Source organism: Zingiber officinale, chromosome 11B (assembly GCF_018446385.1).
Source record: "Zingiber officinale cultivar Zhangliang chromosome 11B, Zo_v1.1, whole genome shotgun sequence".
NCBI classification, from domain to species: domain Eukaryota; kingdom Viridiplantae; phylum Streptophyta; class Magnoliopsida; order Zingiberales; family Zingiberaceae; genus Zingiber; species Zingiber officinale.
In genome coordinates this window covers 66,210,149-66,282,237 of record NC_056007.1, presented here as the reverse complement: position 1 = coordinate 66,282,237, position 72,089 = coordinate 66,210,149, and the positions used below count along the sequence as shown (strand labels likewise).

At 37.7% G+C, this 72,089-nt stretch overlaps 4 protein-coding genes and 1 long non-coding RNA gene across 10 annotated transcripts; all 5 read right to left on the bottom strand.

Annotated features, from left to right (window-relative positions):
• Positions 1–17,201: 17,201 nt before the first annotated feature.
• LOC122033382 lies at positions 17,202–18,303 on the bottom strand. The gene is made up of 3 exons (XR_006126524.1): positions 18,261–18,303; positions 18,069–18,110; positions 17,202–17,279 (listed from the first exon to the last, which is right to left on the bottom strand). It is a non-coding gene; the product is annotated as an uncharacterized LOC122033382 (long non-coding RNA).
• Positions 18,304–18,401: 98 nt separating this feature from the next.
• Positions 18,402–19,362, bottom strand: LOC122035025 (enoyl-[acyl-carrier-protein] reductase [NADH] 1, chloroplastic-like). 2 transcript variants are annotated; one of them, XM_042594386.1, is made up of 3 exons: positions 19,236–19,362; positions 18,871–18,945; positions 18,402–18,800 (listed from the first exon to the last, which is right to left on the bottom strand). In XM_042594386.1, the coding sequence occupies exons 1-3, from the start codon at positions 19,356–19,358 to the stop codon at positions 18,624–18,626; spliced, it is 375 nt and encodes a 124-aa protein (XP_042450320.1). In that variant the 5' UTR covers positions 19,359–19,362; the 3' UTR covers positions 18,402–18,623. The 2 variants fall into 2 exon arrangements, 1 of the variants encoding a protein (XP_042450320.1); XR_006126862.1 differs by having other exon boundaries at positions 18,690–18,800; positions 18,871–18,964; positions 19,236–19,322.
• A 16,451-nt stretch (positions 19,363–35,813) lies between these two features.
• LOC122035079 (GATA transcription factor 4-like) lies at positions 35,814–39,027 on the bottom strand. 4 transcript variants are annotated; one of them, XM_042594458.1, is made up of 3 exons: positions 38,494–39,027; positions 37,585–37,850; positions 35,814–37,489 (listed from the first exon to the last, which is right to left on the bottom strand). In XM_042594458.1, exons 2-3 carry the CDS (start codon positions 37,837–37,839, stop codon positions 36,626–36,628), a joined length of 1,119 nt encoding a protein of 372 aa, XP_042450392.1. In that variant the 5' UTR covers positions 37,840–37,850; positions 38,494–39,027; the 3' UTR covers positions 35,814–36,625. The 4 variants fall into 4 exon arrangements, with proteins under 4 accessions (XP_042450392.1, XP_042450393.1, XP_042450391.1 ...); XM_042594459.1 differs by lacking the exon at positions 38,494–39,027 and adding an exon at positions 38,016–38,170; XM_042594457.1 differs by lacking the exon at positions 38,494–39,027 and adding an exon at positions 37,937–38,074.
• A 5,856-nt stretch (positions 39,028–44,883) lies between these two features.
• Positions 44,884–47,163, bottom strand: LOC122033617 (putative E3 ubiquitin-protein ligase LIN-1). Its single transcript, XM_042592678.1, has 4 exons — positions 46,609–47,163; positions 46,161–46,305; positions 45,671–45,964; positions 44,884–45,431 (listed from the first exon to the last, which is right to left on the bottom strand). Exons 1-4 carry the CDS (start codon positions 47,160–47,162, stop codon positions 45,099–45,101), a joined length of 1,326 nt encoding a protein of 441 aa, XP_042448612.1. The 5' UTR covers position 47,163; the 3' UTR covers positions 44,884–45,098.
• A 126-nt stretch (positions 47,164–47,289) lies between these two features.
• LOC122033618 (translation initiation factor eIF-2B subunit beta-like) lies at positions 47,290–53,160 on the bottom strand. Of its 2 annotated transcripts, none has more exons than XM_042592680.1 (9): positions 52,862–53,160; positions 52,632–52,786; positions 51,114–51,392; positions 50,769–50,898; positions 50,030–50,137; positions 49,819–49,921; positions 49,625–49,750; positions 48,349–48,545; positions 47,290–47,630 (listed from the first exon to the last, which is right to left on the bottom strand). In XM_042592680.1, the coding sequence occupies exons 1-9, from the start codon at positions 52,912–52,914 to the stop codon at positions 47,540–47,542; spliced, it is 1,242 nt and encodes a 413-aa protein (XP_042448614.1). In that variant the 5' UTR covers positions 52,915–53,160; the 3' UTR covers positions 47,290–47,539. The 2 variants fall into 2 exon arrangements, with proteins under 2 accessions (XP_042448614.1, XP_042448613.1); XM_042592679.1 differs by having other exon boundaries at positions 50,769–50,901; positions 52,862–53,158.
• Between the last annotated feature and the right edge of the window lie 18,929 nt (positions 53,161–72,089).

The window sequence follows — 72,089 nt, the reverse complement described above, 5'->3', positions numbered from 1 at the left end:
CTCTCTTCTTCATCCCTTCCGGAGGTAGAAGCTTCTTCTTGCACCAATCTTGAAGAAGAATTCTCCTCCTCTTCTTCCATAGATGTTGAGTAGCCCTCAACTTCTAATTCCTTACCTCCATGATGTGAGCTACTTGGCTCACTTGACTCCTCTTCATGACTTGAATTGGAGCTCTCCTCATGGAACTTAGCCAAGTTGTTCCACAACTCCTTGGCATTGTTGTATCCACCTATCTTACACAAGATATCACTAGGTAATGAAAATTCAAGGATTTTCATTACCTCGTCGTTGATTGTGGATTGGTGGATTTGTTCTTTCGTCCACTTCTTTTTCTTGAGAAGTTCTCCCTTTCTATCCACCGGAGGAATAAAACCTACTTGTACACAATTCCAATTTGCTAGGTTAGTCATAAGAAAATACTTCATTCTTACCTTCCAATACGCGAAGTCGTAGCACTCGTAGAAGGGTGGAATCGTGATGTCTTCTCCAAGTCGATCCATTCTCTAGCTTGTGCTCCCCCGGGTGTTAATCCGACGAAGAGCAACCTTGCTCTGATACCACTTGTTAGGACCTTCGGATGGCTAGAGAGGGGGGGTGTGAATAGTCGACCTCAAATTTACGTTTCTTTCTACAAATCAAGTTAGCGCAGCAGAAAAATAACAACAGAAACGTAAATGGAGAAATCAAACCTCAAGCACAGCGATGTAACGAGGTTCGGAGATGATACTCCTACTCCTCGGCGTGTCCGTAAGGTGGACGAAGTCTATCAATCCGTCGATGGATGAGACCCCGGATAACTGGCTAATATGAACGCCTTCTGGGTGGAGAAACCTCGCCACAATCTCTTGCAACAGCAAGATAGGAGTACAAGAAAGAAAGAAAGAAACAAAAAGCAATACGAATGTAAAAACACTTTGCCTTCTAGTCGACGGGAGTCCGTTGATGAAGCAACAACTTCACGGATGCCCAACAACCAGTCGAAGAAGCTCACTCGAAGCTTCAAAGTATGAGCTCAGCAAAGCTCAGATCGAAGGAAGAAGAAGTCTATTCACTGTAGAAGCCCTCGACCTCTTTATAACTGCACTGCTCACTGGCGGCGAGTTCTGCGAAGAAGGCGGAGATAGCGTTGTGACTCAGCGGATATGCTGGACCGATCACTGATCGGTCCGGAGATCGAATCGGTCCACAGGCCGTCGAGCTAACTGGACCGATCGAGACCATATCACGATCGATCCGGGAGGATCTGATCGGTCCGGGACCGACGATCCTTCTCTCCTTTTCCTCCGTGTTGCTTCACGATCGGTCTCGGACCGATCGGATAACTCCTGATACCACCGATTGGTTGCGGTCGGTCCCGATCAGTATATCGATAGATCGGTCACCGGACGATCGAGTTTAAACTCCGGCCTAAACTCTACGGTCCTAGAGCGAGCTACGGCCTCTCGGCCTAGTCCGGAGAATGAGCTCGAGCCCTCTCAGCCGTCCGGTCCGGAGCGAGCTCAGCCGCTCGGCCTGGTCAGGAGAGCGAGCTACAGGCCCTCTCGACCGTCCGGTCCAGAGAACGAGCTACCGAGCCCTCTCTGACTTCGTCTGGTCCAGAGAACGAGCTCCCAAGCCCTCTCTGACCTAGTCCGAAGAACGAGCTGCCGAGCCCTCTCCGACTTCCCATGCCAAGCTTCCATACTTGGACTTCTCCCGTGCCAAGCTCCCTGCTTGGACTTTTCTCGTGCCAAGCTCCCTGCTTGGACTTTTCCGTGCCAAGTCTCCATACTTGGACTTTTCCCGTGCCAAGTGTCCATACTTGGACTTTTCCGTGCCAAGTCTCCATACTTGGACTTTTCCCGTGCCAAGCTCCCTACTTAGACTTTTCCGTGCCACGTCTTCATACTTGGACTTCCCAACACCAGATGTCCGATCATCCTTGATCCATCTGGATTTTCCCTTGCCCGGCTTCACTCACCAGGACTTTCACCTAGCTTCACTTACTAGGATTTTCACTTGGCTTCACTCACCAGGATTTCCCGAATCAGGTCGACTCACCTCGGGTCAACCAGGTAAACCTTGACCAAAGATTGCACCCACAATCTCCCAAGTTTGTATTCTGTCAAACATCAGAATACAACTTTTCTATCCTCGTCAAACATCAAAATACAACTTCTCTATTTTTTGTCAAACATCAGAATAGAACTTTTCTATTCTCGTCAAACATCAAAATACAACTCGAGTCAGGTCAACTCGAGTCAGGTCAACCAGGTCAACCTTGACCTAAGGTTGCACCAACAGAAGGGTGGCCAATCGGCCTTATAAGGGTGGTCAGTCGGCTATCCATTAAAGGCAGGTCGGCCGTTAAAGGCGGGTTGACCTTAAAAGGGTGGTCAGTCAGCTCGGCCTTTAAATGTGGGTCAATTTTTTATGGCGGGTTGGGCTTAGAAGGGTGGCCGGTTGACTCGACCTTTAAAGGCAAGTCGACCTTAGAAATTGAGTCAGCCTTTAAAGGTGGGTCAGCCTTAGAAGGGTGGTCGGTCGGCCTTTTAAGTGGGTCGACCTTTTGGCGGGTCAACCTTTTGGGCGAGGCAACCTTTAGGACGGGTCGGCCTTTTAGGTGGGTCGACCTTAAAAGAGTGGTCAGTCGACTTAGTCGAGATGAAATGGTCCTTGACCTTGCTTGACTTCGACCCAACTCAGCATGTCATATTTGTTGGTGCAACCTTAGGTCAAGGTTGACCTAGTTGACCTGACTCGAGTTGTATTTTGATGTTTGACGAGAATAGAAAAGTTCTATTCTGATGTTTGACGAGAATAGAAAAGTTCTATTTTGATGTTTGACGAGAATAGAAAAGTTGTATTCTGATGTTTGACAGAATACAAACTTGGGAGATTGTGGGTGCAATCTTTGGTCAAGGTTGACCTGGTTGACCCGAGGTGAGTCGACCTGATTCGGGAAATCCTGGTAAGTGAAGCCAGGTGAAAGTCCTGGTGAGTGAAGCCGAGGAAATCCAGATAGGTCGAGTTGACCGACATCGGTGAAAAGTCAGTATGGAGACAACGCGAAAAAATCAAGTATGGAGACTTGGCACGAAAAATCAAGTATGGAGACAACGCGAAAAATCAGCGAGCACGAGAAAAATCAAGTATGGAAACAACATGGGAAGTCGGAGAGGGGCTTGGTAGCTCGTTCTCGGACTAGTCGAGAGGGCTCGGGAGCTCGTTCTCTGGACCGGACGTGGAAGTCGGAGAGGGCTCGGTAGCTCGTTCTCCGGACTAGGTCAGAGAGGGCTCGGGAGCTTGTTCTTTGGACCGAATGAAGTCGGAGAGGGCTCGGTAGCTCGTTCTCCGGACTAGGTCAGAGAGCTCGGGAGCTCGTTCTCGGGACCGGATGAAGTCGGAGAGGCTCGGTGGCTCGTTCTCCGGACTAGGTGAGAGAGGGCTCGGTGGCTCGTTCTCGACCGGATGGAGTCGAAGAGGGCTCGGTAGCTCGTTCTCCGAATAGGTCGGAGAGGGCTCGATGGCTCGTTCTCGAACCGGATGGAGTCGGAGAGGCACGGTAGCTCGTTCTGGGTGGGCGAAGTGAGAGGGCTCGGTAGCTCGTTCTCCGAACTAGGTAGGGTTTAGGGGGGGAGCTCTAAGCACGGATCGTCTGTGGCCGATCCTTTGGTTGACGATCGATGCGGTGACCGATCGGTATAAACAGTGTGTTTCGTGAATTAAGCGATCGGTGCGGTGACCGATCGAGCGAAGATCGGGAGAAGATAGAGGGGGATCGGTATGACCGATCCACTGAGTCTGATCGGTCCACGGACCGATCAGGCAAGCCAACTCTGTGAGAGTTGGTGATCGATCTGAGGACCGATCAGCTTAAACTGATCGGTCCCAAGACCGATCAGAACACTCCTGGACCGATCAGGAGTGTGCCTGATCGGTCCAGGCCTAGCCGTTGCGACACAACGGCTATCTCTGCTTCGTATGTTTTCGTCTGTTCTTCTTCGCAGGTTGCAGGGAGATACCAGATGATATAAGGCCTCTACAGTGAAGAACGAAAGACAACACAACAACACTGAAAGAGCTGCTGTTGCTAATTCTTCTTCTTCCTCTTGAGCTTTGCTGAGCTCTCGGTTTGCTGAAGCTTCGCGTGAGCTTCATGCTGGTTTTCTAGCTGCTGGAGCCGTGAAGCTGCTGCTTCATCAACGGACTCCGACGAGAAGGCAAGCAAGTGTGTTTACAATTTCTATTGTTCTTGTTTGTTTCCTCTATTGTTGTACTCCTTTGTTTTGCTGTTGCAAAGACTTTGTGGTGAGGTTTCTCCACCCAGAAGGAGTTCATATTAGCGGTTATCCGGGGTTTCATCCACCGACGGATTGATAGGCTTCGTCCACCTTACGGACACGCCGAGGAGTAGGAGTATCATCTCCGAACCTCGTTACATCGCTGCGTCTAAGGTTTGATCTTCTCGTTCTCGTTTCTATTATTTTATTTCCGCTGCGCTAACCTAATTCGTAGGAAGAAACGAAAAATTGGGGTCGGCTATTCACACCCCCCCTCTCTAGCCGCATCCGAAGGTCCTAACAAGTGGTATCAGAGCGAGGTTGCTCTTCGTCGTATTAACACCCGGGGAACACAAGCTAGAGAATGGATCGACTCGGAGAAGACATCACGATTCCACCCTTCTACCAGTGCAACGACTTCGCGTATTGGAAGGTAAGAATGAAGTATTTTCTTATGACTAACCTAGCAAATTGGAATTGTGTACAAGTAGGTTTTATTCCTCCGGTGGATAGAAAGGGAGAACTTCTCAAGAAAAAGAAGTGGACGAAAGAACAAATCCACCAATCCACAATCAACGACGAGGTAATGAAAATCCTTGAATTTTCATTACCTAGTGATATCTTGTGTAAGATAGGTGGATACCACAATGCCATGGAGTTGTGGAACAACTTGGCTAAGTTCCATGAGGAGAGCTTCAATTCAAGTCATGAAGAGGAGTCAAGTGAGCCAAGTAGCTCACATCATGGAGGTAAGGAATTAGAAGTTGAGGGCTACTCAACATCTATGGAAGAGGAGGAGGAGAGTTCTTCTTCAAGATTAGAGCAAGAAGAAGAAGCCTCTACTTCTGGAAGGGATGAAGAAGAAAGCATACAACCATCCTCAACCCTAGGTAACTCAAGCGATTTACTTTCAAGTAAATTACATATAATGTGCTTTGAGTGTAGGGAATTTGGGCATTACAAGAGTAAATGTCCAAAGAGGATTAGAAAGACTCCACCGGCGCCAAAGGTCAAGAAAGCCGGAGTCCCGATACGCAAGGGTAAGGAGCACGTGGTGTGCTTCCAATGCAAGCGAAGGGGACACTATAGGAGCCAATGTCCGAGGGGGAGGCAATCTCACAAGGACAAGAGACCGAGCACATCGATAGGGGGAGCTAAGGCAAACCCTAAGGTAACCTTTAAGGCACATTCTTGCAATTTGAATAAGACACATGTTAATAGTAGTTTTGTTGCAATTGTCAATAAAGATAGGCATGACAACAATAGAAATCGATACATGTGCTTAGGTGCCAAACATGTTAGCCTAGGTAAGGACAATTCTAGAAATGCTAACCCTAGAATTACCTCATCTAAGGTTAAGGAAAACCTAGGTAGGAATCCCAAAACAACTAGACATATGCCTAGGTATACCTCAAAGAAAAATGACAAATTAAAACTTGAGGTATTAGAAAAGGAAAATCAAGTCTTGAGGTCAAGACTTGACACTTTAGAAAAGACCCTTAAGAATTTGGAGAAATCATCTTTAGGGCCTAAGGGTCAAAAATCAAAGCCCACTTATCATAATGTTCCATTCGATTATGGAACAAGACCTAGGGCTAGAAAGACCATCACCAAGGTCACAAGGGGAGTCACCCCTAGAGTTGATCTTGATGAGTCCCAAATGACCAAGGCTTTAAAGCCTAGGAGGGTCATTAGGAGGGTTGCTAGGGAAGTCATCCCTAGTGAATATTTAGTGAACCCAATGAGCTCCAATAGGTATTGGGTTCCTAAGAGCGTGATTCCATCACGCTAGATGGTTTAGGGGGTGCCAACCTTACTAGAATAGGTAGTTAACCTAATCATGGCAAAAGGTGGCACTTTAGGAATTTTCAAGGTGTAATCAAGCCTTGAAAATGAAATTTAAAATTTTACTTATTCCTAAGGTGATTAGGATGTGCCAACCACACTTGAGGAATTTTCTAGGGTCAATCTAATTGGCACATAGTGATCTAAAAATCTTTAGCATATGATTTTAGATCTATTACACTTAGGAATATAGAATTTATGGCAAAATGATCAAAATTATCAAAAATGGCAACTAAAGCTAGAATTAGGTATTTTCTATACATTTATATGTTATTTGCCATATATTGTTTGCCATATGTCATGTCATGACATCATATCTAATTTACTATCATTTGAAATGTCATGATAATGCTTAGGTTAGTTATATGTCATGTCTTATTTAAGTTTCATACTTTATGCCATGACATCATGACATTGGCACATATGTTCACTTATGATATTATTTTATGCCATGTCATCATCTCTTGCATTTATGATCAATTAAATTGATTTAAGGATAAAAAACTCAATTTGATATGGAAATCAAATTGTTGTTTAGAAAATGCATGAGAACTTAGATTAAGATGACCTAAACCATATCTCACATCAAAATTGACTTGGATGTGTTTGATACACCTTAGATGTGTGTGAGATATTAGGATCATGAGTTAGGATCAAGGTGCATAGTTCTTGTACCTAGATGAGCCTAATTCTAAATGGAGGATCATAGGGAAAGCTTGTGTACAAGTCATGTACACTTAGCCCTAAGATTGTGGTCCTAAATTGAATGGTTTAAAATCATTTCAAAATTGTTTTGAAAGACCTTGATGAAGCTTTTCTAGTGATAGCATTCATCATTGAGCAAGTTGATACAAAGTTGAGGTAAACTTGAACTATTTCAAAGTTTTTAAACTTTGTATCAAGATTTGAAAATGGAAGTTATTTTCATAGAAAACTATTTTTCCATGATAGTATATGTTATGAGGAATGTATCCTCAAAATTTTATAATTTTTTAAATTTTCGATAATTTTGTAGGGGTTTCTGAATTTCGGGAGGAAGAAATTCAGAAATCAGATGTGTGACCGATCAGGAGGTTTCCTGATCGGTCCAGGGGATGCTGGATCAGTCACTGGACCGATCCAGGGAGCTCCTAATCGGTCTGGTGACCGATCGGGCGTGCCAAAATGCTGATTTTCGGCTGTGTTGTCTGAAATTTCAGCTGAAAGTTAAAACACAGTTTGTGTTTTGGATTTCTAAAGGTTTGAAACTCTCCAAGACATTATTGGTGCAATGATCAAGGGGGAGTTGACCTTTAGGGGGGAGTTTTACCTATTAGTAAAGGGGGAGTTGATTTTTAGGGGGAGTTGATTTTTAGGGGGAGTTTTTACTCTAAAGACTTGAGTGATATGGGATTATCACTAAGTTGATTGTTGACTTTAGTATCAAGGGGGAATTTAAGGGTTTCAATGAAAGGTATGGGACTTTCATTAGGAAGAAACACTTGACCTTGATTCACTCTTTTTGATATGTGTCAAAAAGGGGGAGAATGGGAGAATGTCCAAAGAATGTTCAAGGAAAAACATTAGAGTTTGGGGAGAATGTTCGAGGAAGAACATTGGAAAACCTAAGTTAGGTTATCGGGTTAACCTAACTTAATTATGATTTTTGTCAAACATCAAAAAGGGGGAGATTGTTGGTACAACCTTAGGTCAAGGTTGACCTGGTTGACCTGACTCGAGTTGACCTGACTCGAGTTGTATTTTGATGTTTGACGAGAATAGAAAAGTTCTATTCTGATGTTTGACGAGAATAGAAAAGTTCTATTTTGATGTTTGACGAGAATAGAAAAGTTGTATTCTGATGTTTGACAGAATACAAACTTGGGAGATTGTGGGTGCAATCTTTGGTCAAGGTTGACCTGGTTGACCCGAGGTGAGTCGACCTGATTCGGGAAATCCTGGTAAGTGAAGCCAGGTGAAAGTCCTGGTGAGTGAAGCCAGGCAAGGGAAATCCAGATAGATCAAGGTTGACCAGACATCTGGTGAAAAGTCCAAGTATGGAGACTTGGCACGAGAAAAGTCCAAGTATGGAGACTTGGCACGGAAAAGTCCAAGTATGGAGACTTGGCACGGGAAAAGTCCAAGTATGGAGACTTGGCACGGAAAAGTCCAAGCAGGGAGCTTGGCACGAGAAAATTCCAAGTATGGAAACTTGGCATGGGAAGTCGGAGAGGGCTTGGTAGCTCGTTCTCCGGACTAGGTCAGAGAGGGCTCGGGAGCTCGTTCTCTGGACCGGACGTGGAAGAAGTAGGTCAGAGAGGGCTCGGTAGCTCGTTCTCTGGACCGGACGAAGTCGGAGAGGGCTCGGTAGCTCGTTCTCCGGACTATGTAGGGTTTAGGGCTGGGAGCTCTAAACCTGGATCGGTCTGGTGACCGATCCACTGGTTGACTGATCGGTCTGGTGACCGATCAGTAACCAAACAGTGTGTTTCTGTGAATTAACTGATCGGTTTGGTGACCGATCAGAAGCGAAGAAGATCGGGAGAAGATAGAGGGGGGATCGGTCTGTGGACCGATCCACCTGAGTCCTGATCGGTCTACAGACCGATCAGAGACGAGGCCAACCCTCTGTGAGAGTTGGCTGATCGGTCTGGGGACCGATCAGCCTAAGGCCTGATCGGTCCCAAGACCGATCATAACACTCCTGGACCGATCAGGAGTGTGCCTGATCGGTCCAGGCCTAGCCGTTGCGATACAACGGCTATCTCTGCTTCATCTATTTTCGTTTGTTCTTCTTCGCAGGTTGCAGGGAGATACCAGATGATATAAGGCCTCTACAGTGAAGAACGAAAGACAACACAACAACACTGAAAGAGCTGCTGCTGCTAATTCTTCTTCTTCCTCTTGAGCTTTCCTGAGCTCTCGGTTTGCTGAAGCTTCGCGTGAGCTTTGTGCAGGTTTTCTAGCTGCTGGAGCCGTGAAGCTGCTGCTTCATCAACGGACTCCGACGAGAAGGCAAGCAAGTGTGTTTACAATTTCTATTGTTCTTGTTTGTTTCCTCTATTGTTGTACTCCTCTGTTTTGCTGTTGCAAAGACTTTGTGGTGAGGTTTCTCCACCCATAAGGAGTTCATATTAGCCGGTTATCCGGGGTTTCATCCACCAACGGATTGATAGGCTTCGTCCACCTTACGGACACGCCGAGGAGTAGGAGTATCATCTCCGAACCTCGTTACATCGCTGCGTCTAAGGTTTGATCTTCTCGTTCTCGTTTCTATTATTTTATTTCCGCTGCGCTAACCTAATTCGTAGGAAGAAACGAAAAATTGGGGTCGGCTATTCACACCCCCCCCTCTAGCCGCATCCGAAGGTCCTAACAGTTTTAACCTTCTTTGCCCCCGTGGCAACTTCAATACTCACTGTATTAGTCGGGTTGTTAACCCCTTAACATATATACATCATATACATATTGTTGAAGATGGTGGCTCAACTAGAAGAGGGGGTTGAATAGACAATCACACAAAGCATTCGCTTCCTATGTATTCGTTAGTGCACAGTAGAAATACAAAACTAATACGAATACAAAAGCTAAAGACAAGAAAGAAATGTAAACTCTAACACTTTCGTTTAATGTGGTTCGGAGATAAAGCTTCTACTCAATGGCTGCTCGTAAGATGGACGATGCTTATCTATTGGTGGATTAGTCTTCGGCAAACTCTGGCTAGCACAATTCTCCTTGTCGATGGAGAAACCTCGTCACAAACTCGATCAAGACCTTGGATTGCACTGAGAACTTGGAGACTCTAATTAGGGGTTAACCACCACTAATTTTATCACCAAGGTCAGCCACCTCAAGCTCCATTATATAGGACTTGGTGAAATCATTAAGCTGATTTTACCATTACCAATCGATTGATCCTTGAATGAGTCGACTGGTGTTGGCCAATGGTACTTAACAAAATTCATGATTCTACCAACGACTCTTTACTAGTCAACTAGTAATATCACCAGTCGATTGATGTCTCAGTCGTCGGACATAGAAATATTCTATACTTGTCCCAGTCGACTAGTCCAGTTGTTAGTCGATTGGTAAAACCCTAAACCTAGGGTTTCCCTTCCCAAGTACATTTCTCTCACACTTGGACTCTCACGACTTACTTGACTCTTTCTCACAGCCTTGGCCACTTGTCTTCAAGCCTCCTTCCTTTTGCTCTTGTCCCTCTAATGCATTCACGCCCACAGTTTCTCAGATATTCCATCCTTCACTGGCCCCGAAGCCATCAAGATATAAGTCATATGTGTATCTTGCAAACCCACACAACTAAAATACACATATCAAATACAAGGGTAAACTTAACTTAAACTCTTTGTCCAAACAACAAAACTCATGATTACACTGGACCCTCAAGATTGCTTTAAAAAATCTTCTCTTTTTTTATGTTTGACAATACGTTACAACCAAACGGCTCAATGCCAGTTGACTGCTCCACACTGGTCGAGCCATTCAACTACCCAGTCGACTCTACTAGTCGACTGCTATTTTCATCAGTCGACTAATACCCCAAGTACAGTCTCTCAGCACTCAGACCCTCACCCTTATGACTCACTTGACTCTTCTTTGTTGCAACCTTGACCTCTTACCTTCAAGCCTACTTCCTTTGGTTCTCGTCCCTCAGATCCAAGCCCATGGCTCATCCCCAATGTCATCCTTCGTGTGTGCCTCGAAGTCGCTTCCCTTGACCCTTGTCTTTGCTGCCTTGTCCACAGTCCCTCGGATACTCCATCCTTTACCGGACCTGAAGCCATCAAGCTGAGTCATATGTATATCCTGCAAAGCTGCACACTCACATACATATATCAAATACAAGGGTGAACCTAACTTAAACTCTTTGCCCAAACACCAAAACACATGGTTGTACAGACCATTGGGATTGCTCCAACATTTATTAGTCGACTAGTAACATCATCAGTTGACTGATGTTTAGCGATCAGACATAGAAATATTCTGTTCCCTGCCTCAGGCGACTAGTCCAGTTGCCAATCGACTAGTAAAACTCTAAACCTAGAGTTTCCCTTCCCAATTACATTATTCTCGCACTTGGACCCTCATGACTCACTTGACTCTTCCTCGCAGCCTTAGCCACTTGCCCTCAAGCCTCCTTCCTTTGACTCTCATCCCTTATATGCATTCAAGCCCATAGTTTCTCGGATGCTCCATCCTTCACCAAACCTGAAACCATCATGTTATAAGTCATATGTGTATCTTGCAAACCTACATAACTCAAATACACATATCAAATACAAGGATAAACCTAACTTAAACTCTTTTCCCAAACAACAAAACTCATGATCACACTGGACCCTCAAGATTGCTTTCAATAATCTCCCCCTTTTGATATTTGGCAATACATTTAAATTAAGAAAAACATAATATCAATCAACCATGGTAATGAAATATGCAACATGCATTGGAACCTATCACAAGGCTCCCCCTACACCTAATCTCCCTACTAAGCTAGGAATTTCTCACCGCAAAGGTATTTAAGGTTTTCCACTTAAACCTTACTTCTCTCCTTTGGCTAATATAAAAAAGCTTCCAACAATATCCCAATTGTTGAAATTTGATCATCCAAACTATCCCTAAATTCATGTATTTATCTCTCAAGGATCTCATACATCTATATGAGTTGTCCTAGTCAAACCTAATGCTAAGAAATAGTTTCAAACTGTATCAGTCAATTGTCATAGACCCCAGTCGACTGCCCTCATCCAATTCAACTCACAAAAATATTTTGTATTTGTTGAACATTGTTACCAGTCTACTGGTATCTGAGCCAGTTAACTAACACCTATTTTCAACCTAAACTACATTCTGAACCCAATTTTAAAAATGCACCAGAAATTCTATAGACCTTCAAAAATTTCTAAATTTTATAGAGAGATATGTTTTACCCATGTCTACTTGGAAAAAATATATTTAAAAATATATATATCTCGGATCCCATGATTGATACAAAATACAAAACTATCTAAATAGTTCAATTGAATCTTGACCTAAAGTCCTAGTTTTATCTTCCTCTTAATGTATTTGCCCATACTAAACCATAACACATCCCTAGCATTAGTTTATATGATATTTATACATCTAAAATTAATTTTCATGTAATATGAATATGATCATTTCATATTTTCATACATGAAGAACATTTCCTATGTGTCAATTCTCTATGTTAGAGACTCAAGTCTATCTCTAAATCCTTTAGCACATTCCATGATTCATCTAGAATCTCAAGTAAGGTCCACTTGAGATGTTAGTTAGAGCCCTAGAGCCAATCATTTGATGATTGTATGGACTCATGTATATCATATTCTTGTATATTAATAAAGGCATTTGTTTGGTTATTATACTTATTTATATTAGTGCCAAATAGACTAAGTATAATAGCGTCCTTGAGTAGAAGGTTCATACCTATATCAATCGATTGGTTGAATCGATAGTGAGATGATATAGGGAACACTACTCTAAATCATTCCTAGTCGAGTATTAGCATTCAGGGACAATGTTAATACAATAAGACTAGCATGTAGGTCAGCTCGATGACTTGATCTCACAAGTCATGGATATAGAGATATCAAGCTGACACATGGGTATGCATTAGAGAATGTATACTGAATGACCCGCCATGAGAAAGTATCATGGATCGTTATATGAGTGTCATATACTTTCTCATGTGGCTATTAGTATGACTATTAGTCCTTAGACCTGAAGTCACCATGGATCCCTACATAAGGAGTTATGTACTTTAGTTTCGTCAAACGTCACCCGTAACTGGGTGGACTATAAAGGCGATTACTGGGTATGTAACAAATTATGCGGAGGGATGTGAGTGATGTAGATGGAATCTATCCCTCCCATATGACGGGAGCGACATCGGTATTCTTGATAGAGTGAGACCACTAAGTGCATGGCCATGCCCAAATGAGTCAACATTAGATGTTGAGCTCATTTGATCGAGTGAGTCTACTTGGAGTTCAAGATTTAGATTGATTAGAGGATGACACGGTCTATGCCTCATATTGATCAATCTAGATGTCTAGGATAGAAGGACACTTGTCATTATTTTGTGAGTAGTCACAATTGGTAGTCACAAGGTGATGTCGGATCTCGACATTCTTGTAACTTGGGTAGTAATGATGTGTTGCTAGATACCGCTCATTACTTATGCTCCTAAATGGGTTTAGGGCATTGCCAACGTTACAAGAACCTATAGGGTCACACACTTAGGACAATTAGGTGGAGATTAGGTTCATATGATGAACCAAGAGGATTAGATTCATTTGATTAATCAAATTGGATTAAGAGTAATCCTAATTGGGCTAACTTGAGTTCGACTCAAGTTGATTCATGTGTTAAATGAGTCTAATTTAGATTTTGACTCATTGAATCAATTTAATTTAATGAATTAGATTCATTATATTAAGTTGGCTCGAATCAAATGGTTGGATTAAATCCACCATGGTAGAGATTGAGTCAAGTTTGACTTGACTTGAGAAGGAAGACCAAAGGTCAATTTTGACTTGACCTTTTGCCACCTCATTGGTGAGTTGGCATTAGGTGGACCAATAATGATGTTCCACATCATCATGGGTGCCACCTCATGGAAGTGACAAAGCCACTCTCTTAATGGTTTCATATTAATTGCAATTAATGCAATTAATGTGATTTTATGGTTTCATATTAATTGCAATTAATGCAATTAATGTGAATTTTGAAATGTGGCTGGCCACTTTGTTTTGGGTGAAGAAATTCATTTTTCATTCACTTGTGTGTATCTTCCTCCCTCTCCCTCTCCCTCTCCTCCCTTGGCCGAACCACATAGGTGCTAGCACACCTTGGTTTTTGGTCATTTCCATCTAGTGTGTCCGTGTGGATACTTCTAGAGGACCGGCGCTTGACGGTCTTGAGATCCGGCATCATTTGGACGAGCGGGAACGCGAAGGGCATCGCATCAAAGGTATAAATGGTTTATCCTTATGTAGATCTACTGTAGATTAAAGTTTTTCAAACTCATACTCGTATTTTCGTTCGGTTTTACCTTGCACGAGATCCGTGGCTTGGGCGATTCGGGGTTTCCGCGACGCGAAAAGCGGTTTTCGCGGCCCGAAAAACCCAACATGAGATCCATTGACCATGGGTCCCAACTTGACTCTTTGAGCTCTCCCTAGATCTCTTAACCTTGGACACTGTTGGTTGCTACTCAGAATATCATACCGGTTCTCCTGTACAAAAATTTTGTACAAGTCCTGAACCTTTCCTAACAACCTATTGTGTTCTTTAGAAATTAAATTTGGAATCGCAAACAGAACTCAACATTATTGATTCCAAATTCAATTTATCTGTTCTTAGAAGTTTAGACTTGGATAGCAAACGATGCTTAACATTATTAATCCAAATCCACCTATGTTACAAATTTGATTAAATATTTATTTCAGAGATCGACCTCCAGGTTAAACATGGCGATACACTAGGCTTTCTTGGTTATGGGAACATCCACCACTTCCTAGACAAAGCCTTTCAACGAAATTCAATATTTAATCTCCTTATAGTAACCCTAGGTTTAACCAATAAGAACAATCAAATCACAAGATCGAAAAACAAAAGAAATACAAATTCAAATAATAAATCCGAAACCTAGAAACGTTAGCCTCTTGTGTTTGGTATTTCAAGATCTAAACAAAAGAATAAACTAGTTATGATGTGAAAACTAATAACTAGTTATACCTTTTGTAGCTTATAGACCTCACGATCTTCTATCGTATTCCTCTTCTTATCTCGGATGTCGTGTGGGCGACGATCTACTGAGACGAGAATCCATCCAAGCTTCCTTCTATTGGTTAGTCTTGAGAAAATCGTACCGGTTCCACTGTACAAAAATTTTTGTACAAATGTCGAACCTTTCCTTAAATAACCTATTGTGTTCTTTAGAAGTTAAATTAGGAATCGCAGATGGAACTTAACATCATTGATTTCAAATTTAACTTATATGTTCTTAATGGTTTAGATTTGAATCGCAAGCAGAACTTAACACTATTGATTCAAATCTACCTAAGTTATTAATTCCATAAATATTAATTTCCAAAATTGGCTTCCAGGACTACATGGCGAGGCACATGGCCTTCTTGGATATGGGAGCAACCACCACCGCCTAGGCAAAGCCTTTTAAGGAAAGCTAATATTTATTTCCTTAAATAACTCTAGGTTAACCAAAAAGAACAATCGAATCACAAATTCGAAAAAGAAGAAAACACAAACTCGAAAAATAACTATTTCGAAAGCTCTAGAATCATATGCCTCTTGTGTTTGGTATTTCCATAAATAACTATACAAAGAAAACTAGTATGATGCGGAAAATAATTACTAGTTATACCTTTCTTTGTAAGCAAAATAACCTCTTGATCTTCTACTGTATTCCTCTTTTAACCTCGGACGTTGTGTGGGCAACGATCTTCCGAGATGAGAACCACCAAACACCTTCTTCTTCTTTGCAAGGTTCGGCCACCACAAGACTCCAAGAGAGGATGAGGTTCGGCCACCGCCACCAAGCTCCAAGGGATGCGAGAACGAAGCCTCCTTTCTCTCCTTTTCTCCAAGCTAGATCCGGCCACCACAAGGACTCCAAGAGAACAAGATGGTTCGGCCACAAGAAGGAGAAGAGAGAAGAGGAAGAGGCCGGCTACCACACCAAGGTAGAGAGGGAGGAAAAGAATAATAGAGTCGTTAACCATGAAGGCACCTCTACCCCCTCTTTTATAATCCTTGGTCTTAGCAAATAAGGAAATTTAAATAAAAACTTCATTAATTCTTTTGCCATGAAAAATAAAATTTTAATTAATTAAAATTAAATTCCCTTTTCCAATTACAATGGTCGGCCATATTAAAATCTCCAAGCAAATAAAATTTTAAACACAAATTAAAACTTCCTTATTTGCTTCCGGAAATTTATAAAAATTTCTGCAATAATTTTTCCCTTCATGGTGGATTATAAAAAGGAAATTTTATAAATTAAAATTTTTCTTTTAAACATGTGGATGATTTCTAAAAAGGAAAGTTATCTCTAAAAATTAAAATCTCCTTTTAATCTACAAATAAGGAAAGATATCAAATCTTTTCTTAATCTTTTGTAGAAACTTATAAAAGAGAATATATATAATTTTTAAACTTTCTTCTAAAACATGAACATAGTTAAAAAGGAAAGTTTTCTCAAAATTAAAATCTACCTTTCAATCTACAAATAAGGAAAGATTTCAAATCTTTTCTTAATCTTTTGTAGAAAACTATAAAAGGAAAGATTTAAATTTCAAACTCTCTTTTAAAACCATGATATCCACATAAGAAATAATTTTAATAAAAAACACTTTTAATATGATGTGGCCGGCCACCAACTTGGCTCAACCTTTGGGTCTTGGCCGGCCCTAGCTTGGGTTCCAAGTTAGCTTGGCCGGCCCCTATAGGTTGGGTAAGAAGGTGGGTATGTGGTGGGTACAAATCTCTATATACAAGAGGCTACGATAGGGACCGAGAGGAGGAATTGGTCACTACAAGAAAAAAGCCTTACAACAACGGTTTTTCACCGTTGTCGTAGCCCCTTTCGGACTGTTGTTAAAGGCTGTGTTGTTAAAGGGGTACTCAAAGACAACAGTTTTTAACCGTTGTCTTTGAAGACAAAGACATCAGTTTTTACAACGGTGAAAAACTATTGTCTTTTCCTTCAAAGACAACAGTTTTTCACCGTTGTCTTTGAGCGTCTACCTTTAACAACAGGGTCTTCAACAACAGTTTTAAACTATCTACGACAACGGTGAAAAACCGTTGTCTTTTTTAGATAAAAAATAAAAAAAATTAATACACAATTTTCCAATATTATAAATCATTCAAAATATTAAATTTCAAAATAAAATTTAATATACAATTTTCTAACATTCAAAAATAATATCTATAACATTCTGAAGAAATTTCATAAGCAACCAACAAAATAATAACACTATTAAAACAAAGGTAGAACAATATAACACGAGATTTTCTACTTAGATGTCGGTGAAGAGGAGGGACTACAGCTCCTAGTGCTCCTTAATTTGTTAAAGTCTCTCCATTTTTTTAGTTTGTCGGCATTCTTCCCAGTACTCTTGAGGGCACCTATTCGAATAAAGATATATATTACAAATTAGAAACTAAACTGTACGCGTGATTCTAATTGCACTACATAAATGTTACATAATCATAAAAACCATTTGATCTAGTCATCTAATAGAAGTACAAAAAGCGTTATCTATGTAACATAAATGGTAACCTCTTGAAACAATATGGTGGCTCTTAAATTTCTTATTAAGCAGAATTTTCATTTTATGTCATTGCATACAAAGCTTCTATTATAAACCATGCAAATATTATTTTTCCCAGTGATCAAGCAACATTAATTCATAGAGATTAATAAACAAAAATAAGCACCATTGATTAATAAGTCATTGATTAATTAGATAATGGAATATACAAATAGAGATTAATTAAAATAAATAAAGGATCTAACAATTACCACTATAATTGACTAAAATTAACAATCAAGAGCTAGGTTGAAGAATGTTTTAAAACATTCTTCAATGTATAAGGAAGCAACTAGAAGTGTTTAACATCTCAGGAATTGAAAATAATGCAAATGAAAACAAATTCATAGATCAAATAAACAAAAACGAGACAACTCTTCAACAAATTTTTATAATCAAGTGATATAAACAAACTGCAGAATTTCATGCGTGGGTAAATCTCAAGTCAAATGCCAATTGAAAGATCAATGTAAAACATGGCATAGACAGAGAAAGGAACATAGGAATACAGAGCAGTAGGTAAAAATATGTCTATTAAACTGAAGAAAAGCCATCATATCGTGTATGCTAACAATCACCAAATGGTTACTAATTATATAATTACCTGATGCTTTGTGGCAAGCAAGTGCAGTTCAAAAGCCAGCACCTACATCCAAAAACAAATGCTGAAAACATCAAAATTAATGAATCTATATTTTGCCAAATATAATCTTAGATGAGTGAACTACCATATAGTTTGGGTTTAAATATTTCCAAACACTAGCAGGACTTGACAATGCAGAAGAGTTGAACTTACTTTTGTATCGCTCTCCAATGCAACTTTTGCTGAGCTCATTCCACCTTCGTATCTGCAAGTTGATGTAAGAACTAAACAAGTATTCCAAATTATAAACTTTGGAATAAACAAGGGAAAAGGTTATACCCTGGGATTACCCTTTCGGAAGCTATGTATGTCAAAGATATTGAAGCACCGCTTGCCATGTTTAACGGAGACATCCAAAACAAAGTGAAGATGAGATATAAAATCTATGTGCCAACAAGAAAAGGAATTGTTTGATAACTTTATTTTGGGTTTTATTATAACTACTAGCATTGCTTTATTCTGTGTGTAAAGAAGAAGATATAATGATGGATTGATAATGATGTTCTTGTCAGGATCTCAAGTTGAAATATACACACAAATGGAACATGCAATTGTTTTGTTTTCATGGAATCGAAAGAAACATGGATTCATTATTGGAAGAAAGTGCCGAAGCAGGGAGACAAAAGAGTAACTCAAAGCTGAAATTGTAGCAAGAAACCCTCTTCTAGATGTCTCCAAGAGTGGCTTCGTTACCTATTTATGAAAACCATAATTTAGAACTAAAGTAAAAAAAACATCATGATTATATGGTGTAAGGTAGTACCTCTGGTCCATTGGCAAGAGAATGCACAAAGATGTCAATCCTTCCAAAATCTTTCGTCACAGCCTCTGCCATTTCCTGCACCAAGCAGAAGACACTACAAGAAAAAAGCCTAACAACATTAAGAGAATTGTAAGACAGGTCCCTACAGTAAAAATGCCCCTTTATCAGAGAGTGGAGTATGATAGAGTAGAAAGTATTCATGGACATGTAGGTTTGACAGTATTGAAGGTAAAACCATAATTATGAATAAGAAACTTATTTTGAGCAGATACAAGAGGTAAATGATATTGCATCACAAAGAATATAAAGATAGTTGATATTAAGAAGTAAGTTTCTTCTCGAATTAAAATCTTGTCTACACTCACATTGTTGTGAGTTTGCTGGAAATTATGGCCGGTGATAACAACTGATGCTCCGAATAGATGGCGAACAGTATCACTGAAACTAAGTAGACAAATCAAACTCACATCAATACCACATCCGAACATTCATTCGTAGCCTCACAACCCATGAGGTTGATGTAAATAAAACCGGTGGAGTCACCGACCGAGTAGCCGGAGATGGGCAGATCAGATCTAGGGCACCAATGAAGAACTAGGGCTGGACCGGATGAAGGAAACAGTAGCGATTAGTCGCAGTGTGGAAATCGGCGGTGATCGGTTGTGAGTCCGCAGTGGAAAGCAGCAACAAAAACCTCGGCAAAGAGGAAGAGATCGGCCTCGGGAAACTAGGGCTCGGCGTGGAGAAGGAGAGTCGGCCGACTGTGAACCCAAAATAGGGCACGGAATTGGACGGCTCGGCACTGGGGCAAGGGTGTGGCGATGCTGCTCGGATCAAAAGTCGGCGGCGGCGTCGTCACACAAGGGTGACAGTGGATCGGCGGTGGCAGATTCGTCGCCGGCGCTTGGGGAAAGAGGAAGAAGAAGGTCTCGGTGGCTGGCGGCTAGGGCACAGGGAAAGGGGGTCAGCGTCGGCAGAGGAGAAGAAGAGGAAAGCGAGCTTGGCCGAGGGTTTATCCGCGAGAGGAAACGGCGGTTTGCATAGCCGGTTGGGAGAGGCGGTTAGGGCACAGTCGGGCGCGCGGGGGAGGAAGAAGTAGGGCACGGGTTCGGCGTCGAGGGAAGGAAACAGCGGAGGAGCGGGGGAAAAATAAAAATAAGGAAAATAAAATACAAAAAGAAAATAAATAAATCTAACTTTTCCTCGCTTAAATGGGGTAACCTAAACAGGCTTTTCCGGGTCCCATTTTTATCCCCGTTAACTCGTCCGTATGAGCTCCGAAAAATTCCCGAAAAATTTCCAAAAATTTTGGAAAAATTCCCTTATGATGTTATGCCCATTTCCGGTATTTTACATCAAACCCTCAACGAGACTATTAACTCACTCATCGTCGTTGGGATCGGTAGCGCCAAAAGCGAAGCTCGGATTCGGATCACAAGTCCAGATGCAAACCAAAACAACCCAAATCGTGACGGGCCCTTCCGCCTTCCCTGCGCCATTCTCCCAACCATCGGAGAGCGAAAGCTCGCCTCCCCGCCGCATTGGACTCTATAAATCCCGTCACCTTCAACTAATGATTTAAGTTAGGCCCTTCCTCCCATAGCCCATTGCCTAATGTTTCCCAGCGAGAGCGACGAGGAGCGTCTTTCGCGGAGGAGTCGCGAAGGAGTCGGAGATAGGTTTTTATTCGTTGAAGAGTTACGGAAAAGTGGGTTTTAGGTTTTTTTTCATGAAGTTAAAAAAACTGTTGTGTTTTCAAGATTCAACAACATTCAATAGACAACAGTTTAATAAAACTGTTATGTTTTTAAGATTCAACAACATTCAATAGACAACAGTTTAATAAAACTGTTGTATATTATCATATAAGCAACACTAAAAGACAATAGTTTTTTAAAACCGTTGTCTTTGACATACATTAGACAACAGTTTTTTGAAAAACTGTTGTTATTTAAAAAATATTATGGTGAACAACAACAGTTTTCAATAAAACTGTTGTTAAATGGAAAAAAGACAACAATTTCTTGAAAAACTGTTGTCTATTAAGTGTGGTTAAATCCAAAATTTCTTGTAGTGGGTTTTGGTCTCCCGATGAAATTAAGCTTCCCGTGTTCGCCCCGAACACACAACTTAATTTCATCAATAATAATTCATTCCACTAAAGAATTATTATTGAACTACCGCACCGATCCCAAATTATATTTTTGGGCTCCTTCTTATTATGAGTGTGTTAGTCTCCCTGTGTTTAAGATGTCGAATGCCCACTAATTAAGTGAGTTACTGACAACTCATTTAATTAATATCTTAGTCCAAGAGTAGTACCACTCAACCTTATCGTCATGTCGGACTAAGTCCACCTGCAGGGTTTAACATGACAATCCTTATGAGCTCCTCTTGGGGACATTATCAACCTAGATCACTAGGACACAGTTTCTTTCTATAATCAACAATACACACTATAAGTGATATCATTTCCCAACTTATCGGGCTTATCGATTTATCGAACTAAATCTCACCCATTGATAAATTAAAGAAATAAATATCAAATATATGTGCTTATTATTATATTAGGATTAAGAGCACACACTTCCATAATAACTGAGGTCTTTGTTCCTTTATAAAGTCAGTATAAAAGAAACGACCTCTAAATGGTCCTGCTCAATACACTCTAAGTGTACTAGTGTAATTATATAGTTAAGATAAACTAATACCTAATTACACTACGACCTTCTAATGGTTTGTTCCTTTCCATCTTGGTCGTGAGCTACTATTTTTAATTTATAAAGAACCGATAACACGATCTTCTGTGTGTGACACCACACACTATGTTATCTACAATATAAATTAATTGAACATCTACATTTGGTATATATAAATGTAGACACTTGACCAATGTGATTCTTATAACTAGATAAATGTTTATACCAAAATCTAGGCTTTTAGTATACACTCTAACACCTTCTTCTCCAAGTAAGTTTCGGCCACCAACAATCTTCAAGAGATGAAGAACTTTCGGCCACCAACCAAGCTCTAAGGGATGCTAAGAAATAAAGATTCCTATCTCTCCTTCTTCCTCTAACAAGATCCGGCCACAACCAAGCTCCTTGAGATGAAGATGCCGCCAGCCACACAAGGAAGAAGAATAGGAGAGGAAGAGAGGGCCGACCACCACCAAGGAAGAGAGGAATAATAGAAGATATGTTGTGAGGTGAGGCATCTCTACCCTCTCTTTTATATTCCTTGGTCTTGGTAAATAAGGAAAGTTTTATAAATAAAACTTCCTTATATTCCTTGCCAATGTTTAAGAAGGAAAATTTAATTAAAAAATTCCTTATAAACCCTAAATGGCTGGCCACCACCATCTCCTCCAAACAAGGAAAATTTTAAACACAAAATTAAAACTTCCTAATTTGTTTCCAGAAATTTTAAAATAAAAATTTCTCTTTTAAAATTCCCTTCATGGTTGGTTATAAAAGGAAAGTTTTATAAATTAAAATCTCTCTTTTAAAACATATGGATGGTTACAAGGAAAGTTTTCTCCAAAATTAAAATCTTCCTTTTCAACTACAAATAAGGAAAGATATCAAATCTTTCTTTTAATCTTTTGTAGAAAGCTATAAAAGAAAAGATTTATAATTTTTAAAACTCTCTTTTAAAACCATGAGGATGGTTACAAAAAGGAAAGTTTGATCAAAAATTAAAATCTTCCTTTTAACTACAAATAAGGAAAGATATCAAACATTTCTCTTAATCCTTTGTAGAAAGCTATAAAAGGAAAGATTTATAATTTTTAAAACTCTCTTTTAAAACCATGGGGATGGTTACAAAAAGGAAAGTTTTATTAAAAATTAAAATCTTCCTTTTAACTACAAATAAGGAAAGATACAAAACATTTCTCTTAATCCTTTGTAGAAAGCTATAAAAGGAAATATTTATAATTTTTAAAACTCTCTTTTAAAACCATGTCTTCCACATTAGGAAAGATTTTAAAATAAAATCCTTTTTATTTTTATTTTGGCTGACCACCTAAGCTTGGGTTCAAGCTAGGGTCGGCCATAACTTGACCCATCATGCCTTGGTTTAGCCGGCCCTAGCTTGGGCTCCAAGCTAGGCTTGGTCGGCCACCTTAAGGTGGGTAAGAAGTTGGGTATAGGTGGATATAAGATTTTATAAATAAGAGGCTATGACAGGGACCAAGAGGAGGAATTGGTTTTGGTCTCCCGATGAACTTGAGCTTCCCGTGTTTGCCTTAAACACCCAACTTGAGTTCATCAATAATAACTCATACCACTAAAGAGTTATTATTGAACTACCACACCAATCCCATATTACTATATGGACTCCTTCTTATTATGAGTGTGTTAATCTCCCAGTGTTTAAAATATCGAATGCCCACTAATTAAATGAGTTACTGACAACTCACTTAATTAATATTTAACTCCAAGAGTAGTACCACTCAACCTTATTATCATGTCGAACTAAGTCCACCTGCAGGGTTTACATAACAATCCTTATGAGCTCCTCTTGGGGGCATTATCAACCTAGATTACTAGGACACAGTTTCATTCTATAATCAACAACACACCATATAAATAATATCATTTCCCAACTTATCAGGCCTATTGATTTAACGAGCTGAATCGCACCCTCTGATAAATTAAAAAATGAATATTAAGTATATGTGCTTGTTATTATATCATGATTAAGAGTACACACTTCCATAATAACAGAGGTATTGTTCTTTTATATAGTTAGTATAAAAAGAAACTACCTCAAATGGTCCTGCTCAATACACTCATAGTGTACTAGTGTAATTTATTAGTCAAAATAAACTAATACCTAATTACACTACAACCACTCCAATGGTTTATCCCATTCCATCTTGGTTGTGAGCAACTACTTATAATTTATAAGGAACTGATAACATGAATTTCTGTGTGTCTCCTCACACCATGTTATCTACAATATAAATTAAATGGACAACTACACTTAGCATAAGTGTAGACATTTGACCAATGTGATTCTTATTTCTAAATAAATGTTTATACAAAAAGCTAGGCTTTTAGTATACATTCCAACAGACACTTCATACTTGCCATAATCATATGCAATTCTTGCATATTTCTTCTCATTGGCCTTGGATGACTCTCCCTTGCCCTTGTTGCTCCTCCATTAATATTATCATGTGTCACCCTAACATATGATCTCTTTTTATCCTTGGAGGGACTAGATCGGTATCTCAAACTTGATCTATCATTGTTGGGTCTTTGACTACTCAACACTGTAAGGAAATATGTTGCTAAACATGCAAACGCGCAGCGGAAAAACATATTTCCTCCAGAAGATCCATGCGAAGGGAAAGAGAAATTCCTACATATACTAAGTTTTCTAACATAGCATGAGAGATTATACCTTTGTAGCGTGCTCACGGACTCTCGAAAGTTCGAATCACAGCACGATCTCGCGTTCGTGCATTTACGGTATCCACACGAACAAGCGTTCGTTTGTCTCACAAACTCACAATAGGAAAAAGGTTGTGCTAGCAACCTTGAAAGTGGATTTCGGCCAAGAGGAGAGGAGCAAAGAGAATCTCACCCAAAAATGAAGAGCAAAAAGCTTAAGTATTTTCATCCAATGAAAATACTTAATTAGCATTAATAGCCTTAATAAGCATTTACTCTCCATTAAGGACCAAACTTGTAACTCCTCATTTCAAATGAGTGTAACTCTTCATTTCAAATTCAATTTCGAAAATTGAATGAAATGAATAATTGAATTTTGAAATTCAATAATTATCTTCTTTAAATCTCACTTGAGTCTAACTCAAGTCTCCTCACTTGAGTCTAACTCAAGTCTAATTCACTTGAGTCTAACTCAAGTCTAATTCAATTGAATCTTACTCAATTAATCCTCATGTAATTCAAATTCAATGAATCACTATTTCATTAATTCAAATTGACTCATTGAATCTAATTTGAATTGGACTTAATCCAATAATTAGATCTAATTGAGTCCAACTCAATAAATTCAATTCAGATTAGACTTAATCCAATGATTCATCATATGAACCCATCTCCAAATCTACTTGTTCTTTGTGTGTGACCCAATAAGTTCTCGTAACGTTAGTAATGTACCCAAATTAATATTTAGATACATAAGCAATGAGTGGCATCTAGCAAGGCATCATTGCTACCCAAGTGACGAGAAGGTCAAGATCCGACCTAACCTGTCCGTGGCTATTATCTTGTATGACTGTGTCCGTCTATCCTTGATATCTAGGTTGATCAATGAGGCATAGATCGTATCATCCTCTTATCAACCTTTGTGTTTCTTGATCTCTAAGTAGACACACTCAATCAAATAAGCTCAATATATCATATTAACTCATTTGCGCATGACCATGCTTTCTTGTGTCTTACTAATCAAGGGTCCCACTGATATCACTTCGGTCATATGTAAGGGATAGATCTCATCTACATCACTCACATCCCTCCACATAATTCATTGCATACCCAGTGATCGACTTTATTGTCCACCTTGTTACAGGTGACGTTTGCCGATACCAAAGTACACAACTCCTTATGTAAGGAACCGTAGTGACTTCATGTATAAGGACTATTCATACCAATAGTCATATGAGAATATTTATGACACTCATATAACGATCCATGAAACATTCTCATGGCGGGTCATTCAGTATATATTTTCTAATATATACCCATGTGTTAACCTAATATCTCATATCCATGACTTGTGAGATCAATTCATCCATTGACCTACATGCTAGTCTCAACGCATTAATATTATCCTTGTATATTAATGCTTGACTAGGAATAGTTAAGAATAGTGTTCTCTACAATATATCACTATCAATTCAAATAATTGATATACTGTAGATAAAAACCTATTACCCAAGGACATTATTATACTTATTCAATTGGTACTGAACTGAAATAAATATAATAACCAACTTTACCTTTTATTAATAATGATATATGATACAAAATGAGCTCTTTACAATCATCTCATAATTGATACTAGGGCTAATACTAACAAATACCATACCTAATCCCTTAGATCCAACATCGAATTTCTCTAGGATTTTCTGCAAACTATCAAGCTTTGTCTTAAAAACTTGATTCTTCTTTTCTATATTCTTAATTTTAGATTCCTGTCATCCACCTTAGACATTCCTAGATCTATCCATCTTTCTAGACATGTGCCTCCTCTTCTTGGAATTTTTACCTAGGTTCTCCATTACCTTCTTCTCCTTAGGTAATGAGAATATAACTTGTCTAGGTTTATCATGCATAGGTATCTTAGGATGAATTCTAAAATTTACCCTACTTCTATCATGATACTTACAGCCAAAATTCTTCATTGCTATATGATGATAATATTATCAATCCTTGCATGTATGAGGAAAAATAATTTAAATTACAATTCAAATTAGGGTATACCTCCTTTACCCTTAAAGCTCTCCCTCAACTTGAGGTTTTTTTCTTCTCCCATTTCTTCAAATGCACCAACTTCTTGATTTCCCTCTTTTTAGGTCACTTGGTGTGGTAGTGATCTTTCTCCCCACACGTGAAGCATACAATGTGCATTCTCTTCCTCTTGGCTTCTTCATTCCTACAACCCATATTAGAATCTAAAACAACTTGAGTGGGTTTAGGATTTACCTTCTTCTTACCCATTAGACACATACTTTTGTAGTGTCCTTTCTCATTACAATCATAGCAAACAATATGGTCCTTTGATTTGAATTTGGTGGAGATGCTTGCAAGGTTGATTTCCAAGACTTCCTATTCACTTGTCTTGGATTCTTCTTGAACCCTTGAAGATGTGGATGACGCTTTCTCTTCTTTCTTCTCCTTGGATGTTGAACACATGTCAACTTCTGGTGCTCCTTCTCCACTTGAACCACTACATCCCTTTCCTCGGACTTTTCTTCTTCGTGTGTAGGCTTAGGTTATTCAACTAGAACAATCTTTACCTTGCTCTACAAATCATGGGCATTCTCGTACTCATCTACACAACTCATTACGCCATTAGGCAAAATATCAATCAAAATTGATATTACCTTTTCATTTACCTTTAATCATAAGCTTTACTCCTCGGTCCAATAACATGGTCAGAGTCTCTTTCCTTTCTTGTCTCTTGGAGGTTCAAATGGTTCCTTGGCAACCATCACGACATCCTAATTTGTCTTGAAGAAGTTCTCCATTTTTACCATCCAAAAGGTAATATCATATAGACTTCCTCCTTTATACTTCGACGGAATAATCAAGCCGACCATCCTTAGCTTTCACGATGGTTGGTCTAAAGAAAAGCAACTTGGCTCTAATAGCACTTGTTGAAAATCATGGCTCAACTAGAAGGGGGTTGAATAGATGATCACCCCAAACATTCACTTCCTATGTATTCGTTAGTGCATAGAGAAAATATAAAACTAATATGAATACAAAAGATAAAAATAAGAAAGAAATACAAACTCTAACATGTTCGTTTAACATGGTTTGGAGATAAAGCTCCTACTCCACAACTCTTTGTAAGGTGGGTGATCCCTATTCGTCGATGGATTAGTCCCCAGCAAACTCTGGCTAGCACAATCCTCCTTATTGAGGGAGAAACCTCGCCATAAACTTGATCAAGACCTTGGATTGCATTGAGAACTTAGAGACTCTAATTAAGGGTTAACCACCTCTAATTTTGTCACCAAGGCCAGCCACCTCAAGCTCCATTATATAGAGATTGGGGAAATCAATAAGCTAATTTTACCATTACCAGTCGACTGATCCTTGCACCAGCCAACTTGTGATGGCTAATAGTACTCTATAAAATCCGTGATTCTACTAAAGGCTCTTTACCAATCGACTGGTAACATCACCAGTCTACTGGTGTCTTAGCCATCGGGCACAGAAATATTTTGTGTCATTCCCTAATTGACTGGTCTAGTTGTCAGTCGACTAGCAAAATCCTAGGCCTAAGGTTTTCTTTCCCGAGTACATTTCTCTTGCACTCAGATCATCATGACTCACTTGACTAATCTTCGCAGCCTTGACCTCTTGCCTTCAAGCCTCCTTCTTTTGGCTCTCATCCTTGGATGCATTCAAGCCCACAGCTTATCCCAATGTCATCCTTCATATATGCCTTGAAGTGTGCTTCCCTCAGCTTATCCTTGCTGCCTTGTCCATGGTCCCTCGGATGCTCCATCCTTTACCGGACCCGAAGCTATCAAGCTAAGTCATATGTGTATCCTGCAAACCTACATAACTCAAATACATATATCAAATACAAGGGTAAACCTAATTTAAACCATTTGCCAAAATATCAAAACTCATGGTCACACCGGACCCTCAAGCTTGCTTCTAACATAAATCCCCCAACTTCACCTCTTTATACATTAACCTTGGAGTAAGTCCAACAAATTAATGCTTCAAGTTAAAGTCAACTTATTAATAATGAGATCATATCTCAATAGTCTAAACATGTCTAATTTTAAGTTTAGGCTTGAAGAGAGTCCAACAACTCGAACATGAAATTAAACTCTAGTTCATATAATGTTAATAAAAGGTATAAACTTTAATATTTTAATAAGGACTTTACTTGATCTAAGTATTATCAATCATATGTGATGTACTTAGATTATATACACTTATTTAGCATGTTTTGACTCACATTCACATATTTTACGCATGCTTTGTCTATGCACTTTTATACTCTTTGCCTTACTTTCGGCATAAATACTCTTCTTTGTTCGGAGACTTGCTCTTATATATTTTCTGTCTTCATGAGTCGAATTTGGAGAAGAAATGATGTTCGTGGTTAATCCGGCCAACAAGCAAAGGAAGACAACAGTGGCCATGTGAGCCACACGGCCATGCCAAAGGAGCGGGAAGAAAAATGACCTTGGTTGTGTGGAGCAGGCAGGCCATGTAGCTTTAGCAGAGGAGGAGATTGACATGGCCGTGTGGAGCAAGCAGGCCATGTAGCTTCAGCAAAGGAGGAGCTTGACACAACGGTGTGGATCAACACGGTCGTGTCATCCCAGCAGCACGAGGTCGTGTAGATCTACACGACCCAAGCAACATCTCCACATGGTCGTGTAACATTTCTAGAGAAGAGGCAAGCCAGGGCTCTGTGTATCACACGGGCGTGCAAGGTATCCAGAGGCCAAGAATTGTCAGGCTGTGTGTCACACACGACCATCTGAGCCAGCCAGTGGCAGAGCAGTGCACGACTGTGTGAAGGCCACATGGACATGTGACCTTGGCCGAGTGCAAAGTAGTAGGGACCGTGTGTGCCACACGGTCATGGAATGGGCCTTGTGATACCCGTGCACTGCTCTATATAAAGGGGTTTCTTCCCCTTTCAAAGGGAGGAGGCTCTCCCTTTTTGGGAGATCAAGTTTGGGGCCAACCTTCACCTTCTACAGCCTTGGTCCAGCATTCCAAAGCCATTTCCATCTCTAATTCAACTCCAGAGGCTAGGGATTGGTTCCGAAGATCACTCCTCATCACTAGATAATCATTTATAATCTCTTCTCTTGATTGGGATTAAAATGTTTGTAATCTCTTTGTCTTCGGATCTCTATCTTTATATTATGGAGTAGATTCATTGTTCAAGGACTAAGGGAGTATTTGTGATGTGATTTGATGTAAGAATCTCATGGATATGCCAATTTCCTATCTCAATGATGTTGTTATGTTTTTTATCTATTTGATCTTGTGTGGATTGTTATGTTTGGATTTAATTACCATGCTTGATTGGATGTTTGTGATACTTATGGATCTTGTAGAGGAATCCCCTAGATCATATGACTGAGGGGCGCTAGTGACAAGCTGCCCGCTAACGGACATCTAGGGGATCACCTTGAAAGGTGAAGCTAGTCTCTACAAGGAGGTGGAATAGTTGAGTGCATTTATCCCCTATGCCTTTATGTGGATTGAATGGTGATGTGTTTCTATGTCGTATGACCGAGGGGTGTTGGTGACAGGCTGCCCCACTAACGGACTTCATAGGGATCATGACTATTAAATTACTATAGGTATAGATAAAAGTTCCTTGCCGGTTGACTTCTGCAGGAGAAAATCGATAACTTCCTGCAAATGCATGGCAATTGAGGATAAGAATTGATAGATCACCTTGCATTGATAAATATCACAATGAAACCGAACTCCTAGAACTCTCATAAAACCCAATTTCTTACATTTATTTTTCTATTTCTATTTCTAGTCGCTACTTAGTGCATTCGCATCCTTTGTTAATTGTTTAGCTAATTCGTTGTGAGACATCTCTAGTGCTTATAACAAGTCTCTGTGGATTCGATATCTTTTTATTACTGGCGACAAAACCATACACTTGTGGTTGCATAACAATATGTAAAGAAGGTATATAAATTGTTAACTATCTAAATGTAATAACATGACATAATCATGGCATCTAACAAGGCATAAATTATGACACATATCATGGCATAAATCGTAACATCTAACATGATATAAATCATGACACATGTCATGGCATAATTGTCATAAATTAATTAGAAAATAAATATGATAAAGAATTTAATTTTCATAAACTATAATTCCTTAATTATATTTAATTAGAAAATAATTTTAAATCTAATTTCATATCCTATTAGGAAATAATTCAAATAAGGAAGTTTCTTATTAAATTAGGAAACATTTTCCTAAATTTTATTTTACTAACAAATTAGGAAAAAAAAATTTAAGATTAAAATTTCTTAACAAATTAAGAAATAATTTTCATAGATAAAAATTTTACATCGGATTAGCAAACAATTTTCATATCTAAAATTTTCTAATTTTTCAAATTAAAATTTTATGACAACCTATGGCATGCAAAACAAATATTTACGATCTATGTCAAAATACAAGTGAGCTTTGATATCATTGTTGATTTATCTATGTGTGTTTTAAAGATTTATTTTTGAAAAATATATAATGGAAGTATAATAATTTTCTAAATTATTACAACACGCATCACACACACAGCCACAAGAATATGCATGTATAGACATAATCACAGAAAAGCTTCATTTAGAGATTATACATGTCAGAAGACGTTTAATGGAAATGGCATCATCTAGCAATCGTCACAAGAATTTCCTCTATTCATATCCACTCTGAGATACCTTCAAGATGACTTTGCAAAGCCACAAACTTCATCTTCATTTTGGTACTAGCCAAAGGAGGAAGATGATATGATTCGAGAGAGAACTCTGACTCGATTTTGTGCCCAATGGCGAGAGCAACCTAGCGACACCAATATGAGGGAGGAAGCAACCCTTGCTATTGTCTAGCGGCACAAAAGTCACCAGCGACTAAGGGAGGCCAGCGACACCAACAGGGACAACAGCAGCTGTATTGCTTTCCAATGGTTGGGAAGGCTAGTCAAAGGGGCTGACAGCTTGAGGGGGACGTCAGCAGCAAAGGGTTGGAGGCTTGGCAGCGATAGGTGGCACTGGTAGGGTTGGGAGGCATCAATAGCAAGGGTGGAAGCATCCTTGGGTGACGACAACACAAAGGAGAGGAGAGAGGAGAGAAAACCTAGTTCATAGTTAAGTTTTTCTCTTATTTTTCTCCCATAGAGGATTTTATATACACCTCCATCAGGGTTTGATAAGCAAGATTAAACTCATACCCATTAATCCAATTCACCCTATTATCAATTAGCTTGGTTCAAAAATGAAACCAAACCAATTTGGATCTGAGAATGGATCCAACTCGCCTTCAAGAGGCATGGACCACCAATGCTTCTAGCCAAACAAATATTTTTTATATTTTCCCTTCTTATCTGGTCATATTAGACTTAGTCTCTCTCGATTTGAGAATCTCATTCTCAAACTTATTTTACATCTTTCAGATATACTCATAATGCGTATAACCTAATAGGTTCCCAGTTATATTGGCAGTTCATAATTAACTATTAATTATGAATCGATCATGAGTGGCACTTCATAGTACACCATGACCCTCATTTGACCAAAAAATCACAGTTAATCTTAGAATAATTTTGAACCCTTCAGCAACTATAGTTATTAGTGTGTATATTCCTTTCACGCATCTTATATCCACTTAGTTCAGAACATGGTCTATATATCAGTCCCTACTAAGTTGACTATGTCACACCTGACCCAAGTAATAGTTCTTTGTCCTGTGGATTCAAATTACTTAAACACGTGTACAAGAAGACTATCCTCTTGACATGTTTTTCTTTGACCAAAGACTTATGATTAATAATCATAACAAGAGGTCTTAGGATATACGTCTTCTTTATCAAAGGAGTAGTAAATCCTCTGTGGGCTATTCAAAGACCTTTGGATATATTGACTTATACCCAACCATCCCAGATTTACTCCTCCTATGAGATGTCCTACTAAGATGTCAAAATATAAGTGTCCGTGACTAAGGAGATTTGAATACCTTAAGTCTAAGAAAACTTACACTTGAGTTGCAATGAGATCTTCATTGACATGTATAGAACCATATAAACTCTCATAGAAGGTCATATCCAATGAACTAGTTACCCATAAGGCCATAACTAACATCCATCTATTAACTCTTAACATCTTAATATTTCTAGCAGTGAGGACCAACTGCTTGGATAAACCAAGGAGCATAGCATATGCTAGTCTTATAAAATCGATGATGTTCAATCTCATCAATTCATCGACTAGGGAATATTTCAATACGTACATAATTGCATATGATGAGATACTCCTAATTGTGATTCAATCATAATTTCTCTCATACTATACCTTATACTGTGAACTTCATTAATTGAGTTTAAGATCAAACTATATACATAGAGAATGTACAAGCAAATAGTGAATTTATTTATCAAATAAATTATACAACTTCTAATGAGATTGCCTTAGAACATTTTTCAAATATAATATAACACACTTTTAACAATAGTATCAATTATAATAATTTTTATATGGCAAAGACAACGAAAAAATTTGTTGTCTATGAGCATTTTTGTTGTAGTGTAAGTTTCATCTAAATGATAGCACTACAAATGTATTTTTCAAATTCAAAAGTCCATTGTTTCCTAAACAAACTCTAAAGTCACCTATTGCCTCTACTTTCGCATACTTGCCAGTTCCTGTATAGACAAATCTTTCAGCATCAATTGATATTTGACTTCTAACGTAACCCTACATAGTTACACTTATGTGAGTAGTTGTACCGGTATCTATCTGCCAAGTGTTATTAGACACAGTAGCTAGGTTGTCTTCTAAACTAAAAAAGCTGAGAAGTATAACTTTCTTAATATGCTAGTTGACATATCTGGGGTTATTTTTTTTCAGATGACCTTTCTTTTTACAAAGGGAATAAATTGGGTCTAAATCTATTGCTTTTGCTCCTTATGCCCTAAAACTCCTATCACTGTAAGTTGTTTACTCTTACTTTTACTTTTATCCTTTCTCTTCTTCTTATTTAAATACTGACATGAAAATGCAAAGTCACCACTATAAGACGTGTCATACCTTAATCTCTCTTCTTCTTATATACACTCAACTATGAGCTCATTCAATATCCACTTTTCCTTTTGAGTGTTGTATCTTATCTTAAAAGGATTGAACTATATAGGTAGAGAGATTATGTTTAGGTTCACAAGTATGCCTTTAAATATTTTCAACTTTAGTGTCTTAAGCTTTGTAACCAAATTTGATATCTTGATGATGTACTCCTAATGCTACCCTTTCCGTTATACCACATGGACACTAACTTCGTGAGAAGTGCAGTAGTCTTACCTTTTCGTTTGAGGTGAATCTGTTTACTAACTCCTTAATGAAGATTTTAGAATCCTTGTTCTCAGTAATCAGACCTCTAAATGATTTCAAAATGAATATTTTCATGATCATTAGACTCATGCAATCTGATCTCTTCCACTTATCATAGATCACCTTTTGATCCACAATGGAATCACTAGTCAAAGGTGCAGAGTAATCATGCCTAAATTCAAATTCTAGATCTATACAATCTAATAAAATTGTCATATGCTCTTTCCATTATCCATAGTTTATGCCAGTAAGAATGGAGATGTTATTTAGATTAGCAAACATTGAAAGTACTATATAAAGAAATGCAAAGAATATAACTCAATTTTCTAAACAAAGCATGTGTCTTTATAGTTGTGTCATAACAAAATACAACAAACAAAATATGCAACTTTATGGACATTAATTGAGAAACCTAGTGCAACATTACATTAAGTCTTTGAACTAAAATACGATTGGCTAGTGGTACTCTCTAAAAACCTTATAACTTCCTTCATCCACCACATGATACACAATTCTTTGGGATCAACTTTATGTATAAGCCTCCTTATTTAGCTTATGTTTTCGAGTATCACTCATAATATTTTTAATCGGTCACACAGTGCACCTTCCTTTGGGCCAACACACTATGTGTATGACTTATAAGTCAAACTAGAGTTGTGAGCTTCCTTAAACATATAGTCGGCATAAAGAATAATTTTCCTTTGAATCAACCATCTTTAGCATGGATATACATCCATCTACACAAATACTCATAGTCTCCCCAATGGTTCTCACTTTGACAATAGTATTAGCTCGACTAAGTAGCAAGTACAAAGACAGATACAGGAAAACTGTTGAAAATGCAACTAAATAGGTATTAGTCGACTATGTCTGATATAATTTGACTGATATTCTTAACAGTAGACTATGTAATGTCATTAATCGATTGATACTCTGTATGTGCTAATTTCTAGACATAACAGTCGACTGATTTGTATTTGTAGTCAATTGCACTATAACAATTGAGTATTTTAGTCAAATCAGAAAGGTTTTATGCCCAAGTTATTGAGCACCAGTCGACTAGATCCTTATAGCAGTCGACTGATGGCAATAAGTTAAGCACTTTAGTTGAATCAAAAGCATTTTATGCTCAACCTGATAAGCATCAGTCGATCGATAGCAATCAGTCAAGTGCTACAGTCAAGCTAATAACATTTTATGCGAGACCTTATGAGTGTCAATTGACTGATAGCAATCAGTTGAGTACTCCAATAGAATTAGAAATCTTCTGTTCACGATTTTGGGCACATCAGTCAAATGAAATCTTATAGCAGTTGACTGATGTCAATCAATCGAGTGCTTCGATCAAATTAATGATGTTCTATGCCTACATTTTGGCCTATCAATCAACTGATATGGTCGTGAGATTTGATTTCTACAGCTCATACACATCAATTTTCTCTCGATAATGGCAACAGAAAACCTAATTTCACTACCATGCTTCGTGTTCTTCACCAATAATGCAAAAAAAAAAACTCAAATTATAGGTAAAATCCTAATCTATCTAATGCTAGATTCAAAGGATATGCATCGATTTGCTCATCTAATTGACAACGATAAATTAATCCTAAACTCTGATACCAATTGAAATCATTATAGATACATTGAAACAAAATCATATGATGTATCTAAGGATCAGGTTATCATCATCTATAAGGCTAAAACTGAAATCGATTCTAATGGGATATAAAAACTAACCTAAATCCATCACAAGAGTCATTGAACCCTACTTGTTGTCAGAGTTTCTGTAAGCACGGAATGATCTTCTATAGGAGTAGACGACAACCGAATCTTGGTCTCAATGAGGAGAGTCCAAGGGAGAAGAAGCTCTATTGAATCCAATGTTCAAGAAGATGTCAAAATCAATCAAGCTTCTTCTTTATATACCAAGTTCATCTTGTAGGGGTCATCCACAATGAAACACATACCCTTCAAAAGCCCACTAATATCAATGAATCAGATTATTAGATTTACATATTAAATCCACGTCAAATAATTTAAACCCTCTTTCATATTATAAGTATTAGATCCTTTGATTGGAGTTTATCCTTGTTTTTGATGTTAATTCAAGTGTAAATCCATCAAATAAAGACTTAAACCTTTCATGTTCAACTTTGTTCGAGAATATGAGCATATACACAGACTCACACTTCAGACATGTTTCACTGCAAATAAAGTGAGTACAATGGGAAAAGGTAGTATCATACGAAAGGTAGTATCATACGAATAACATTATTATGAGTTGCTGGCACACTAATGTGCAGGTAGAGCACGGTACGAAAGCAGTTGAACAGTGAGTGCCATTATAGGATGTTTGCCCTATTGCTCCTCATCAATGATTAACTTCTTGATGCAGTAGTTGAAGCAGGCAAATCCCAGTGGGTCTGGTAATGGAGACGCAAGGTTTGGAGGATTCGGACTAAGGTGAAACGAGCCATGAGAGTAAAACAGTCATGCTATCACCTCAACTATAAGTATTCAATCAACTGCTCAGCACTTTAGCTAGTCATGTCCATCCAAAAGGGGAGACTAGTGGGAGGACACCATTTTATCATCTGCCTGGTAATTATCAAACGATTATCTGCAAAAAAAATTCAATAATCAAGCTACACAAATCAAACGAGACTCTCTCTCCCCTGTAGGTCTTTCCCCCTCCTTCATTCCTTGCTTCAAACTAAACAACAAGAGACTCGTCAAGTGCTCTGTTTCATTCTCCTATTAACTACTGACTGACTGCGATCACTCTCACGGCCTCCTCTGTACAAAATTTAGAGGGGAATACAGAAAAAAAATATATATATGAAAAAAAATTCAATCAGAAAGCAGGCTAAATTTTGCTGCTCACGATTCTTGTTCATCATCGACTGACATCATGCGAGCTGGAAATTGTTGCATGGCTCACTCCCTCCGGCGAATGCATGCGAGGAGGTCACAGCCATCGGAGGCAGCCCTCTGCGTGGCCTCAATGCGCATCTCGACCACCTTCTTGTGCGAGTTGGAGTGGATGGAGGGGACGAAGGTGGGGCTGGCAGCGGGGCGGTACTCCGGAAAGAGACGCCCGGACTTGTACCGGACGCCGCAGGCGTTGCAGAGCGTCTTGGGCCCCAACGGCCCGGCTCTCCACTGAGGCGTCTTCTGGATTTCGCAGTGCGTGCACTTCCGCACCGGCTGCGGGGAGACCGTCTCGTCCCCTACGGGGACCGTGCTCTTCTTGTTTTGCTTTTTCTTCAGGGGAGGCGAAGCGGAGAACGACTCGCCGAAGCTCTCCGGGTCTGAAGTCGCGCCGGATGTAGAAACCGGATCAGGGACGGCGACCGCAAATGGGGACGGTGAATAGAAAGGGACGACGACGTGGACGCGGGGCGAGAATGCAGCACGGCGCGTCCGCTTGCTGCGCGCGCGGCCAGGGACGACGAGAGTGGCGAGCGGCTCCGGTGGGCTCAGAGGAAGAGATGATGACCTTGTGTCCTTATTGCTGCTGGTAAAGTAGGAACCCGAGGTCGAGGAAGAGGAAGAGAAAGAGAAAGAGGAGGAGGAGTAACTTCCACCCCCGCTGCCGCCGGCGTTAGTGTTCGCCTGGAGCACAGGACTGGAGGTGAAAAAGGAACACAGCTCATTGACTTTGGCTTGGCCATGGCCATCGCCGCTGTTGGTACTTTTGTTGACAGCGCCGCCGCTGCACGGGACGCCGAGTGAGAAGGAGTCAGAGTCTTCGAGGAATTCGGACATCCATTCCAGTTGCACTATGTCAAGCTCATCGTACTGTCATTTGAACAAGCATCACATCTTCTGTCCTCCCATTAATTCTAATAACGTTTGCAATTCATCATAGGAAACGTATCCGAAGGAAAACTTACAGGGCTCTGCTTCTCTTCCTCCGTGCTAAATATTTCGTCCACAGATTTCTTGTTTTCGCCAGCGACGCCTTCGAGCGAGTCCTTACCGTCGTCGCTGCTGCCTAAAAGCTGGTCGGCGAAGGACCCCGGAGAAGAAATCGAATGCCGGCCGCTATGGTCGCCACGAGGCTCCACCATCCCGAGCACGTCCTCGTCGCCGGGGAAGTCGAGCAAATCCTCGATGCGGTCAAACAGATCGCCCACGCCATCCTCCATCTCCTCGCTATCTGCACAACGCCAAATCACGAACACGATGTCAGACCAAAATCCAGCGACGCCATTAACGAAACGCTCGGCAAACCTGGTAACGAACCCAATGCACGCATGGAATTGCACATGGCACGACCAGCGGCAACGCACGCAGGGAAGGAAGAAGCGACAAGGAACCATACATAGATTTATACGGTATCTAAAGGCTGTCGATGTGGAGAGGCGGCGGCCATTGATTGGCTTTGACGCGTCATTTCAACCAATTGACGGCCCGACGAAGAAATGGAGTTAGTATTACCCACGGCGCCACTCGTTTCTTTCCCCTTTCGATTTGGGCGGAATTTGATACGTACCATAAAAATGATTACCGTTTATTAATAAATTTTCGAGCAGAGGTGGTCGAACAGGGTAAGCGGCATTTAATTTGACCGAGTAAAAATGGGTCTCGACAGAATATATTAGCTGTCAAATGTCAAATTCTAGACTGTTCGGACTGTGTGCGGAGAAACGGTAATCGTTGCCGCTAGAGAAAAGATGAAATCCAAAACCCCGTCAAACTCACGCGTTGATGACGACTAGCTACTACTACTACTTCTATTCTATGTAAAGATGCTATTAAAGGAGGAAGTTGAAGTGCCGAAACCAAGTGCGTCTCCTCACCAGGTAGAGATTCTAGAGAAGCTTCCGAGGTGCAGACCGTGCAAGCGACACCAGCTGCAGCGGAAGGAGCGCTTCCTCTTCGAGCGATGGAGAGAAACAACGAGAGGAGGCAAAACCCATGAGATTAAAAAAGGAAAAAGAGCGAGCGAGCGAGAGAGAGAGAGAGGACAATGGCCGGGTGATGATGAGTCCACAGCAACACATGAGCATGTCCCACTGGTTGGTGAGATAAAAGCTGCCTCTCTCTCATCGCTAGCTGTCGTGACGTCGAAGCCTTCTCTATCTACCTTGCGGCTTGCTCGCCGGCGGGGCCCGCGGCGGTCGGAATAGTGGCACTCGCACCGTTCCTCCACCGCCTCCTCTTATGAATGCGCGAATTCGCTTAGATCTGCTGCCACATCCTTTTTTTTTTTAACTTCGCTTTATTTCCGATTCATGATTCGGACGGAAGCTTTGCCGTGCGGGCAAGCAAAGAAACAATAGCGTAGTAGAATTTTTATTTTTTGAAAATGATGAAAAATGGTAGTAAATAATAATGCGTCGTGTGATCTTTTTTTCATTTTCTTTTTAACATAACAATTGCTTTGAGTTTACTTTAAATTATGTGACCCATAGTCTCACCTGATTTATTATGCGGCATTTAACTGACACTTGAATTGCTGGGTCAGCATCCATCGTCTTCGCGACTTCGCCTGGTGAGGAAATTGAATTGTTCTCTCATGTGATTTCTCAAAGTTTGCCTTAGATTTTATTCCTCTCCTATAGCCTCAATTTGTTTCATTAGTTTTACCAAAATGCACTCAGGTAAGTTGTTGATCAAATAAGGATAACTTGAATGAATGGTGATCAATATTACGACAGAATTGATTAATTTTGTTAACTTTAACATGTGGTATATAAATAATATAAAATAAAATAACATATAAAATACTAATAAATAAATAAATATTTTTTAATAATAATTATTCTTTAATAACTATGAAAGAAATAAATATTTCCTAATAATAAGTAATCCTTAATTCATTCTCTCAAGATGATGTCTCGGAAATTATATCAATCTTGCTACAAATAGCAAAAATCCGAGGTCAAGAAAGCGACCTGGTAAGTGCATCGGTTAACTGATTCTCAACAGAAATATGAGTAGCATGCAATTCAGAGGTCTATATTAGATCACGAACAAAGTAATAATCAATAGCTAGATGTTTCATCCGAGAGTGAAAAACAGAATTAGCCGAAAGATAGATGGCACCCAATTTATCAATGAAGAACACAGCAGGCATAGTAACCGGAAGAAGAAGTCTATCGAAAATGACTTAATCTATTGGATTTCAGATGTCGCAAAAATAATGATGTGATATTCAACTTCAGTCGAAGAGCGCGCAACTGTACGCTATTTGGTAGATTTTCAGAAAATTAGATTAGTATCTAGAAAAATAACAAATACACCCGTAGAACACCGATCATCTAGATCTCCTACCCAGTCCACATCGGAGAAACTATGAAGAGTCGGAGGTGTATCCACAAGAAGACGAATGTCAAGATCCTTAGTACCATTGAGATATCGAAGTAGACGCTTCACATCACCCTAGTGCATCTCTGAAAGAGCATGCATAAATTGTAAAAGCTTGTTGACTATAAAAGAAATATCAGGACGAATCATACGAAGATGTTGCAAGCCCCTAACCACTTGTTGGAACTTAGTCGGATAAAAAAAAAATGAAAACTCATCATGCAAAGTAAGATGAGAGCTAATATCAATAGGAGTGGAGACCGACTTAGGGTCAAGCATGTTGTGTTTAGAGAGAAGATCAATAACATACTTTTGCTGAAACAAGAGAAGACCATTTGAGGTTGGGCAAACCTCAACACTGCAGAAGAGGGAAAGAGCCCCAAGATCCTTAATTACAAATTTTACATGAAGTTTACATACTATGACATCAACAAAAGAAACATCACTCCCTATAATGATTAGATCATCAACATATACAAGGAAATGTATAACAGTACCATCCCAAAAATAAAAAAATAATAAGGAGCTGTCAGCTCGGGATGCGGCAAAGCTAAGAGAGACTAAGAAGGTGTGAAGATCTAAATATCAGGCGCGCTGAGCCTGCTTCAGGCCATAAAGCACCTTATACAAACGACACACATGATCCGGAAACTTAGCACTGCACATACCCAAAGGTTGCACCATATAAACCTCCTCTGCAAGATGACTATTAAGAAACATATTGTTGACATCAAGTTAGCGAACACACCGCCCTCGATTGACAGCCAGACTAAGAACAATGCGCATTGTTACTGGATTAATAATAGGGTTTAATGTATCATGAAAGTCAACACCAGGGCGTTTATGAAAACCATTAGCAACAAGGCTCAGAATTACACTTAATACGAAAGACCTACCTATTACCCACAAGATTTTGGTCTGATGAAGGCGGGACAAGAGTCCAAGTCTGATTAGAGAGGAGCATCATACTCTTCGTGCATGACCTGTACCCAATTCAAATCTTTGAGCGCTGCGTGACAAAGGAGGGTTCACAGATTATGGAAAGCTAGTATGAAGAACATACTTTAGATTGAGTTTGTAGATGATATTTTTGGAGCGAGTTTGCATGAGATGTTGGTTTAGAAAAACGAGAGGGGGATAGAGAGGTCGTGGGCTAGAGGGTTGGTCGCCACCAGACAACGTGGATGACTTGACAATAAGAGGCAATGATGGTGATGGTGATGACAGCGACGAAGAAGTCAGTTGCGGGCAGCTACAACTATTGGCAAGTTGCGACACCTGTGCCAGAGGCTCCCACAAGAGGACTGATGTAACAAAGAGCTCAAAGTTAGTGTCTATTACTGTGGAATCTAAGGAGATGGTGACGACAAATGGAAAAAATATGCTCCTCAAACTTAACATGACAGAAAGACTCTTTTGAGAACAATATCATAGCACAAGAAGACACTCTGGGTGAGAGAATAGCCAAGAAAGACACAAGATGTTGACTTGGGATCAAGCTTGTGGTGAGAGTAAGTACGCAGCCACAGAAAAGCATAGACACCTAAAAACTCAAAGTTTAGAAAGATCATGAATGGTGGTGAACAATATTTCAAAAGATGACATATGGAAAAAACTAAAACAAAAGCTCTTATTCCTTAAGAAGCCATTGCGACAACTGAACAATGAAAGTTACCAACACATACAAGAAAGAACAAAGAGGGTACAAATAGACTTAGAGGAAGTACAAGAAAGGGTTTTAACTCAAGGATCCGTGGATGATGAGTATAAAGAAGCAAGGAAAGCTGCTGATCTCTTAGCATAGGCCAAGTACCTCTTCTACCAACAAAGGGCAAAACATATATATTTCAAGCAAGTTGATAGAAACACCCCCTTCTTCCACTCCTTAGTAAAAAAAAAACAATAAAAGGAGATAAATAGTGGCTATTGAAAAAGACAATGGGGTGTCTACCATCAGTTCTTAGGAAGTTGCTCATGCATTTGTTAGGCACTATCAGGAGCAACTAAAGACTCAGGTAGTACGGGCTTCATTCCAGGCTGAGTGTATGCAGTTTGGGAGAGTACTTTCTACGAATCATCAAGCTTAATTGGCAAGGATTCCAACTGCATAAGAGGTCAAGAATGCTCTTTTCAGTATAGGAGACTTTAAGGCACCAGGCCTAGATGGATACAGGTCTGAATTTGTTTAAGCAGTCATGGGATACATTAAAGGATGATTTTACCTCAACTGTGCTAGAGTTCTTTACTACTGAGCAACTCCTAAAATCATGGAACCACACTCTGGTTGCCTTAATACCAAAAATTGCTCATGCAAGAAAGGTGCAAGATTACAGACCCATTTCCTACTGTAGGGTGTTCTACAAGGTGATCTCCAAACTCTTGGCTAGCAGACTGGCAGAGGTCTCAGATCATCTCCTACATCCTGCTCAGACCACTTTTGTCGAAGGCCATATTATTACTGACAATATCTACTTGGTACAGTAACTACTCAGGAACTACACCAGAAAATGAATCTCATCGAGATGTACATTGAAAGTAGATCTACAAAAGGCCTTTGACTAAGTGCACTGGAGTTTCTTACAGGATATCTTAATAGCATTACAGTTCCCAACCGTTTATATCGCATGGATCAGAGAATGCACCACCACCACTTCTTTCTCTGTAATGATTAACAGCATCATGCATGGATTTTTTTCAAAGGCGATACACGACTTAGACAGGGGAATCCTCTCTCCCCTTACCTCTTTAGACTGTGCATGGAGTATCTATCCTGATCACTAGCACGATGCACCATCAGGGCTAATTTCCACTTCCACCCCAAATGTGAGCCTCTGAGGATAGCACATTTGGTGTATGCAGATGACCTGCTACTATTTTCCAAGGGGATGTCCCTTCAGTCAAATAATTAGTTGAGTGCTTATCACAGTTTGCCCAGATGGCCGGTCTTACAGCCAACTTAGCCAAGTCAGCATTTACATGGCAGGGATAGACCCCACACACGGGAATAGTTATTCACCATCACAGGATTTCAGATAGGGGAGATGCCCTTCAGATACTTGAGTATTCCCATAACCTCCCAGAAATTAAAGATATTAGAATACAACACACTCCTAGATTCACTTACCCATATTATCAGTTCGTGACCGAAATCCACATTATCTTATGCCAGAAAAGCTCAGCTTATATCATCAGTCCTGCAGGGAGTGGAGTGCTACCAGATGTCAGTTCTACCCCTACCTCAGGGAGTTATAGATCACATCTAAAGCATCTGTAGATCTTTCATGTGGACGACCAGGAGGCCCCCCATTACATGGTCAAAGTTAGTGAGGTCCAAGCAGGAAGGAGGGCTTGGCTTGAGAGACTTGCGGGCATGGAACTTGGTGCTTCATGGCTAAGGTTCTATGGCAAGTATAGGATAAGCAAGACACACTATGGATACGCTGGGTACATCGCACATACTTACAACAGGTAGGGGTATGGGGGTGGCAGAGGAGGCATACAGACTCCCCACTGATTAAGTAGCTAGTGTACATCAGAGACAGTATCCTCGGCGCAGCAGGCAACCCAGAGGCAGCGAGGCAGACACTCTCATCCTGGTTCAGTGGCAGGAGGAGGGCGGCGTTAGAAGAGTATATGACTATTTCAGAGACACCAAAGCTAGGAAGATCTGGGTTGCCACAGTATGGTAGGACATCCACCCAAGTCATGCCTTCACGATGTGGCTTTTGGCGCATAGGAGGCTACCGATGCGAGCTGGACAGTATTACTTTGAGGATAGACTCTGCACCTTCTACAGTCATGATGAGGAGAATGTGGATCATGTCTTTTTCATATGTCGGCCAGTTCAGTAGCTGTGGGGACCTGTGAGAGGATGGTCACGGATGCACCCTCAAATGGTCACCTACCAATGCATGCTACGGACCTTCAGGCAGTAGTACCAAGGGACCTCCACCTTGGACTAATTGTGCTAACACTTTGTTTAGCAGGATAGTATAGTTTGTATTTACCTCAGACTAAAATTTTTTTGTAGAAAAATGATTTGCTGGAAAATGGTGGTACAGGTGCACAAAAGGGATCCGAGCGCCCAGAGTAGTCCAGGCGCTCGGAAGGCAAATCTTATCTCGACAGCTTGGAGCGCTCCGATTGGTTGGACGACATCATGGTCCAGGCGCCCGGAAGAGATCCGGGTGCCCAGAGCACTACTATAAAAGAAGGCCTCCACCAGAGCTACAGCAACAACTTCTTCTACGACTGCTCTGTTGCGCTCTGCTCTTACGACACTGTGAGGCTTCTCCAACAACCTGCAACTCATTTCCTTTTTCTTGTTGTCGGTATTAGTTTAATAATTCCTGTACTTATTTTGTAATCATTTTTGTAAATTATTAGTGATTGCTCAACGAAAGCACTCGACGAATACGAACCTTGGAGTATGAGTCGACGAAGACTCCGAACCAAATAAAATTGGTTGTGTTAGCATTGTTTTTATTTTTCTTATTTCCGCTATATACTCGAATCGATTTTTGAATTCTAAACGATCACTATTCATCCTCACCCCTCTAGCGAACTCTACGACCTAACACGCTAGACTAGGGGATTGATTTTATAAGACCTTTATCATTCCATCAAGGTGGCCAGAGATTATCATATTCTTGAAGCATATCACTGATATGACTTCAAAATTTGTGCTGCAATCTACTTGCATCAATTCCTTATAGACCCACATATCTTTCTGCATAAATTCGATAGTTTAAACTTTGAAGGCAAGAATTCAATAGAAGAAAATTCCTGGCACAAATAGGTATTTACAATGCTTGAATCATGACCATCTGATAAAAGTTTTAGCATCTCATATGCCAATATAGATGACTTTTTGAGCTCCCTTAACATTTTCAATGTCTTTAATATAAAGAGTGAGATTGAATAGGCCTTCTGAAAGCAATAACGTTATTCATGACTAGGAAAGTAGCATACCATAACATATATATATATATATATATATATATAGGTGAATCAGATATTGAGAAAGGAGTTGTATAGTAGAAATATGTGGTTCTTTTGTCACCACTGCTGCACCAAAATTAATGTTAAGAAAATATCAAATCCCTGTAAAATATAAAATACCTTGATCATGCATGAAACTTCTGAGGGCAAGCATTGAAAGTGCTTTTTCATCAGTATACCTTGCGGACTTCAAAATTGTGATAAATTGTTTCATCAAGCAGACTTGTGCAGCCCCTCTTACCCCAGTATCAGGGAGTAGGGAGAGCATATAACTGAGCCAGGTTGCCAAGACAAGACAAGAGGAGGACAACTCAAGATTTCTGGTCTTCAAACCATCAGATAAAGCTTCAAAGAGAAGCCCAAATTCATGACTCACTAAAGCAAAGGCCATTTTCCTTTCCCAAGCTTCAGCAGCCTTTTCCTCTTCCTACGTAACGAAACCAGAAAACAATAAGCCAATGAGGGGAACAAAAAGAACTTTACAGCAGTGGAGCAGATAAAAAATAAGAAGAAATTCATCAAATGATGGATTATGTGATTTTAAACAAGATTGGTGGGACTTATATGTTTAATGCACTATTATATACCTTATATTTGACTACTTATAGTTGTTCATTCATTCAGAAAGCAAAAAAGAAAAAAAAGAAAAAAAGGGGAAAAAAATACCCAATAGCAATTTGTGAGGAGGACTATAGCTGCAACCAGATTGTGCTCAGATCCTTCAGGAGCTTGGCCAGTCTGCTCAGTTTCTATTAGTGCTCGGTAGCCTTTTCTTATTCCAGCATGCTTTAAAAGAAGAGCTCGAGCAAGAGGCCTTCCAGAGGATGAAAATCTTCCTAAGAGAGCAAAGATTGTCTCAGCAGTTCTCAATTGAATGCTAGGAAAATCCACATTTTTGAGGCATGTGATAAGTGTGTCTACAGCTTCTTCACGGTATATACTCATCTTTCTTGGCTCCATCTGGCAAAACAAGCAACTTAATGGTCAGTACAAAGCAAAAAATAGAGGTGATAATACTGAACCAGGTTATGACCACTGTACTACTTTTACGTCTGAGATTTTGTTCTCAAATCTAACAGAAGCCACAACATAGTACATATTTCTTACTTATCTTCAATTTAACAATCTAAATGTCAAGTTTGATCAGGAAGGATACCAGAAGATCTAGCTGGAGAAGAAGACCAGCAACAACAGAGGATTGTTCCATTGACGTAGTTTGAAGGTAGATGAGGGGTGAATACATCATACTAAAAGCACCTCCACCTTTTATAGCTTGAAGAAGCTTCTCGTTGGACAATCTCCTGAAAAAGATCAAAAAGGAAAATCAAAACTATTCAGTTTAAAGGTCAAATTGAAGTTGAACTCAGATCAAGTGCATGATCAAGTTCCATATATTCTAGTATTATAGCTGCCCCAGAACACGGGTCAAATGTTGCCTCAGCTATTTAGCATCAGTAGTTGAATCAGTGTAGCAATCACCACCACTATACATCTCAATGGCCATGACATTCAACCGTAAATAATATTCAACACTATATAGATTGCAAGCTAGAAATGTTATAATTCCTATGAAGAAAAGGGGGCAAGGAGAGCTCACAACCAACCTGCTGAGCTTAGCTAACTCGAAAAGAAAGCAAATAATCTGAAAGCGGTCCATATCATTCACAATGGCAATGCTTTCCAGAACTGGTGCCAGTTGTACTCTCTCAGCAATTAGTTTCCTAGAACGGCCATCTTCTCCCATGCATTTTAGCACAATCCCAGTAGCTGCAATCCTTTCCTCCACCATCTCGGCTTCCAAGCTCAGCAATATTCTGTCAAGTACTCTATCTGATATAATTGAGCGAACAATGTTGGATAAACCACCATTGCCTTCTTGTAAGATTTTCCATAAGATAAGAATTGAAGCGGTCATGGGGCTCATACACATCTTGATTAATTCATCATCTTTCTTTGCAATAGCCATTAGAACAGCATTAGCAATATCCATCTCAATAAGGGTTTCCAATAGAGGATTTAACAGAAATATCAAAACTATTGCCTCTATCAAACCCTTCTTGAATAGTGCAATCATGCATTTCACATCAGAGTCAACCCTGTTAAGTGTTTGAATAACAAATTTATCTCTTGAAGCCAGCTCGATTGAGTGACAATTCATCTTCTAGTACCAATGTACATGTCAAAATTCCTCTATGAAGTTACTGCTCTCCAAATGATAAATTGATCGCAAAAAAAAAACAAAAGCAATTGTTTATTGAAAATATGAAGAAGAAGAAGAAAAAGCAAGAAACAACAGCAAGGCGTTCAAACAATTTGATACAACGTACATTCGAGACAAAAATCTACACCTCAACTTGGAATAAATCCTTCATCCTCTTACCACTTGTGTTTTTCATTGACTAATAGAACCTATATGATGAAGTGCAAAAATACACTATAACTGACTGGTGTCTAATATGGAAATTCTCTAACCAGATAACTAGTGTTCCATATTAAAGTAAGGATTTAGACAAAATCTTATCTCCTCATAAAATTTCAAGGTGCTGATTTTCGTCGCACAACAAGGTCCTCAGCCGAGTAATAATCTGCAATTAGCCGGTACACATAAGATGGACTATGTCCTCCCCTGTAGCAACAAGAGTCGTCAGCATAATGAACCAGTAAGCATCGCTATGAAAACAAAAACATGGGTAATTCGCAAGCACCTAACATGAGCATTTTTTTCAATGGACGGAATAAATACAACATATCTTGTCGACAATTTTTTGCAACCTTATTTATGGGAATGCATCCCGATTAAGATGTCTTTAGTAGGTTGATTTAATGTTGGTATATTTCTTTTACATGGTGTACAATTTTGACTACCCTGTTCCATCAATTTTGCTTCCTGCTTGTGTTTTTATCATTTTATTTTTAACTGATGTATCAATGAATGAAGATGATTGTCTGATGATAAAAACAATCAAGATGCTATAGAAGTTAATAATCACAATTGGCATCTCCGTGCAAAAAGGCTAATAAATTTTGGAAATCATTTGCCTTGGGAAAGGTAATGATAATTAAATGTCGATTGAAATTAGTTCCTTGAGTAGAATACATGGTAATGCCTACCTAGCCTCACCATTGCTTACTGAAAACTTGATTTCCAAAATCCAGAAAAACATATTCGATGAAATCATTAGAGGGAATGTGCAGATAGTCATTATTCCATTATACTAATATTAATAACATTAAGTTAAAAAATATGACAGTTGGTCAGAAGATATTTAGCTATAAAGATGCATCAAAGAAAGAAAAAATTGGTAAACAGGTGAATGCTTGACAAAAGGATCCAAGGAGCTTACATATCGGTGATGAAAAGGCTGACAAGCTTTGGTGCGACATAGTCAAATGCAGGATTTTCAACACGAATAGGAGGAGAATCCCCTAATTGACCATCATAATCCATGCAGTCTGAAAACTCTCCAAAATCCAGCAATTCAGATGGGCATTTAAAATCATTCAACAAAAGCTCAGGATTATGTGGATATAATGGACACAACTGCAACAGCAAAACAACAACAACAAAAAAATGTAACTCATCCAGAGTTCACGGCAAATCTGCAAACGAAAAAGATGAATAGAAGGGAGGATCATAATATCTCAAACAAGCAATAAATTGCAGTACAAATAGATCCCACAAGAAGCAATTTCTGCAAGTCATATCAGGTAGTTCAAACTTCATATTGTCCTCCCAGAAACGTTGTTGATACATGGAAATCCAGGTAGAAATAAATTAAGGGAGTTGATCCCAAACTATTTGGACTACATGAAAAGTTCATTCCCTTGGTCAAAAATTTATTGTGAAGAACCAGGTAAGGAATCAAAGGTAAAAGTTTCATGCAAATACTTCAGTGCTACTTGAAATGAAAAGGAATAAATTGAGAAAACACACTGCTGTTTGTATTTAGTTGGAGGAAAATATAGATGGAATGAAAGAGGAAAATCTGAAAAATAAAAATAAAAAATAAAAAAGATGTGGTGAGTAAGTCCAAAGATCTTGCCAACTGTTCCACAAAGTACCAATCGTTGATTGATTAGCAAATGCAAAATAGTTGATGGAACGAGAAAGGGAAATTTTAAAATAATTTTTTTTATAAAAAAAGAACTAGTGGGGCAAGTCCAAGGTAATTGTTATCTGGTCCACAAAGTGGCCCATCACTGATTGATTAGCAAATGCCAAATGGTAAATCTTGATCTCATTTCTTTTGAATTCAGCATAGAATGGAACTTAAAAACTGGCTTGAGATGAAATAATGTCATCCTCACTTCCTTTCTGTCTAGTACACATTTTTCTCCAAATTAAGCAGTGAAATAAGTTGTTTCCTTTCCTTTTTCTATCCACTCAAATTCCATCTCTAATTTCTGCTCAAATTAAAAAGATTGTAAAGAAAATATGCATGCACATTCTCTAGTATAATTTCCATGTACTTACATTTGTCAATATAAATATGTTCATCACACATTTCTTACTTAAAACAAAAAGGAAGCATGAAAATCACTTCTTCAGAAAAGAAGACACCAAGGTTAAGTGTCCGTATTGGTAGAATGCATCAAAAAAGTTAACCAGATTATTATGACCTTATGGCTACCAGCAAGGACGACAAATGGGACAGCGTGTCTTTGAGCAGCAAGTGCGACCATATTTATGCCGACAGGTGCAATAACTCCACCATTTGCCATTATTGCATGAGCTCCAACTATCACCTACATAGTATAGTTGGAGTTATAGATGAAAAACATTTCTCCAACAACAGCTTTCGTCTATATATTACCATGTTTACACGCGATATCATGGCAAAAACAGCAGAATCAGTTATAACAGTGGTCTGCAATCCTTTTCCAACCAGCTCTTTAGCAAGAACATGCCCTTGATACCTGAGTGATAATCATAGAAATAAAAGCTAAAGCCAAAACACGAATGTAGAACACTATCTCGAAATTGTCTCAAAGCATAGCACATAGTAGCGAACAAGGTGTGCTAACCTTGGAGCACCCTCAGCAACAAATACACGAAAAGACCTTTTTTTCTCATTAGCTGCAAAAAGAAATTCCTTGACTGTTCTTGAATGCCCTAGAGTTAGTATTACCTCACTGACAAGAGTAAAAATTCACAGCGATTACATCAAAATGAAGTTATCTTTCAAAACTACATTTGCATCAATGCAGAGAAATTGATAATATTCTCCTACAGATTATAGATTATAGTAGCAAACAAGGCAGCCAACTGTGAGTGGGATGCAATGGCTTGTGGTTGTAACATTAAATTATTACATACAGTTTGTATAAAGACATTGAATGCACCATACATGAATAACCAGCATCATGAAAATAAATAGAAACAAGTGTACTCAATAACCATACATTAAATTATTACTTTTTGCACTTACCCTTTGTCGGGTGGACACTAGTGTAGGAATTAACACTTTATTTCATATCACCACATTGTGTTTTAATCACCTTGTATGAAGATAACCGTGTAGTCCTCAAGCTTGGTGCTCTAATCACATATGTTGATTTTCTTCCATTAACTCTGTTGCAGAGCTAGTTAGCATGTAATTAATTTTATTTTGTTGTTTGATGTCAGTGAATTTATGCCTCATCATAAATGAAAATTCGCATGCTAGTTTCCTAATTATGGCGAGAATCTTATAAATTAGTGATATCTAAGAAAATAATATTTAAGAGCAAAAATTCAATCAATGATTGTGTCACAAGATAATACTTTTGATGAATATGCTCCACAGCTTGTGCTGAAATTAATTCATGACAGGTATCAATCTCTTGGATCAGTTCATTAATAGCCTCGATCACATCATGCTTCAATTTTTTGTTCCTCGAGCTACTCTCTGCTGCTGCTGAAGAAGAAAAGCATATCAAATAGTATTCATAACATCAGTGTATGGAAAGTGAGAAAAGATTTCATAATAAATGCAGCATTGTAAGCTTACATATTATCTAGCAAAATAACTTGATATCTACTTTATCATATCATCGGATGCCACAGGAAGGATGGCATAACCTATATTATTTTTTAGAAGAAGATAATGGTAAAATATGAGAGTAATACATTTGCTTTTTCCTTCAGAATCTCCCCCTGAAGAAGGAGGATGAGGAGCTGTGGCAGAATCAGGGATATCTTCAAGGAGGGTTTGCAGAGAAGGAGCACGAAGGGTGCTTCTAGCAGCCGCAGCAACAGCTGCAGCAGATAATCCCATGCGATTGTCATGTTCAGCCTCATCATCATCACTACCTAAGGCCAATTCTTCCACTGCAGACATTGCTGAAGAAACATTTTCTTCTCTTATCATATGGAGAACACGCCTCACAATGTTGCCAATAGCAAGCTCTGTGCAACCACATCAACTATGAACCATCATTTCTTTTAAAGATAAAAATAACAAATGATTATAAAAACATGCAAAATTATCTTCTAACATCAAACAAGGGAAACTAAGTGCATGAACATTGCATCGTCTGTAACAGACTTTAGGATGATATAACAACAACGAACAACAAACAACAACCAAACATTTATCCCACTAAGTAGAGTTTTCTATTTAGGGTGCTATAGACATTAAAATTCATTATAGGAAAGATGATACAAATTTTCAAATACATATAATGGTGATTTTGTAACCCATAAATAAAAGGAAACGTTAGTAAAGATTTTTCACAATGGTTGGAAGGTACTATGAAGTGTGGCTAGAAAATCTTTCAAAATATACCAGTAAATATAGCAGCAAACAAAGTCACATGCCTTTGGAGAAAGGTACCAACACATCCTCATGCCAAAATAAGTGCTAGACATTGCTTCTTATTATGAACTACACCTTTTTATTGCTTTGCTTATGAAAAAGTATAGCAGCTTACGTATAGACATCCTTTAGTCAAATACATTACTAACCAAATATCATTTTGTGCCAAACTTCACCATTTGTTATCATTTTATACACAAACACACAAGGTAATTGGACAAACAAAAAATTCAGCATGTTTGAGAAGCTTTATTCCCCACATCCTAGCATGTAATACTGTGGGTCATCCAGTAGTAGAAGTCTCACAGTGTCAATATATCACAAGCTTATTATAGAACAAAAAGAAAATGTAAAGATGAATTTAAGTTGTAGATGAAAAACAATATTTGAAGAACTTCAAAGAAATAACTCCCTAATGCAATTGCAACCATCTGAAAGCTTTGTTTTTGGCTTGTTTCATTGGCATAATTATGAGTTATGCACAATGAACTAGTATGGCCACATGAATATCTTAGTTCATAGATATACCAAGGATTCAATTTACAATAAGATTGCATTACGTTTGCACTAGCAGATATATGCAATGTCATTGACCAAAGACTTGAATTTTGATTTCTTGTAGATATCACATGTTCCAAGTGACAATAGTTATAGGCCAACAAAATATTATAAAGCAGGATGACTCCCAAACTTTTGAATAACCTCCCAATATAGAATATCGGTTCAAATAAAAAAAACTTGTCATATATAACATTTGCAAATATTGTTCTTTCGTTAGCCAATCAACTATATGCGAGGTATGGCAACGGGGAAATCATAACACAACCTACCTACAGGGTTTGCTTCAATCAACTGCTCCCCAACAGCCTTCACAGCATCAATAAGAGAAGCGGCCTGATTTGTATAAGTTATTCGTTGCTGCGAGACGACCTGCCGCAGCAGCTCCGCCGTATGCTTGGCAGTAGCTTGAGAACCCTCAATTTTTCTAAGAGAAGGACCAGATATCAAAAGAACCCTACACGAGACGATAAACCTACAGGAAAATGAGGGGAAAACTTACCGTCTCTTGATCTTGAGCACGAAATCATTGACGAGAGCTTGAACGTCCGGCATGGTCGGACAAACGATCGCGCAGACGAATCACACCGCGGGATAAAGGAGAAGATCGACAGGTCAGCAGATCGCCGGAGGCCCGGAGGACACGCAGTGCTGCCCTCAACGATTCGCCCCTTTCTTCTTCCCTGGTTCGCGTTCGCTGCTCGACGATTCGCCCCTTTCTTCTTCCCTGGTTCGCTGTTCCGAAAAAGACCGAACGAACCGGAGCTATGATCCTTGAAACGAAGCCAGCCGTAGAATAGTAAATCAACGACTTATCCTCCCATTGCAGGCGGAGCCTATATTATTCGACGACAGAGATATGAAATTACTCATTATATATATACAAGTCTAATCGGCCTGGATCCAATGCCCTAACAATGCTGGGTCACTTAGGTTATTTTTAAAGAAGATAGTTATAAAAACGGCTCAGTTGTCAATTCATGACCTAATTGATTTGCCATTTGCATCCCCGAAAATCCAATTGCAGCATAAGCAAGTGCGAGGAGAATTTTGCTACTTATTAGTTGTACTGTTTACTTAGTGGAGGGAAAAAATAAATATATCTCGTTTCAAATGATTTAATATTATCAATCTCGTGATAAAATATAAAAAAGTAAATTATTAAGATATTTTATCTTAATACAATTACTCTTTAGGTGGGAAGATAACAAACTATTTTACACATGTTGTAAATTGTAAATTGATCTTAAAATTATTAAAATAAATATTGATATAATTACATGGGAAGATAACAAAATATTTTACACATGCTGTAAATTGATCTCAAAATTATTAAAATAAATATTGATATAATTATATGAGAAGATAACAAAATATTTTACACATACTGTAAATTGATCTCAAATTATTAAAATAAATATTGATATAATTATCACTGTGCCAATCAGTGCATGCTTATAGAGTTTGCTTCGTGCTACTTATCCAGTTGACAAATCACGTACGTTAGGTCTGAATTAAACATCCAATAAGATGATGTTTTAAATACGGATATTTTTAATAGAATAGAATTTTTAGGATTGTTTTGATGTTAATAGATGCTTACCGTATTTCCAAGGGTTATAGTTTTAAATGATTTTTTTTTAATATGACACGTCAAAAATATAAAACCTATTAAATCATATATTTTTATTTATTAGTAAATGATCTTGGAGGGTATCAATTTTAAGAGAGAAAACAACTTTAAAATTTTATTATTGTTCTTAAAATAAAATTTTAAAATCTCACATTTATAATAGTTCCAACTTTTTTTTTCAATTTTTTTAAATTTTACCAACTTTTTTACATTTTTTTTTAATTTCACCAACCTCCCGTAAATCTTGGGAATAAGCATCATAGAAAATAGAATATATGTTTTAATCGCGGTTTTCAATAGCATTAATTGCAGTCCAACCAGCAACTGGTTCCAAACATTTATGATTTGCCATTAAATTTTGCAACCATAAGATCGCGTATTCGCGTAGCATTGGCATCAAATTACCCATTCAGATCCTCTGATCTCTTATCCTAATCTCCTAATTTTTTCATCTAATGGATACATTATAAAAAAAAAATATCATCTAAATTACCTGAATTTGCATAAATTATAATTTTTAATTTTTTTTACCTTATTAATATATTTAATTGGGTTTATTTTTTCCTAACTGTGATCCCTAAAAAAAATCCAGTTAAATACATTGATAGGGTAAAAAAAATTATAATTATTGAATTCGGAGCGCAGCGGAAGATATATAATGAATCATGAATCTTTTCGTGATACATATAGTATTACACAAAAGTAACATAAAACATACCTCAAGTCTTTGATATGCTTGAATGATATCACTTGACAGATAAGAGTCTCACGTGTGACTCCTCTAGCGGTATCCACGTGCACTAGATCACAAACTTGATACGATACGTTGGGTGCTAGCCTCTTGAATCGACAAAGTCTTGGAAGCACTACGATCTCTTCCGAACGAAGAAGAAGTTGACGAGGGAGAAATGGAGAGCACAAATTCTACTCTTAAATCTTTCCAAGGATGGCTACTTATAGCCTCCAAGGAATACGAAGAGTTAAGTTCTCAATAAATTCATCATTTATGATCTTCATTAATTAGGAAGATGGAGAGTTATAACCTCCATAAATTCTTCATTTATGACCTACATTATGATGACTCTTCAACTTCTCTATTAATTATCATTATGATGACTCTTCGAATTTTCCATTAATCACCATGATTATGGCTATTCAAATTCTCTCTTCTTTGTACAAATAAATCCATATTTGATCTTGATCTCGACTAGCTTCCGATACCATTGTTCATGTCTACGTGCTATGCGTGCGACCCTCTAGGTTTTATGCACGAGGGCAGTGTAAATCCATACACAGACTAAGGTAACTGTCTTGCAACTATTTTTAGCCACCCAACGCGATAAAATTAATATCAGTCATAAACTGTAAACTACCATAAACTGTCTACCATGATTATTGTGTAATTCAATCTCTTCATCTAAGCCTACATCCCAATTAATTCGGTACATTATGCATCATTACCAAATTAATTATTTTATTTGATTTCTAAGATATAATAGACTTCTCTTGAATGATGAATCATTCCTCCTATGGCCATGGATTTCGAGTCACTAATATCTTTATATATCAAGTGACCAGGATGTCAACTCCTAATCCAAGAGAGCGATGAATCCTTTATTGACTCAACACTATTCTCTCTACGCTTTTCCATACACCCAACTACCGTATTAATCACAGCCCGATTAAAGACTGCTTTTAATGACGTCAAAGCACATAACTCCACACATAGAATAAATGAAGGTCTCAAGTTAAAAGATCAGTTACACACGTTTATAAGAGTAATAATCAATAATGTTTAATATATGGTCTCCTCTTGAGCGAGTCATATCCAGTGTACCTCTAAACTCAAGGCACCCCCAAGTACAACTTGGATACTCATCCCTCGGTCTATCTCGACCTAGTCATACTCAGCGTTGATATAGATATCCATGTCCCCTTTAGATATCTATCCGATCAAGGACTGTTTTCAGATTAATATACACATTAATATGTGAGACTTTATCATTAATCATATATGTACAGAAAAGTAAATAATTAATGGTAAATTCTTATCTTTATTAAATAATTATCCATAAAATACATAAGGAGTGTCTTGGCACATAAGTGCACACACTGACAATCTCTCACTTGCACTATTGTCAAACACTACGGACTCTCAGTCCGAGGCTCCTCACATGGATCTCGTGTTTCTATAGAGGTAAGACCTTTGTGAGTGGGTCTGTGATATTCTCGCTGGTATCTACTCTGCTAACCAACACATCACCCCTCTGAACAATCTCTCTAAGGAGGTGATACTTCCTTAGTACATGCTTGGATCGTTGGTGAGACCTTGGCTCCTTTGCCTGTGTTATAGTCGCATTATTATCACAATATAGTACAACTGGATCAACAATGCTAGGAACCACTTCAAGCCTCGCCATGAAGTTCTTGATCCACACAGCTTCCTTTGCTGCCTCTGAAGCTGCTATATATGTACTCGAACTCAACTGTTGAATCTGCAACTGTCTCCTGCTTGGAACTCCTCCAGCAAACAACTGCACCATTCAGACAAAAGACATATCCTTGCTGCGATTTCAGATCATCTTGATCTGTCTGAAAACTTGCGTCAGTATATCCTCTGACGACTAATTCCTCGTCTCCTCCAAAAACTAAGAACATGTTCTTTATTCTTCTAAGATACTTGAGGATAGTCTTTACCGCAGTCCAATGACCCTCTCCAGGATCTGACTGATATCTACTCGTCATGCTTATTGCATACGAGACATCTGGTCGAGTACAGATCATAGCATATATTATGGACCCTATAGCCGAAACATAAGGTATCTTGTCCATTCTACTTCTTTCCTTTTGTGTTCCTGGACACATAGCCTTAGAAAGATGCACACCATGTGACACTGATAAATATCTTCTCTTGGAGTCCTGCATACCGAATCTATTCAACATTTTATTAATGTATACACCTTGACTCAACCCTAGTAACCTACTTTGTCTATCTCGATATATTCTAATACTTAAGACATAGGTTGCATCCCAAAGATTTTTCATTGAGAAACACTCTCCCAACCAAGTCTTGGTAGATTCTAGGCTAGGGATGTCATTGTCTATAAGAAGTATATCATCAACATACAACACTAGGAACGTAATCTTGCTCCCACTAACCTTCTTGTAAATGCAAGGTTCTTCTGGATTTTTGACAAAAGAAAAATCTTTAATGGCTTCGTCAAATCGCAGATTCCAACTCTGAGATGCTTGCTTTAGTCCATAAATGGACTTCTTGAGCCTACATAACTTATTGGTGTTCTCAGATTTTATAAAATCGGGAGGTTGTACCATATATACTTCCTCTTGTAACCTTCCATTTAGGAAAGCAGTTTTAACATCCATTTACCAAATCTCGTAGTCCTTGTAAGCTGCTATAGCTAGCAAAATTCTAATGGACTTAAGCATTGTAATAGGCAAAAATGTTTCATCATAGTAAATTCCTTGACGTTGATTGAAACCCTTTGCCACAAGCCTAGCTTTATATGTACTTATGTTCCCATCCATGTCAATCTTTTTCTTGAAGATCCATTTGCATCCTATGGGTTTTACCTCAATTGGCACATCAACCAACTCCCAAACTTGGTTGGTGTACATGGAGTCCATTTCAGATTTCATGGCTTCCATCCATTTCTCATAATCATTTGAAGCAACTGCTTCCTCGTAAGTCGACGAATCATCATCTTCGATGAGTAACACTTCCTCATCTTTGTTACCAGTCAACCATATCTGTTTGACTCTCGGTGTATTCTTGTAGACTTACATTGATCTCACGTTTCTTGAGCAGTCTCGGATGAAGGAGACACTTGTACTTATGCCACTGTCTCATTATCTAACTGTTCATCTTCCAACCTATTTGTAGAGTCTATAATTTCTTCAAGACTTACTTACTTCTACTACTTTCTTTAGAAATAAATTCTTTTTCCAATAAAGTAACATATCGAACAACAATAACTTTGTGCTCAATTGGGAGATACAAATAATATCCCATTTTAGCTTTAGGATAACCTACAAATGTACATTTTATGGATCTTGCTGCAAGCTTATTAGAATTTTCATTCTTCACATAAGCATCACAATCCCATATCTTAAGATAAGACAAATTTGGTTTCTTTCCAAACCATAATTCATAAGGAGTCTTATCTACAGTCTTGGTTGGAACTCAGTTAAGTGTGTGCTGTTGTTTCTAAGGCATAGCCCCAAAATGACATTGGAAGACTTGCATGACTCATCATTGATTTAACCATATCCATGAGTGTGCGATTTCTCCTTTCTGAAACATCATTCCACTCCGGCATTCTAGGAGGTGTAAGTTGAGAAATTATCCTACACTCTTTTAGGTAATCAATGAACTCTTGGCTTAGATACTCGCCACCTCGATCACTCCGAAGGACCTTAATCTTCTTGCCACGTTGGGTTTCTACCTCATTATCGAACTCCTTAAACTTGTCTAGAGTTTCAGACTTATGTTTTATTAAGTAGACATATCTATATCTACTTAAATCGTCAGTAAAAGTCACGAAGTATGTATACGCTCCTCTAGCCTGAACTTGCAATGACCCACAAACATCACTATGTATGAGTTCTAGTGGTTCCTTTGCCCGTTCACCTATCTTGGTGAATGACTTCTTGGTCATTTTGCCTTGTAAACATGCTTCACATGTATCTATGAGCTCTCATTCAAAAAAGTTCAAATACCCATTACTGAGTAATCTAGTGATGCGTTTCTGGGTTATATGACCAAGTCTACAGTGCTAGAGATATGATAAGTTGGGTCATATAATTTCTGTTTCTTACTTTCAATATAATAGATCGGTTCATCTAAGTTAAGAACATAAAGACCATTATTCAATGAACCATTCTCATAGAATATATTATTCAAATAAAAGGAACATAACTTGTCCTTGAATTGAAATACAAATCCCTTGGTGTCTAAACTTGACACCGAAATGATATTCTTTGAGAAACTGGGAACAAAATAACAGTTTTCTAAATTCAAAACAAGTCCACTAGGTAAATTTATTGAATAGGTTCAAATAGCTAATGCAGCAACTCTCGCTCCATTAGCTACTCGTAGGTTCATTTCACCCTTGGACAACCGTCTGCAGTCACTTAGACCCTGCTTGTTCGCACAAATGTGAGAACTACTTCTAGAATCTATGACCCATAATGAAGAAATAGAAAGATTGCACTCTATCATAAAGATATCTGAAGCATCCGCTCCACTGGCATTCTTCTTCATGAAAATATAACAGTTTTTCTTCCAGTGACCTTTCTTGCCACAATGGAAGCACGTGGCCTCCTTGTCATTAGATTGGGGTACCTACATCCCTTTATTAAGCTTCTTCTGAGCTTGATATCTATGATTTTTCACTACATTAGCCTTAGGATTAAACTTCTCGGTGCTAGGGCGCTTGTTGGTCTTTCTGACCATCATTGCATACAGTGAAGGATTTACCTTCATATCCTTCTCAGCAGTTTTTAGCATTACCATCAGATCAGTCAAACTCTTGTCTATACTGTTCATGTTGAAATTCAACACGAATTGGGAAAATGATGGAGGCAACGACGACAAGACTAGGTCAACAGCCAAGTCCTGGTCCACCTTGGAACCTAAGCTCTCGAGCCTCTCTATATACCCGATCATCTTGAGTACATGAAACCCAACTTGGTCGCCTTCCTCCAGTATGGTACGAAATAGTGCTCGAGAGGTTTCATACCTCTCTACTCCCGCACTCTCTTGGAAGAGCTCACACAAGTGCTGATCAATCTCCCTAGCACTCATGTTCTCATGTTGTCTCTACAACTCGGGAGACATAGAAGACAACATGATGCATTGCACATCTAGTGCATCTTCCATATATTGAGAATAATATGACTAATCTTCGTCTGAAGCATTAGGTGTAGGCTCTTTCAGTGATTTATCTTCAAGCACGTAAATTTCTCTCTTGTGTTGTAAGATAATTTTCAGTTTCCTATACCAATCCAAGTAGTCGGGACCGAGGAGGATATTCTCTTTCTTGAGAATGCTTCGTAGTGATAAGGTACTTGTGTTTGCCATCTAAAATTTTAAAGCAGAGTTTTAGTATTTTTGGAATATATTTAATAAAGGTCTTTATAACTCTTATTATTTTATTCAAGTCCAACAACCCTCACTGTTAGAATCGGGAATTGGTTGGTAACAATTCCTAATAGGACCGAAACCCTGAATCATATAGAATGCACATAGCTGAGTTGTACCTACATGCTACATTCATCAAGTAGGTCTTAACTTACCAATCACAAATCTATAAGACTTTCAGTATGTTCTTGTTGAGCCTTATATTCTCAACACTTGCCTATCAAATCAGTTAACCTTAGCTGAGCTAAACCAGTCAACGAATTTGAGTTAAGTCGGCCCACTAATAATTATGATAAATTATAGATGTTTTGACACAAGTCCACAGCTGAGCTGTACTGACTTATGTAAAAACTCTAACTATCATCATAGTTATTAATGGAGGGCTTTTAACAGATCTTGACTTTAATATATTTAAGAGATTTTATAATTATTAAAATGTCTCACCATAATTAACTTCTTGTGCATTTGCACAATCTCATTACGAGATTTATCTCCATTAATCTTCTTAGTCTTTTAAGACGAATAGATATCGGAGATTTTAACATGTTAATCTACTTATGCCATAAGGAATTTATATCTAAATTACAACATATATTACTATATAGGTTTTAGACAAAATTCATTTCTATCATGAAATGTTACGGCATATAACTTGAAATAAAGAAATTAAGATTTCTTTGAAATCTCTCGAAACACTGATTCCTCAAATAAATTTTTAAGAATCGGCTTCATACTATATGATCTAACCATGAATTGGCTCTGATACCAGTGTTGGATTCGAAGCGCAGTGGAAGACATATAATGAATCATGGATCTTTTTATGGTACTTATAGTATTACACAAAAGTAACATAAAACATACCTCAATTCCTTGATAGACTTGAATGATATCACTTGATAGATAAGAGTCTCACGTGTGACTCCTCTAGCGGTATCCACGTGCACTAAATCACGAACTTGATACGATCCATTAGGTGCTAGCCTCTTGGATCGACAAAGTCTTGGAAGCACTACGATCTCTTCCGAACGAAGAAGAAGTTGACGAGGGAGAAATGGAGAGCACGAATTCTACTCTTGAATCTTTCCGAGGATGGCTACTTATAGCCTCCAAGGAATACGAAGAGTTAAGTTCTCAATAAATTCATCATTTATGATCTTCATTAATTAGGAAGATGAAGAGTTATACCCTCCATAAATTCCTCATTTATGACCTTCATTATGATGACTCTTCAACTTCTCCATTAATTATCATTATGATGACTCTTCGAATTCTCCATTAATTATCATGATTATGACCATTCGAATTCTCTCTTCTTTATACAAATAAATTCATATATGATCTTGATCTCGACTAGCTTCCGATACCATTGTTCATGTCTACGTGCTATGTGTACGACCCTCTAGGTTTTATACATGAGGGCAGTGTAAATCCATACACAGACTAAGGTAACTATCTAGCAACCGTTTTTAGCCACCCAACGCGATAGAATTAATATCAGTCATAAACTGTAAACTACCATGAACTGATTATTGTGTAATTCAATCTCTTCATCTAAGCCTACATCCCAATTAATTTGGTACATTATGCATCATTACCAAATTAATTATTTTACTTGATTTCCAAGATATAATAGACTTCTCTTGAATGATAAATCATTCCTCCCATGGCCATGGATTTCGAGTCACTAATATCTTTATTAAGTGACCAGGATGTTAACTCCTAATCCAAGAGAGTGATGAATTCTCTATTAACTCAACACTATTCTCTCTACTCTTTGTCATACACCCAACTACCGTATTAATCACAATCCGATTAAAGGCTGCTTTTAACGGCGTCAAAGCACATAACTTCACGCATAGAATAAATGAAGGTCTCAAGTTAAAAGATCAGTTACATTTGTTCATAAGAGTAATAATCAATGATGCTTAATATGTGGTCTCCTCTTGAGCGAGTCGTATCCAGTGTACCTTTAAACTCAAGGTAACTCCAAGTACAACTTGGATACTCATCCCTCGGTCTATCTAGACCTAGTCATATTCAACGTTGATCTAGATATCCATGTCCTCCCTAGATATTTATCTGATCAAGGACTGTTTTCAGATTAATATACCCATTAATTTGTGAGGCTTTATCATTAATCATATACGTACAGAAAAGTAAATAATTAATGATAAATTCTTGCTTTTATTAAATAATTATCCGTAAAATATATAAGGAGTGTCTTAGCACATAAGTGCACACACTAACAATAATTTATACATGAAATTGAGATAATTTAGATGGTAATTTTTCGGTTGAATTCACTAGATGAAAAGTATCCGAAAAAATTAAGGGACCAAGACGGGACCCGGGATAAGGACCAGAGAATCTGAATTGTCAAATTGAGCAGTAGTTACCTGAAGTCGTCCATCCAATGTTCCTATCACCAACATTTCTCCCTCATCAACGTTGATGCATTGAACCCTGCAATTTGTGCCTATCTGAAGAGCACCCAAAGCGGTGTGCTTCTCTTTGGACCAAATCTCTAAAGTTCTAGTTTTGGAACCCAGATATATCAATTCTTTGCTGATGGTCATTGTTGGATCAAAATGCACGTGAGAGGGAGTATGAATCACATGATTTTCAAAATATTTCTCTTTCGATTTTTAAAACTCGAGTACGCAGCGGAAAGTAAGAATTCAAAGAGAAGAACACAAGAGATTTTTACTTGATTTGGAACCTTCGTCGACTGCTACTCTAAGGATCAGGTCCCGTGAACCTATTGATGGGTAATCCACTAAAAACCTCTTGCGGTACCCCGAAAGAGAGAATCGAGTATAAAAGAATTAGGTCAAGTGCAACACACTGCACTTGCCCTTTTATAGAAATTAAGTATAGAAAGCAAATGTTACCAACACTCTCTAGAAGTCGAGATGAGGTACTTCGTGTTGATGTCTGTCTGTCAGACGCGATCGGAACTCCTTGGAGCAATCGTCGGGCTCAACAGCTTCACAGTAGAGTTGCAGCAGAAACCGGGAGCAATGCAACAGAAACCGGGAGCAATCGGAAGCTCAAATGTACACATAGTAGCTCGTATGCATTTGATGTATAAGTGTCTACTCAAGACTGCCTTATAAAGAGCTTGGAGGGCACCTCCCATAAGCATGGAAGGCGCCTCCAATAAGGCAAACTTTATCCCGAGCAAACTGTACTTATCTGCAGCCGATTCAAAAAATTATCCTGTTAAGGGTGCTTTCCATAGCCATGGAAGGTGCATTCTATGAACAGTATCGAGGCGTCTTCTATAGCCATGGAGGGCGCCCTCGGGTACTGTTCACCCGAAGGTAGCTTTGCTTTACTGCTTATTTTCTTGTCCTGCAACAAATGTGTTAGTCCAAATACTGTGCAAGACAAGTGTTAGCACAAATATAAATGGTAGTAATTAGTTCCTGTCCTCCCAGGACCTTAAACTAGTCAATGTCTTAGTTTAGGGATCTCAAATAACCTAAACTGGACTGACGCCTACTGTCCCTAAACTGGGGCGCGCCCTCACAGTCACTCTCCTCTAGTGGCTCGCCTTTACTTACCTTTTGCCAGACATCCTGTTAGCCCGTCGACCAGTCTGGACTTCATGCCAGCTATCCGGTCGGCCTGTCGACCTAGCTGGGTTTCGTGCTAGCTATCCGGTCATTCGGTCGACCCATCGACTTAGCTGGGCTTCGTGCTATCCGTCCGGCCCGTCGACCTAGCTGGGCTTCGTGCCAGATATTCGGTCAGCTCGTCGACCTATTTGGACTTCGCACCAGCTATCCGGTCGCATTGTCGACCTAGCTGGATTTCTCCTGCACACTCAATTAAAGTGTTAGATCACAACAAACCTAACTTAATCTACTTTGTCATTTATCAAAATCTGAGTTAGACCGTTAGTACTAACTGTACCAACAATCTCCCCCTTTTTGATGTAATGACAACCTGCATTAAGTTAGTGAAAAATATGCAAAAATAAGCAATGACATGATTTTTAAGTTAGTCTTATTTTGGTGTTTATACTTGGTATTTTGCTGCTAACTTAAATCATCTAATCTTTCCCTTTAACATTCATGAAAAATAAGTATAGATAAGTTAAGGAAAATTTGGCTAAGTAAAAGACTAATAGAAAATTTTGATAATAAAATTTTTTTAGGATTTACTTAGGGGAGGTTAACGTAAAAAAAAAAATTGGAAAAGTCTTTACAAACATCTTTTAAAAATGATTTTCATAAATGAATGTTTTAAAAACTTGATAGCAGGATTTTCAAAAATAAATATTTTGAAAATCTACTAACATAAGTAAAAGACACAAAATTTGATAAAGCTAGATTTTTTGTAAAGGTAGAGGATTAACAACAAGGAATATTCTCAAAAAAAAATATTTTCAGAAAACAACATTTTCAAATTAAAAATAAGGGATATTTTGAAAGATAACTATTCGAAACATTTTAGAAAAATTTTTAGAAAATGAAATTTTGAAAAAAAAAATATAAGGAATGTTTTCAAAAATAGAATAATAGAATGATAAAACTTTAAATAGGATTTTGAAATCTTTTGAAAACAAAAAAAAATTGAAAATAATATTTTTAAAACTGATTTTTAAAGTCATCTTTAAAACTGATTTTCAAAGTTATCTTTTAAAATTTTAAGGTTAAAAAAAAATTAAAAGAACTTTGAAGTTTTGAAAAGGCTAGTAGTTAAAAAAAAATAGACAGTTTTAAACATAATTTTACAGAATATGTTCAAGAAAAATAGTAATCCTCTCCCTGAATCTGACATTACTTTAAAATAAAACAACCAGAAAGCGTCCTTAACTGTCTAACTATTAGTTACTTACGAACTATGAGAAGATAGCAGTTTTCGCTTGGTTAGTCAGGTTAAGTTTAATTTATTCAATTAGTGTTTGACTAAACTGAACAACTTAACCTGATTAATATTAGTTTGATATTTAACGCCAGACTTATGTTGATGCACTGATATAAGCATCTTAAGTCCAAGCAATCTGCCTATGCATCTCACAGCTTTCTTAATTCAATAATACACAAACAAAGTAGCCCTAATATGTTGGTGAGATACTCAAATCCTAGATCTATAGGAACATGCATTCTAAGGATTTGATCTAGACTAAGGCTAAAGCTGATTTTGAAAATTCTAAAAATAAGGATTTTTGAGAAATATAAAAAGTTTTAACCTAGAATTTTAAAGAAAATTTTGAAAATAATTTTGCAATTAAGAATTCTAGTCTATTGAGCACATTCCTAATTGTCGGCGTAAGTTACTAAATTCACTTTCAGGGAGGGGTTTAGTGAATATGTCAGCTAAGTTAGACTTGGACTCAATGTATTTGAGTTCAATATCACCTTTAGTGACATGATGCCTGATAAAGTGGTGTCTAATTTCAATGTGTTTAGTTCTTGAATGATACACAAGATTATTTGTTAAATTAATTGAATAAACATTATCAATTAGTACTTTTATATTTGTAAAGTTTAAATTAAAATCTTTTAAAGTGTGCATCATCCATAATAATTGTGCGACACATTCTCCTATAGCTATATATTCTGACTCAGTAGTAGATAAAGCAACATAGTATTACTTTCTATTAAACCAGTTAACAAGTGATGTGCCAAATAGCTAACATCCACCATTTGTACTTTTACGGTCTAGTTTACAACCTTCGTAATCTGAGTCAGAATATCCTATGAGTTCAAAATTGGTTGTTCTAGGATACCAAATTCCTACATTTAATGTTCCTTTGAGATATCTAAAAATTCTTTTGACTTGAGTTAAATATGATTCTTTAGTACATGTTTGATATCTAGCACACATACTAACTACAAATAAAATATCAGGTCGACTTGCAGTTAAGTATAGTAGGCTTCCTATAGCACTCCTATAGTATTTTAAGTAGGATTGTAAATTAACCAAACGTTCATGAACAAGCTTGGTGTTCGACTTGGCAAGAGTCTATTTATATTCGTTCAATATATATAAGATTAATTAAACAAACAAGCTTGAACAGCTTGTTAAGCTAAACAAACAGGCTTGGACACATATGTGTTCAGTTCGTTAACGTTCGTGAACGACGTTCGTGAATGACGTTCGTGAACGACGTTCGTGAACAATGTTTGTGAACAACGTTCATGAACAATGTTCATGAACCATATTTATTAATAAAACTCTTTTCAATATGATAAATAAATAATAAAATAAATAAATAAATTTAAATTATCAAGTTTAATAATCAATTAAACAACTATATAAAAGTTTCAAGCAATCAAATAAATTTGAATTGAGAGCTTGATAACATCTAAACAAACCAAGCTCAAGCCAAGCTCGAACCAAGCTTGAATTGAGAGTTTGATAACATTTAAATGAACTAAGCTCAAGCCAAGCTTCAAATAAGCTCAAGCTCATAAAAATTAAACCAAGCCAAGCTTGAACACTCATTTCAAAAACTTGGTTCATTTTAAGCTCGGCTTGGCTCGACTTGGTTACAGTCCTAATTTTAAGTTAACTGGTTTCCCATTAGGGTCATCATCTAAGGTTGTATTAGTCGCCATAGGTGTCTTTATTTCCTTAGAGTTTTCCATTCTAAATTTTTTAAGTAATTCGTTAATATATTTTTGTTGATAAATGTAATTGTCTTCATTTGTTTGTTTAATTTATAGCCCTAAAAAGTAAGTTAGTTTACCTACCAGGTTCATTTCAAATTCTTTTTCCATTAGGGTTATAAATTCTTGTAAAAATTCTGAATTGGTTGACCCAAAGATTATATCATCTACATAAACTTGGGCTATAAAAATATCTTGTTTGATTGGTTTGACAAATAAGGTTGGGGCAATTTGTCCTTGGTTGTATTCTTTGGAAATTAGGTAAGAGGTTAATCTTTCTTACCATACCCTAGGTGCTTGTTTAAGTCCATATAAGGCAATCTTAAGTTTAAATACATGATCAAGATGATCTAAACTCTCAAACCTAGGTGGCCGACCTACATACATAAACTTCTTCTTTAATTAGCTCATTTAAAAATGAGGATTTAACATCCATTTAATAAAGTTTAAATCCTTTATGGACTGCATAGATAAGTAACATTCTAATGGACTCAAGTCTGGCTACTGGGGCATATGTTTCATCATAATCAAGTCCCTCTACTTGACTAAATCCCTTAGCAATTAGTCTAGCCTTGTTTCTAACAATTTCCCCAGTTTCACTTAGTTTGTTTCTGAATACCCATTTAGTTTCTATTATCTTTTTATTTTGGGTGGTGGTACTAAGTCCAAGACTACGTTTCTCTCAAATTGGGTTAGCTCTTTTTGAATGACTATAATCCAGTCTGGATCAAGTAAGGATTCAGCTATTATTTTGGTTTCAATCTTTGAAATTAGGGATATTTGATTTAAGTTCCTGAAGGATGACCTGGTCTTTACCCTTAGGTCTGGGACACTGATTATTTGGTCAATTGGATGATTTGGGTTGACTCTTAGGGTTATGGGAGGTTCATTCACTTGAAGCTGATATTCTTCTTCGTGAATTAGGTTTTCATTGGCTTCCCCTTGACTAGTGTTACCTTGAACAAAATCAATTGGTTGAATTTGGATTTGTTCTAAGTTTTGGTTGGACTCTTCAAATTTCACATTTGAGGTTTCTTCAATTCTTAGTGTAACTTTATTATATATTCTATAATCTCTACTGTTTAATGAATATCCTACAAATATTCCATTTTCTATTTTTGAGACAAATTTTCCTAAGTTTTCTATTGTATTTAGTATATAGACTGAGAATTCAAATACTTTAAAATATTTAATATTAGGTTGTTTATTTTAATATATTTCAAATAAGATTTTATTGTGAATTTTATTTATTGTAGTTTAGTTTTGTACATAACATGCTATACTTGTTGGGATGTATACTATAAGCCTAGCTTTTGTATGAACATTTATTTTGAAATATTTTGAAATGAGAATCACTTTGGTCAAATGTTTGCATTTTATATTTATATATATATGTCAATACAGTTGTCTATTTAATTTATATTGTAGATAACATGGTATGTAGTGCCACACAGAAGATCATGTTATCAGTTCCTTATAAATTATAAATAGTAGCTCATAACCAAGATGGATTGGGACAAACCATTGGAATGGTTGTAGTGTAATTTGGTATTAGTTTGTCTTGACTATAAAATTACACTAGTACACTATGTGTGTATTGAGCAGGACCATTTGAGGTTGTTCGATTTATACTGACTACATAAAAGAACAGAACCTCTGTTATTATGGATGTGCATCCTCTTAATCCCTATATAATAACAAGCACGTATACTTAGTATTTATTTCTTTAACTTATCAATGGGTGAGATTTATTCGTTAAATTAATAGGCCCGATGAGTTAAAAAATAGTACTATTTATATGGTGTGTTGTTGATTATAGAAGGAATCTGTGTCCTAATTATTTAGGATGATAATGTTCTCTTGAGGAGCTCATAAGGATTATCATGTAAACCCTACAGGTGGACTTAGTCTGACATGATAATAAAGTTGAGTGATACTACTCTTGGAATCAGATGTTAATTAATTGTGTTGTCAGTAACTCAATTAATTAACGGACATACGATATCTTAAACACAGGGAGATTAACGCACTCATGATAAGAAGGAGCCTATATTGTAATATGGAATTGGTGCGATAGTTCAATAATAACCCTTTAGTGGTATGAGTTATTATTAATGGACTTGGGTTGAGTGTTCGAGCCGAACACAAGAAGCCCAAGCCCATCAGGAGGTATAAACTAATTCCTCCTCTAGGTCTCTATTGTAGCCTCTATATAAAGCCTCGCATCCACTCATCCATAACTTGGTTTGATTTAACTTGGTTATAGAAAGAGAGATTTTTTTTTAAAATAAAATTCTGTTATTTTTCTCTCTTTGTAACCGACGGCAAAGGTTATAAAAGGAGTAGGCGGTACCCCCTAAAACATAATTTTCCCACAAGCCTCCTCTTCTCCTTACCTAGGGCCGGCGGCATCCCACCTCTTCCTTGGTGGCCTGCGCACCCCCCTCTTCCCTGCCCCCCCCTGTTCCTCCGTTCCTCCTTAGTGGCCGGCGCCCCCTCCTCCTTGGTGGTCGGCGGATTGAAGAAGAAGAGAAGGAAGAAGATTAGAAGGTGCCCCATCCTAGAGCCTCCTTTTGTAGCCGGTGGTTTGGAAACAGAGAAATGAGAAGGAGGGTGGTGTTGTCTTGGTAGATCATCGCCCACACGACGTCCAAGAAGAGGAGAGGAATACGACAAAAGATCAAGAGGTCTTTAGCTACAAAGAAAAGGTACAATTAGTTCTTTAATTCCGCTATGTAATTAGTTAGTTTTCTTTGTATCATTTTTTGGAATACCAACACAAGAGACCAGCGATATGGTACTTCGATCAAGGTGTGCTTTGATCATTCAAGAACTTGCTTGATTGATCAAACATATGACTGATCGAACATGCGGGTTGCTAGGAAAAGTTCTATTCTTGTACAATTAATTTTGTATAGGGAAATTGACACAGAATGGAATTTCAGCGCCTTCAGTACTAACAGCTTCTGCCCAAAAGTATTTGGTAAGTTATATTCATTTAGCATTGTCCTAGAAGCTTCAAGTGGAGTTTTGTTTTTTCTTTCTACTATCCTATTTTATTGAGGTGTTTAGGACATGAAAATTCATGATGGCAACTGTTTTCAAGACAAAATTGGTTAAAGTTGTGATTTTTAAATTCACCTCCGTTGTCACTTTTGATTTTTTTTTATTTTTAGGTCTTTTTCATTTTCAACTTGTTTGCAAAAATTAGTAAAGATTTCAAATATTTCATTTGTATTTTTTAAGAATTTTATCCAAGTGAATCTAGAGTAGTCATCTATTATTACTAGGCAATATAGGCTTCCATTTATTGATTTGACCATGGGAATCAAATAAGTCTAAGTGTAATAGTTCTAGTATTGAATTTGTTTGAAGTTGATTAGTTGGTTTGTGAGTAGATTTTGTTTGTTTTCCTTGTTGACAAGCATTACAAATTATTGAGTCTAAGTTGGGTAATTTTGGTAAGCCTCTAACTAATCCATTTAACTTACTTATATTTCTAAATTTGGTGTGTGACATTCTTCTATGACATAACCATGTTTCTTCTTTTAGTGTTAAGTAACACTTAAGTGAAGAAGTGGTTAGATTAATTGCATAGATATTATCTATTCTAACCCCTTTCAAACTTATAGTAGGGTTGTCTAAGTGCTTAATCAAACATTCAGAGGATAGGAACCTAACCTTATATCCAGAATCACACAATTGACTAATACTAAGAAGGTTGTATTTGAGATTTTCAACAAGTAATACTTTCATAATAATAAAATCAGTTTTGAGTTCAATATTACCTATTCTAATTATCTTAAGTTTGTCGTTGTTTCTAAAGGCAACTGTTTCTAGGCTTTTGAAGGTTAATTCAGTGAATTTGGTTGATCCCCAGTCATGTGTTTGGAACAACCACTGTCCAATATCCACTTGGTTTCCTACAACAGGTAGGAGTTCAGATTTATTTAAATTAAGCTTCATTTGAGTCTACTTTAAATATGAATTTAAGTGTAAGTTTTACAGTTAATTTTTAAAGTTAGTTTAGTTTAAATTTAGGTTAATTTTTAGTTTTAGTTAATATAATTTTTAAGTTAAAATTTTGAATTTAAAATAAATTTTTAAGTTAACAAAATTTTAAGTTAAAATTTTGAATTAAAAAAAAATTAAGTTAAAATAAATTTGTAAGTTAAAATTACTTTTTTAATTTAAAATAAAATTTTAAGTTAAAATTTTAAATTTAAAATATTTTTTTTAAAAAACTTTTAAGTTAAAATAATTTTTTTTAAAAAAATAAAGTTAAAATACTTTTTTTAAAAAAATTAAGTTAAAATAAATTTTTAAGTAAAAATTTTGAATAAAATTTTAAGTTAAAAAAAAAAAGTTAAAATAAATTTTTAAGTTAAAAATAAAATCTAAGCTAAAATAAATTTTTAAGTTTAAAAAAAAATTGAAGTTTAAAAAAAAATTTAAGTTAAAATAAAATTTTAAGTTAAAAAAAAATTAAAGTTAAAATAATTTTTTAAGTTAAAATAAATTTTTAAGTTAAAATTTTGAATTTAAAATAAATTTTTAAGTTAACATAAATTTTTAAGTTAAAATTTTGAATTAAAATAAATTTTTAAGTTAAAATAAATTTTTATGTTAAAACAATTTAAGTTAAAATAAATTTTTAAGTTAAAATAAGTTTTTAAGTTAAAATTTTGAATTTAAAATAAATTTTTAAGTTAAAAATTTTTTTAAGTTAGAAAAAATTTAAGTTAAAAAAAATTAAGTTAAAATTTTGAATTAAAGTTAAATTAAATTTTTAGTTAATTTGAAATTAAATTTTGAATTTAATTTAATTTGAATTTGATTTAATTTAATTTAATTTAATTTTAATTTTAATGTCCTTAGTCATCTCACCCAATCTATGTTTTCAATTAGGGAATCTTAAAATTTTGTGAGATGAGTTAGGTTCAATTTCAGGGTTTAGTTTAACTTTGTGTTAGATCTAGGTTTAGTTTTGGGCTCAACAAATAGGCATTCTTTGGATAAACTTCTGGGCTATGGTGAGTCACCTGGACATCATTAAAGTAACCATGCATTCAAAATTTTCAAATAGTCTCATCCACTGAACTTAGTACAAATCCTTGGTCCAACTAGTTAGGATTCGTAAGGGCTAACTTCAGTTAGTTCCACTAAGCCAAATGCACCAGGTCGAAGTCATATCTTCCTAAATATGCATAGACAGAGCTTCCCTAACTTACTATCATCCAAAGCTTCACTAGTACCATAGGTCAAGTTAAACTTTTGTCCCTTTTTTAAGCTAATCCTAATTACCCTGTTGGGT

Bases quoted from the DNA above. Each gene is read 5' to 3' on its own strand.
- LOC122035025 (XM_042594386.1), bottom strand. From the start codon at position 19,358: ATGTTCGGATGTGGTATTGATGTGAGTTTGATTTGTCTACTTAGTTTC. The intron at 18,946-19,235 runs GTGAGTGTAGAC...TGCTTGGTGCAG, and splicing joins TCCAGCAAACTCACAACAAT to GAAATGGCAGAGGCTGTGAC. The intron at 18,801-18,870 runs GTACTACCTTAC...TTTCATAAATAG, and splicing joins CTCTTGCCAATGGACCAGAG to GTAACGAAGCCACTCTTGGA.
- LOC122035079 (XM_042594456.1), bottom strand. From the start codon at position 37,961: ATGTGCAATTCCATGCGTGCATTGGGTTCGTTACCAG. The intron at 37,851-37,924 runs GTTTGCCGAGCG...GGCGTTGTGCAG, and splicing joins TGCATTGGGTTCGTTACCAG to ATAGCGAGGAGATGGAGGAT. The intron at 37,490-37,584 runs GTAAGTTTTCCT...TTCAAATGACAG, and splicing joins AGGAAGAGAAGCAGAGCCCT to TACGATGAGCTTGACATAGT.
- LOC122033617 (XM_042592678.1), bottom strand. From the start codon at position 47,162: ATGAATTGTCACTCAATCGAGCTGGCTTCAAGAGATAAATTTGTTATT. The intron at 46,306-46,608 runs GTTGGTTGTGAG...GATCTTTTTCAG, and splicing joins GAGTTAGCTAAGCTCAGCAG to GAGATTGTCCAACGAGAAGC. The intron at 45,965-46,160 runs GTATCCTTCCTG...TTGTTTTGCCAG, and splicing joins TTCTCCAGCTAGATCTTCTG to ATGGAGCCAAGAAAGATGAG.
- LOC122033618 (XM_042592679.1), bottom strand. From the start codon at position 52,914: ATGCCGGACGTTCAAGCTCTCGTCAATGATTTCGTGCTCAAGATCAAG. The intron at 52,787-52,861 runs GTAAGTTTTCCC...TCCTTCTCTTAG, and splicing joins GTGCTCAAGATCAAGAGACG to AAAAATTGAGGGTTCTCAAG. The intron at 50,902-51,113 runs GTATTACTCTCA...TTTCTTCTTCAG, and splicing joins TTCTGAAGGAAAAAGCAAAT to CAGCAGCAGAGAGTAGCTCG.